Raw genomic sequence first — 66904 nt, 5'->3', positions numbered from 1 at the left:
CTGCCTTTTATAGGCCTCAAGTCTTGGTTGAAGAAGCATGAAGGAAGGGGTTGAAAAAGACCAAAATACCCCCGGATAAAGCACATGGCCGGCCGGCCCCTATTTCTAGCCGGCCAGCTATCTGCTTTTTGCAGAAATGGCCGGCCAGCCATCTACTTTATTGGAAACCGGTTGGCCACCTCCCCTTGGGAAGATAAATGGCCGGCCATGTTCCCCACATGCCCACCTAGCTCTCCGTAAATTTGGAGGAAGATCGGAGTTCCCGGGACTTGAAAAAGTTCAAGAAAAGTACACTTCCGGTCGCGAAATAGCTCCGTCGGGACTTCGGCTTCAAGTTCTGACATATGTCTCATCATCACTCATCGAAATCAAAGTGTATCCTTTTGAATGAGTTGTAATCTTTCAGGGAAGCGGATCGGAGGCCGTGATTGAGTTACATTCGCCGGAACACGCATTTCCGTAATCGTTGTTTTATGACAAATGAACACCCTGATTCATGCTCATTTTGTACTATCATTCACATTATCTTGCATTCTCATGAGCATACTTGCCTTCTCATGTACATTTCTTGATGATAATCATGCTTCTGTGTTTGAGCATACGTTGTCACGCATGTTCCATTCTTGCATTGCGATGCATTCACTCACCGGCACTGCGTGTGTCGAACTTTCGAAATCACATTAAATACATGTTGTCAGCATATTGTATTTGTTGCAATTTCTCTCTTTTGCAGGCACGATATTGTATGTACGGTTCAATTGAGGCTGGTGCGACCAGACGAATCGCGCAGATATCGTATCTTCTCCGTGTGAGACGTGGCGGGGATTGAATAATCCTCCGCATTCTTAACTGCATGAAATGGAGTTGTTGCTTTGCATTCTTGCTTAAAACTGTTGCATCTATTTGCGAATACTTGCTTCATTACAGCTTGCTACATTCGCATGATCATGAGTGATAACCGGCTTCGCGTAGCGTATAAGTCCAACTTTCAAAACCGGCTTCGCGTAGCGTATAAGTCCAACTTTCAAAATCGGCTTCGCGCAACGTATAAGTCCAATCTTCAAAATCTTCTTGCATTTTCATTTGCATTTTGCCCCCTGCCTGTGGGCATGCCTGCGGGCGCATCTCTGTTTATTTCGTATGTTTGTCTAAGTCTTCGGCCTTGTCAAAAATGGGTCGTCTCTGGGCTTTGACATTCACTCCCGTCACTTGTGACTTCCGAGTTCTGTCAAAGAGGGGCAACTGTAGACACCCCATTTTTGACCGACCTTAAGACTCAGACGTCACCGATTGAGCGCTTGGTGATATTGCATAATGTGCTTGTTCAGAAGTTTCAGAGTCACGGCCGTGAGCCCTACCTCCGGACTTCCGAACCCTCTTCCGTGCCTTGTCTCGGTTTGCGAACCAGACTCGGTTTTCTCTGTTTCTTTTCCTAAGGAAAGGGAGAGGTCCCGTAGACCGTCTCTCAATGTCCGTAGGCTACATTTGGTGGCCGTAGGCCATTTTTCCCATTTCGGAGTCCGATTTCCGGTTTTCGGAGCCGTCAGGCCGTGTGCCTCGGTTCGGGACCGCTTAACCATCTCCTTTTGCTCCGGTTTTTGGCATACTTCCTATTTAGTCCCTGTTGAGGGACACTGGGGGCTGAGAAACCCACTTCGTGGCCGAACACCACTTTCGGTGCTTAACAGCCCGTTTTCGGGATCCCGAACTGCGTGTTTTGGCCCCCGAGCGTTCGTTTTGCAACGGTTTTCGTTCATTTTGGCAGGTACCTCTGTTTTATCACTGGAGAGGTCACTGAAGGGTGGGAGGCCAGCAATTGTTGCAGCAGCCAGTTATCTCTCCTCCGGAGCCTCCCGGCGCTCATTTTTCCAACTTCCGGGCTAATGTTGAACACCTTAGGGTTAGTGTTGCCAACTTTCAACCACATATCTATGATCTACACACCTGGGAGGCCCCTAAAAGTTGGTGGCCGGCCATTAAGGTTACCTGACCCTTTTGACCCCTTTTTTCCGGGCTAATGTTGAACCCCTTGGACCCTTTTTCTTGAACTTTGAACCACATATCTATGATGTACACACATAAGAGGACCCTAAAAGTTCATGGCCGGCCAGTAATTCAAATTGACCCTTTTGAACCCCTCTTTCCGAGCTAATGTTGAACCCCTTGGACCCACTTTCTTGGAATTTTAACCACATGGTTGTGTTGTACACACATAGGAGTACCTCCCCAGTAGCTGGCCGGCCAGAAAATCTCATTGAACCTTTTGACCCCTAGCCGGCCGGCTAGGTGGTGTGGCCGGCCGGCCACCTGCAACAAAAGTGTTAGGCCGGCCGTGTTCCTTGCACTGTGCACTTTACAGCTGTGGGGCAATATCCCCCAGACAAGATATTTATCCGGGAGATATTTTGTGGGGGAATTTTGCTCTCCTTTTCCCCCACCTTTACACCCCCTTTTGAACCCTTATAACCAGCTGGTGGCCTCACTTACAAGGGTTAGAAAAACTCTCCTTCAAGCATCCATACTCAACTCCATCTCCATAGCTCTCAATTCTTCAAAAAACCCTAAGCCCCTAACCATCATTCCTTCTACACCACCAAGCTCTACCACCACCACCTCATTTCCAGCAACAAGGAAGGTTTTTCAAAGGCCAAAGAAGCTGCAAATCCATCCAAGAAGCAACAAAAGTTTGAATCTTCAAGGGTAAGTAATACTTTTACCCTTTTGACCCTTTTTCTTGATCTATTTCTAAGCCCCACTTGCTTTTTGTTTCAAGCTCCGGCCCTAACTGAAAAGGGCCCTCTTTTGAGCTCATCTTCACTTTTCATGAAGGGCTCAACCCTGTTTGAGCCCTCCATAATATATTTGCTTCATTGATCCTCTTGTATGTCATAGTTTTGCATGCTATTTTTGACCCATGAGCAATTTATTTTCGAGCATGTTGTAAACTGACATTAGGCCTCTTTTGAGCCCCTCTTCAACATTGGAGAAGGGCTCAACATTTTTTGGTGTCTCCATGTGTCACTTGTAGTTATATCCCTTATTTGGCCCCATTTTTGCATTAATTGGCAGCCCCCTTTGCTTCTGTTTTTGGACCTTGATCCAAACTGAAAGTGGCCTTATTTTGGCCTATGCTTCATGTTTCATTAACACTTTTTTTCTGTTTGGTGATTATTTTGTATACTTCATGTTATAGCACCTTTTGAGCCTAATTTTGTATCACATTTCTATCATGTTTGTATACTGATTTGAGGCTTGTCATATACTGTAAATGTTCATATTTTTGGTTCATCTTCAGTGTTGTAGAATGAAATTTTTCAGTTTGGGTTTTGCTTATATCACTTGCTTCATTACCCCTCTTTTGGCCCCTATTCTTGCATGCTATTTTTGACATACCTATGCTTGCTGTTTGGCCATATTTATAACTGTGAAAGTGCTTTTTTTGGGACTGTCTAGCTTCTGTCTTTGCATTGCATGTCCATATTGTGCATGTTTAGCATAGCTATAGGCCATTTCGGGTGCCTAAGGTTGCATTTCGGGACAATTCCTTGCATTTGGTATCATTTCGCCTCATTTCGGGACTGTTTTCCCCATATTTTAATGCTGAAATTCCATTAGTATGCTTGCATATCATTTTTGCCATGTTGCATTGCATTTTGTCATCGCCTCGGTTTGCGTGCCCGTGTGCACGCATTTCGAGGCACTTCATTTTTACCCGCCGGCATCCTACGTGAGTGTGGCTGAGGCTCACTCATGTTGGTATAAGCCCATTTGTCATTTCTAGGGGTGAGCATGGTCCGGATTGGACCGGATTGAGATAAAACCAGGACCAATCCGTTATTTACGGTTCCTAAAAAATTGGAACCAATCCAATCCGTTTAAATCATGGAACCAATCCGAACCAATCCATTTAAATACGGATTGGATCGGTTTAGGACCACGGATTCACATAATTAAATAACAAAAATATATATATAACACTTGAATTTCATAAAAATATAAACATAGCGCTATATTAGTTTCATAATAGCAACATGTTTTTCTATAATAACGACATACTGTTCTAGAATTTAAACAACCACAAGAAAATTGGTTTCACCATAAGTATTTAGACCATTGCAAATTAAAACTTAAAACTAACAAACAAAAGTAATAAAAGAAGATATTATACGATTTTAGGTTTGAGTTTAGATTTTACATAGAATAAGAAAAGATACTATGGGGGAGGATGTATAATAAAAATATAGACTATTTGTATACGGTCCGGATCGGTTCCAATCCGGAACCAATCCGTGAACTACGGATTTTTAATTATTCAATCCGGAACCGAACCACGGATTCAAAAAACCAATCCAAACCTATCGGATTGGACTGGACTGGATCAGATTACGGATTTCACGGATTCCTTACTCAGCCCTAATTTCCATGTCATTTCATCATATTCCGCCATCGCCTCGGTTTGCGTGCCCGTGTACACGCATTTCGAGGCACTTCATTTTTACCCGCCGGCATCCTACGTGAGTGTGGCTGAGGCTCACTCATGTTGGTATAAGCCCATTTGTCATTTCCATGTCATTTCATCATATTCCGTCATCGCCTCGGTTTGCGTGCCCGTGTGTACGCATTTCGAGGCACTTCATTTTTACCCGCCGGCATCCTACGTGAGTGTGGCTGAGGCTCACTCATGTTGGTATAAGCCCACTTATCATTTCCATGTCATTTCATCATATTCCGCCATCGCCTCGGTTTGCGTGCCCGTGTGCACGTATTTCGAGGCACTTCATTTTTACCCGCCGGCATCCTACGTGAGTGTGGCTGAGGCTCACTCATGTTGGTATAAGCCCATTTGTCATTTCCATGTCATTTCATCATATTCCGCCATCGCCTCGGTTTGCGTGCCCGTGTGCACGCATTTCGAGGCACTTCATTTTTATCCGCCGACATCCTACGTGAGTGTGGCTGAGGCTCACTCATGTTGGTATAAGCCCATTTGTCATTTCCATGTCATTTCATCATATTTTGTCATCGCCTCGGTTTGCGTGCCCGTGTGCACGCATTTCGAGGCACTTCATTTTTATCCGCCGGCATCCTACGTGAGTGTGGCTGAGGCTCACTCAGGTTGGTATAAGCTCATTTGTCATTTCCATGTCATTTCATCATATTTTGTCATCGCCTCGGTTTGCGTGCCCGTGTGCACGCATTTCGAGGCACTCCATTTTTACCCGCCGGCATCCTATGTGAGTGTGGCTGAGGCTCACTCATGTTGGTATAAGCCCATTTGTCATTTCCATGTCATTCGCATTGTTTCTGCCATCGCCTCGGTTTGCGTGCCCATGTACACGCATTTCGAGGCATCTCATTTTCATTGCATTTTGTCACCGCCTCGATTTGCGTGCCCGTGTGCACGCATTTCGAGACACATATCATCGTCTCGGTTTGCGTGCCCGTGTGCACGTATTTCGAGGCACCTCATTTCGAGGCATTCTGTCATTTTCTCGGTTTGCGTGCCCGTGTGCACGCATTTCGAGGCATTTCACTTCCATAGCATTGTGTATGTTAGGATTGTATATTAGTTGCATTTCATGCATATCATGCATATTGCATCGTGTTCGGAATAGGAGTTAGCCCGGGCACGGGAAACGAGGTACATTTTGTACTCCGAGTGACGGATTGTGTTTCAATTCCCCAGTCACCGACACTCCGGATTATCCATGATGGAGTTAGGTTTTAGCTGTAGTTTCATGTGCATTCATCCTATATTGAGTTGTGCATTTCGACTCCTCGGCCATCATGCCTCGGTATGCATGATTGGTGGCACGAGGATCGAGACATGTATATATCTGTGCAAATACATTGCTATGCCCCTTTCCTGCTCTCTGTTGCAGCAAAACGAAGAATCAGCAACCTTTTGGGGCTTGGCACGCATTTCAAGAACAGGTGTAAACAGAGGCTAATTGGGGCATTCCGGTGGATTTTCGTGCAAGACAATCCGGACATGCATCATCCACCAGAAGCAAGGCAGTCCCTGGCTTGCACGCCAGTTTATTTGCTTTCTTAATTAATTCTTTAATTAATTAGAATTTTGTAATATTTTGGACTGTAATATTCTTTTATTCGGGACTGTCATATTTGGACTGTATATTTATTCGGACCCTCTGCGCGAGGGCACAACTGTAATAAGTGTGGGTGAGTGTGATGTATGTCTTCCAACCCCACGTCTTTCTCCCTTTTATTTATCCGCTTATGATGGTTAGATTAGGGCATATTTAAATTAGCATACAGTATGATAGCATGTTTGCATTCATCCATCTGTTTTGCATGCACCGGGCTCGGCGCATCATACTAACTGCATTTGTATTTCAATTCTAAATCGAATACATGTTAGTTGTAGCATTTCATATACCATCTTAGAATAGCCGAGCCTGCTATAGTTGCATTTTGCATGTGTTGCATTAGGCATTTCTGTATACTTAGGATCATGCATGATTTCTAATGTAGTTTCTATTTTGGCTTGGAGTACTCGGTAAGTTTTTATGCTTTAGCATCCTTGCATGCGTGTGAGTGCTGCCATGAATAGCATGTTTCCATGAGGCTATGTGCTTATCTGATTTAACTGCCTGAATGCCTGTGGGTGAAGGTTGGGTTATCTGAATCGGAATAAATCATCAATTGTTTCAAGCCTACCTGCGGGTAGCAAACCATTTTCAAAAACAAGCAAGAAATGTTTTGTTCCAATTCGGGCGACCCGGTCTATACTTATATGCTGTAAGCATCACATAGTAACCTAGGCTAATAATCGGAATAAAAACTCACAATGTTTTCAAAAATTGATATCATGATTAGTAGAGGCCGGTCTATGACCGGGCGAGCGGGGGTGCTCACGAAGTGACCTTCCCCAATCGTACCCAAGTTCCCGAGCCGAGGCAACTTTGGTGATGACGGACACGTGGCCTTTTGGCACCGAGTCAGGGTTTCCTAAATTTCCCAAAATAAAATATTTAGGTGGCGACTCTGTATCTGGCAAAGCAGTCCATGTTTGGCACTACTTTTTCAAAAATCAGTTTCTCAAAACGATTTGCCGGATTTGGACTCTTTGGTTCAGATTAGGAACCGTGACATTTAAGAGTCCGAGCTGTAGTGACCCCAATATGAACAGAACGGGAGCTCACCCTCCCGGGGCGTTCGGGGGACGTCTACAGCTGGCATTTGTCATATTTAAGCACAAAGTCGATGGCGTCTTGGTTTAGTGTGGGCCAAAAGTAGCCCGTGCGAAGGATTTTATGAGCTAAAGATCGTCCCCCAGAGTGGTTGTCGCAAATGCCTTCATGTATTTCTCTCATGACGTAAGTGGCTTGATCATTATTGAGGCATCTGAGGTATGGCCGTGAAAACCCTTTCTCATATAAGATGCCATCGACAAAGGCATAATTTGAGGACCGAGCCCTGACTTTGGCAGCCTCATGTCTGTTTACAAGTAGTATTCCCTATTCTAAGAATGTGATAATGTCCTGGGCCTATGGGATAGGCTCGTCTTGGAGTAGATAAATTGCTTGCTGATTCGGTGAAACTACTGGATGGGTTAGGTATTCAATTCGGACGTCATGACTGAGGTCTGATTGATTTGCTGAGGCTAACTGTGCCATTTCATCTGCTTGGGAATTCTCTACCCTGGGGACATGCTTGATGCCAAAACTATTAAAGAGGTGGTTGAGAGTGTCATGACCCAAACTCGCCCCTATAGGTTTAGCATCGTAATCGGCTAGTAATCCTTGGATTACCGAAGGCCTCTGAATGGAATAATATGTTTAACAGGAGCTACGGAAGCAAAAATACAAATTTACATAGTCCATAGAGCTGTGCAGACATATATGGGACATGAAATTAAAACTTTTCATATACATATATGCATACATACAGACATGGCGTTGAAAAGTGCAGTAGCCTTACATCACCCAAGCCATTATACAAGACTTCAAACGTGTTCAGACCAGACATAAACATTTTGGAAGTACAAAAGTCCCAAGGACACAAAACTCAAATAGATCACAGAAGGGAACCTCCACAGGAGGCATGATGGCTGGCTGACACCAAAACTCGCCAGGCGGCATCTCAGGCCTGGTCACGCGCTTGCTCACCTACATACATATAAATAAATAGTGAGCGGAAGCCCAGTGAATAATAACAGAGTAAAAGGTTTTAATGAATGATATCCAGCACAAGTTAGGATTCAAAATTTATATCAGAACATATTTAGACTTCAAATCAGAAATAGATTTAGATACACACTCATGTTCATATTCAGATTTTGCATAAGATCTTACGTGGTACACCCATTAGCTATCATATCAACTTGGTCCAGCGACCCACATGCATAGTTGGTGCCAACGACCATAAAGGTCTATATCTTGCGCGCAAGTAGCCATAGTATTGTTACTCCCAGGCAAGGGCCACATGAATATAGGCCTCGGTATTGTTACCCCCGGGCAAGGGCCACGTGAATATAAGTCGCAATATTGTTACCCCTGGGCGAGGGCCATGTGCATATTGGCCACGGTATTGTTACCCCCGGGCGAGGGCCACGTGAACTAAGGGTGCCATAATTACATTTCAGAAAAAATGGACATTCATTCATAATTCATAAAATAGCATTTCAAAAAATAGATCGTATCATATTAATCAAAACATACTTGTAATTAAACATAGCTTTATAGAGTTATTACTCACAATTGCCTTCGGGTGCAGATAAACAGAGTAGATTAATCAAGTGGTTCGAGGCACGCGACCTACACGAATATATATACAAACGCACACTTGTAATATACTATCAAATTATACATAACTCGCTTTATTTATTCTTGGCATGCCTTTAGTCCTTATCCCCATCATAGAGTTTTAAACATGGCCTAGGAATGCCTAGGATGGAAAGAGGATGCAAAAATTGCACTAGGAAACATTTCTTAGATTTACTGAAAATAAGGTCCATGCTCGAGCGGACATGCAGAAAGTGAGGGTTCACTCGAGCGTGGCTTTCCCCGCTCGAGCGGACTACAAAACTTGACAAAAATACTAGATGGATGAATTTCACGCTCGACCTTCGCTCGAGCATGAGACTCAGACCTTCGCTCGAGCGTGAATTCCTTCGCTCAAGCGGACTGCAAAACACATGAACTTTTGGGCACATGCATTTCATGCTCGAGCGTGACTCTCGTCGCTCGAGCAGAAGTGCATGTACTCAGAGTGAATTCACGCTCAAGCGTGAATCAAATTTCTGGAATTTCTAGATTTGATCTACAAGTTCAAATTAGACCTTTAAAGCTTCCAACTTTATTTTTCTGGGCCAAAACTTGGGAAAATACATGAAAACTCATAAAACATCATGAATTAAAGATCATTTCAAGAAATCATGGCCCACTAGCTTGCCAATTATGCAAAATTCAACATGAAGCTCAAGAATATCTTATGAACACAACACACATGAATTTTTCTTGAGTCAAACTTCTTTAAACCATGACCAAACTTGGCGATTTAATGGAAAACAAGATGAATTCCCAAAATGTAAGTGAGATGAACACATGCATGTAGGAAATCCTTGAAGTCATGCTCAATTTGTGAGAAAATGTACGTGCATGCATGGTATGGCCCATTTCTTCCCAACTCTAGTGCAATTCCTACTTGAATTCACTTAATTCACCAATAATCTTGTAGACTCCACAACAATCACTCAATTAAGAGTTCAACTCCTTACCTAGAGGCTTGAATCTACAAGAGTAGAAGTTGAAACCCTCAAGTTTTCTCCACTTTGACAATAATTCCTAGCAATCCCTTGATTTAAGCCCAAAATCCTCAAGTCTTGAACTAACTCTCCCTTCTCTTACTCTCTCTCATGTTTTTAGGGCTTAGAGGACTCAAAGATGCATGTAGATGAAGAAATGAGTGAGTGGAAGTGTTTTGTGTTCAATGAGACCACTAAGGCCTTAATTAGGCCATTAAACAAAAATGTACTTAATAAAGGCTAATTAGTGGACATTAGTTAAATCTAATTTAATAGCTCTAAATCGAATTTCAATTGAGCCTACCATAAAACTCTATAAATCCTAATTAGCACATAACTTAAGCCAATTTCTGATTCGGATGCCGATAAGGCCTTCCATTCACAAACCGAAACCAAAACATGAACAGATCTTTCTACAACAGATAGATAGAAACACAATAATGCAAATCACACATGCAAATTAATTCAGAATCCCTCCTTAATTACTGTTAGGCATAATTAAGTACGAATTAACGTTACGCAGGGATCGGGGTTGTTACAGAGAGAAAGAGCAATGCCTCTGTATAATCGCATTGCTTCCTCCTTTGTATCATACTCGCTTGTGATCTGTCCGACCACCAATCGGAAGTCACTGAACACTTGGAGATGGTCGACCCCAATGTCTCTAGCCAGACGGAGACTGGCTATTAGGGCCTCATATTTAGCCTGGTTGTTACTTGCTGTAAACAGGAATCGGAGGACACATTTGAAGTATTCACCCTCCGGTGTGGTGAGGATTAAACCAGCTTCACTGCCCTCTTTGCGGGATAAACCATCAACACTAAAGGTCTAGGAGTGGGGGTTTTCTGTATCAGTAGTGACGTGTGCTGGTGAATAAAGTGCGTTTGGAGTGAGATTGGTGAACTCTAAGATAAAATCGGCGACAGCCTGGCCTTTGATAGCTGTTCGGGGTCGGTAAGAGATTTAATACTAGCTTAGTTCAACGGATCATTGCATGAGTCTGCCTGACGATTCTAGTTGTTGCATGACCTTTTTCAAATGCTGGTCAGTGAGGACCACTATGGAGTGGGCTTGGAAATAAGGTCGGAGGCGTCTGGAGGTGATGACTAGATCGAGGGCCTTTTTCTCTAACAAGGGGTAGTTCGGTTCTGCCTCCCGAAGTGCGCGGCTGATGTAGTAAATCGGGCGCTGGACGGAGCTGTCTTCTCTGATGAAGGCAACACTAACCGCGGTGTTGGAGATGGCTAAGTAAAAGGAAAGGGTCTGGCCTAGCAATGCTTGAGAGAGAAGATGAGGGTTAGCCATGCATTGCTTCATTTGTTAGAAGGCCTCCTCGAACTCGGTGTTCCATTCAAAAGTCCGCCGAAGAACTTTGAAGAATAGAAGACATTTATCAATTACTTAGGAAATAAATCGGTTGAGGGTGACAACTCTTCTAGTAAGCCGCTGGACCTCCTTTACCGTTCGGGGAGATTGCATTTTGATTAGGGCTTTGATCTTCTCCGGATTGGCCGCGATACCTTTGTGGCCTACCATGAACCCCAAAAACTTACCAGATCCGACACCGAAGGCGCACTTCTCTGGGTTCAGCTTCATCTTATACTTGCGTAGGGCTTGGAAGGTCTCCCGCTGGTCTGTTAGGTGATCAGAGGAGAGTCTGCTTTTGACGAGCATGTCATCGACATAGACCTCCATGTTACGACCGATCTGATTCTTGAAAATGGCATTAACTAGACATTGATAAGTGACTCTTGCATTCTTCAGACTGAATGGCATCACCCGGTATTGATAAGTTCCTCTATCAGTAATGATGAAGGTATGTTCCTGGTCAGCTGCATGCATTAAGATCTAATTATAGTCGGAGAAAGCATCCATGAAGCTGAGCATCTGGTGGCCGGCCGTTGCGTCAACCAGTAGATCGATTCGAGAAAGTGGGTAGCTATCCTTAGGACAGGCTTGGTTGATGTTGAAGTAGTCAACGCAGAACCTCCACATACCATTGCTTTAGCAGACCAAGACTACGTTGGATAGCCATTTGAGGTAGTTTACATTTCTAATGAATTGGGCCTTCAACAACTTATCCACCTCAGTGGTAATGAGGTTGTTGCGTTTGGGATGAAAAATGCACTGTTTTTGGCTGAACGGTCAGAACTAGGGCTCAATACTGAGGCGATGGGTAATAAAAGAAGGGTCGATACCTGGCATGTCCGAATAAGCCCAAGCAAAAACATCTTTATGCTTAGCTAAGAGAGTCGTGAGGTCAGAATTGGCCTGAGCTGCCAATCTTAGCCGATTTTGTTGAATTGGTGGGATTAATGGGTATTTTGACCAGTTCCTCCATTGGTTCAGCCCTAAGTAGCTCTTTTTTATCTCTAACATCAAGGCCTTCAATAATTATAGCCTCATTCATCTTGACTTCCTTTAGTGAGGCGACGTAGCACTCTCTGGCCACTGTCTGTTTGTCCCTCACTATGCCGACCCCCTGATCAGTCGAAAATTTCATGGCCAGATGGTAGGTGGAGGTGACAGCTTAGAGGGCATTGAGAGTTGTGTGACTGAGTATGATGTTACAAGCAAAAAAGAAGTCGACAACGAGGAAAGTGAGTAGTTTGGTGGACTGTCGTGGATATTCTCCAATGGTGATGGGGAGATAGATAGAACCTATGAAGGTTACCCGATCTCCAGTGAAGCTGAATACTGGGGTTTGGAGAGGCGACAACTTTTCTTCTCTGACGTTGAGTTGGCGGTAGGCATTGAGGAAGATGATGTCTGAAGAGCTGCCATTATCGACAAGTACTTGTCTGACTTTGTAATTTGATAAGAGAGCGGAAATGACCAGGAGGTCATCATGGGGTAGCGAATACCTGTGCAGTTTGTGTCCGTAAAGGTGATTGGTTTAGACCATTCCTTGGGTTATTTGTAGAGGCAGTCCAGTGTCGTTACTTCCTTATCAGAGCCTTGTCTGATTTTTCTGAGCTCGGCTCGCTGTGTCGACCGAGATGGCCCGCCGTATGCAAGCCCGCCAGCGATGACTCTGATCTCGCCGACTGAAGGGGTGAGGTCGCTTTGTGCTCGCGGTTATGATGGGACCCGATCATCGTTTCGCCTAGGTTGTGCAGGTTGTCGGGGAGGAGTGTGTCGGCAATTGTGCCCCGAGGGGTTAGTCCTTGGCCTTTGCTGGGGATGGGCTGCAGTGAATCTACTGAGACGCCCCTAGCAAATCAAATCCTAGACCTGGTGTTTAAGGTTGATACATTCCTCAGTGTTATGGCCGTAGTCTTGATGGAAACGACAATACTTAGATTGATCTTGCCGGTTGAAGGGAGATCTGGATGATTGATGCTATTTCAGGTTGTAGTCTCATTGAATTTGGTACAAGACTTGCTCCATGGGTGAATTGAGAGGGGTGTATCATTCAAACCAACCAGTTGGGTAAGTAGGTGCCGGTCGATCTGCTCGAGTCGGTCGGTCTGTATACTGAGGGGGTCGATGTGTATATTGTGAGGACCTGTGCTCAGGTTCTTTTCTTTTGTCCTTGGGGGGTGAATTTTTGGATGCGGAATCTTGGTGGGCTGCCAGGGAGTCCTCGGCATTCATATATTTTTGGGCATTGGCAAGAAGGACGGCCATGGCGGACAAAGGGTTTTTGGAAAGGGAGAAAAAAAAAATCTTATGGGCACAAACCAGCTATCAAGGTTGTGAGAATGACCTTGTCATAATTTTCCTCCACTTATAAGGCCTTAGTATTGAAACGGGTGACAAAGCTGCGCAGTGACTCCTTTTCCGTCTACCGGATGTTTAGCAATTGGGTTGCTGGATGCCGCTGTCGCTGAGCACCAATGAAATGGCTTAAGAAGGATTCACTGAGCTAGAAAAAAGAGGTGACAGAGTTTGGGGGAAGCTGGGTGAACCATAGGCACTCCGACCCCTTCAATGTGACAAGGAAGGCGCGACACATGATTTCATCGAGAAAGGCATGGAAAATCATGAGTGTCTGATATTCTTCCATATGGTCGACCGGATCAGTGGTACCACTGAAGCTGTTGATCGATGGCATTTTGAACTTATGAGGGATAACTTTATCTCTAATGGAAGCGGTAAAAAAAAAGTTAATACTAGAGGAAGTTTTATGCTGCATGTTTTGCATGACCCCTTGCAGCTGCAGCTTCATGGCCTTCAGCTCCTCGTCCCAGACAGGGGTAGTATCCTCGCAAGAAGGAATTAGAGGTTGAACACTGCTAGCCTCGCCTTCGTGAGCGGCGGCATGGTGCGGTGGGATGTGGTTATGGAAAGGCGGTGGCGTTTCTTATCGAAGCTGCGAGCCGAAAGGAGGAGGGTGCGGACCATTGAGATTTGACGGTTGAGGGTTTGAGGTGAATGGTGGAAATATTCCATGGGGCACCTGTGGTGGGAGTTGGTGGTGATTGTGGGCTTGTTCGGGGTGCGGGGGAACTATTTGTGGTGGTGGAGGAGGGATAGGTAAATTGCGCTGGAGTAAAGCGTTAATCAGGGCTTGTTTTTGTTCGGTCAGACGATTGATGCTATTGGTAAGTTTTTTGAAATACGAAGGTGGGTTATTCGGTTTAGAGGACTCAGCTTTAGGGTTACTAGCATTGTGTTGAGAAACCATGGACTTGGTTGTTACCATCCACCCTGACATAGGTGATGGGTGAGGACGGGGTTTCCTCCGGTGACAATGAACACAACTGTCGACCAGAGTTGGAGTTTTCCACAGACGACGCCAACTAATAATGCAACTGTTCCAACGAAGGATAGGTCGGGCTGATCCACACTTCTAACGGGTCTGCTTGCCTTGAAGTCCACGGAGCGTGCTTGCAAAAAGGTCCAAAGGGAGAAGTAATCCCTCGGCGAACACTCCAATGATCAAGTTAGGATAGAATAGATTAACTGTGTAGAAAGAGAAGAGGGAGATGAAGAACTTAACCTTTAACGCATCTCGGAAGTATTCTTATATCATTTGCTCATCATTTCCTTGTCTATTCTAGACTGTCTTGTTGGCTGAAAGTCTATATTCTAACTCACATCGTTCATGGTGAGTCTGTATCCTTCGACGTGAAGGGGTTGTCGCATATAATACTACGAGAGCCTCATTAATGGCTGATGTGTGGGTGTAATAACTTTGCAGGATCTTTGTCTACCTACCTGGCTAATTCTCTACTCGACAGGTGTTTGAATGCTACAGGTCCTAGTCCGTCATTGGTTTCTCAAGGTTATTGGGTTTTAATATCTAGTCCGTGGCCTGGGTCCTGAGTCGTGAGCCGAACCCTCTTGCAGGCCCATTGGTATCACGTCTGTTTAATTTTGAATAGAAATTAATTTTTGGAGTAAATTTTAAAGTAAAAAACTTAAAATATTAAAGATCAAAATAAAATAAAAAAATTCAAAGATCTAAGTAAAATAATAACTAAGTATAAGGGCAAAATGTAATTGACCTTTTTTTAGTATACACTTTTGCTTCTCTGGGATTGGTAACCTGTCACTATCTCCATCTAGATCTTGCAAATTTTTTATTTTTAATTTTATTTTAGGTACTGGCAAACCTATAAATACAAGGATTCATTGAAAGATAAAAGGAATTAAAATAGTTTTTTTTTTTTTTGGAACTAAGAAATTAAAATAGTTAGTTTACACAGATTTTGCAATCCATAGAACTTTATATCAAATTTAACACAATGTATAACATTATCAAAATTTAGAACTGTTAAAAGTCAAAAAGTCAAAAGGGTAGAATGGTCATTTTGATTTTATTTTATATCTTTTCGTAAAATGTCAAAAAGTTATCCCAAACATACATTTTTTTTTTCTTTCTTTTTTTTTTCTCTACTTTTTTAACCAAAAAGTCAAATAGTAAACTTATATAGTACATCCCAAACAAGCACTTAATACCATGTATCACATTATCAAAATTTAGAACTGTTTAATCATTAATAGTTTTTTTTTTTTTTTGACAATCAACCATGACCCTTTTTGTGGGCTTTCTCTCCCCAAACACTTTGACCCATTTTCTTGAACAACTTGTGAGTTTTTCCTATGCATGGGGTTTGATGTGAGTAGTGATTAGTAAGGGTGTAATTTTGGCCCTTCCCTCCGGCGTTTAGAAGCCTGTCCGCGACTCAAGGTGGGCCCGACCCGTTAAGGCCCAGGCCCAAGCCCAGCCCGAGGCCTTGGGCCTGGGCCATCGTTTTGAAGCCCGTCCCATGGGCCCGAGGCTCGGCCCGTCCAATCCGCCCGAGGCCCACTGTTATTTTTAATGAAAAATAATAAAATTTCGATGGAAAAAGTTAAAAAAAAATTAAAAAATTGTTTAGGCCCGCCCGAATACCCCTCGACCTGGGCATGGGCCTAGTTTTTTGGCCCATGGGCCGGCCCGGCCCGGCCCGACCCGATTTTTGGCAGGAGCCCGCAAGGCCCGACATGGGCCCGGCCGGGCCAAAATTACACCCCTAGTGATTAGAGAGGCAAAACTATGTTAATAGTTCAACAATGGTGGAATGATTGGAGAATGAGTAGCTAGGTGAGGGTGAAACAAGTAACTTAAGAAGAAACGAATAGTAGTGTTCAAATGGGCAGTATCTCCCACAAATCCCCAATATTCCTCTCATGGACCTTGGGAAATTAGGTCCTATTTATAGGTTTTTCCTTAGTACCAATAGGACACTAAGTGGTCAAATAGAGAGAAGACATGTGTCCCTAAGAATCACATGGAATATTCTGCCTTGAGCCACCAATCTGAAGGTGCCACGCATCCCTCTGCATGTATTGTGTACTATTTGTTTGCCTCTACAACTACCTTTTTGAGCCTTAGCAAGTGCAGTTACGGCATGAGTGTTTGGCGCTGCAACTACCTTTTGAGCCTCAAGAAATGCAGTTGTGGCATGAGTATTTGGTGCTGTAACTTGCCATCTCAGCTTGAACTTCAGCAAGTGCACTTACAGGGGTAAGCCTTACTGGTGCACTTGCTTTTTGAAGAACTAAAAGTGGTTATACAATATATCTATCAGGACATGACGAGCAGTAGCATCCACAAAACATCCCCAACCTCAAGAAGACAAAAGCTGAACTTTATATTTATATGTTAATGGAAACATCTAGTGGGTTCACTTTCTCAAATAATAATATAAGGAGATATATGTACATGAGTATCATAAAATACTTATAATCTGGTCATGATACCAATGATTAATTATAATTTCAGAAAAGTAAAATATTACAAATTTCCAACTAAACAAGGTTTACATATATGGCAACAACAATAACAAAAACAACAACAAAAATTAGTAACAAGCAATGGACAAAGGAATCCCAAGGTGTGGGGATTCTTTTGGTAACAAGGTTTAAAGTATCATATCAATAAAGTTAAGAACATGAGTCAACAAGAATCATCAAATATTAGAAGATAATGAACAAAGGTTTAAAAGGATAGATTAATAACAGATACACATGTTCTCTTTTCCTTTTTCCTTTTTCCTTTTTTTTTTTTCATTTTTGATTATTACATACATATGGCCACAAACTCAAATTCTAAAATATTAGTGAAAGTGTATTAAATTTATGTTAGACTATATAAATAAATGTCAATCCTATACTAGCTCTTCATTTAAAGGATTACATGATGACATCATCGAAGTAAAGAGTGTTGTTGAAATAACATTTGTCCATGCATAAATCATCAATCAAGATGGCCATAATGGACTTTACCTATGAAGTAAGTGTGGCAGCTCTAACTCTACAAGTACTTCACGTACAACTTTGCAAAATGGGCAACCCTGAAAGGAAAGATGAAATATTACTATTTATAAGTAAAAATTATAGCTACAATGTTCCATTGAAAAACAGGGAAGTATGACCAATCTTAAGAATACATGTCTAAAATAAATTAGGTGCTTTATCTGTACTAAAATAGAAACATCAAATATCCATTAGTAACCCACAGTCTAACCTCATATGCCCATATTTCAAGAGGTTCGGGTGGCAGTTTTGATGGAGTAAAACAACCCGCCAACATAAATAACAACATGAGACTATGAAAAGAGGCAACAATTTTCTCTAATTACATTACTAAGCCAACAAAACATTACAAACTGTGCATTAAATTCATAGACAACAATTTTCTCAACACAAAAAAAAAAAAGAGAGACAGAAAAACAGAACAAACCAATAAACAAAAATGTATGCACTATTACTCCATTGTGGCATTTTATCAAACACCTAGCAGACATGATGAATCCTCAAGCATGAGATTTTATTGTGTAGCATCAACAACAATCTATTCACTTTACAAATTATATTGGTTAAAATATGAATATCATAGATGATTAAAAATCAGAATACCAACAATTTTTTTTTTTTCTATTTTCTAAATTATTTTCCCAAATCAAAATCATTCAAGATGTTCATGAAATCTTTCAAAGTAGAGAAGTTTTGGAGATATTAGAATCATTGAATGGAGTGGCAAGTCGTAGCTTAACAATGAATTTCATTGACCCAAACTTGACCGAAGACAGTAAGGGAAAAACAGAAACAGAGATAGTAAAAGAAAGAGAGAATGACAGATAGATAAACCGAGAGACAAGAAGAAAGAAAGGGAAAGAGAAAGAGAAACATAGAGAACAAACTGACCTTGAAATCAAAGTGGGAGGATGATGAACGCCGCGAGGGAGGATGAACGCTGATACGTCGCCGCAGGGGAGGATGAACTCTGATACTTCCCCAAAGAAGTGTTGTGGACTAGGGCACAAATTTGAGTTGAATGGTTTTTTTTTTTTTTTTTTTTGGATTGAAATTCTGATATGTTATTTACCCACACACCAAAAAAAATAAAAAAATTCTGATTCCGTGCGAAATCAGAGTTGAATGTGGTGGGCCTTTATTTTGCCTGGCTTTTTGTAATGGTTGAGTACAAACTGTCACTATAAAAAAATACATGGCAGCGTTTTAGGAAAAAAAATGTTACTAAAAGTTAAATTTTTAGTTGTGGTCAATAACTGTTACAATAGTCCATCTATAACAGTATTTTTCAGGCCGCTGCAATAAAAAACACTGTTAAAATTTGATTTTCTTCTAGTGAGAGGAGGGACATTTCGAAGAGGGGGATCAAATGTCCAGGTGCTAATGTCTCACATCATTAAATTTAACATATGAGTGTAACATCAGTCTTATTTGTTCAAACCATGATATGTTCCGTCTCTATGTATTCCTCAGTATAAACATTATTATTATTAAAATAATAAAAAATGTTTAAGATTTATAAAAAAAAAAAAAATTATAAGTTGATCATACTGTAGATAAATTTAAGAATTAAATTTATGAATCTTTAATTTATGAAACTCTAACATTACTCAAATATATATATATATATGCAACGTCTGCTTTAATATTTAAATATATATATATATATAAAGAATTGATAAGTAAATCCTATTTTGTAGACTTGTAAACAATAAGATTTTAAATGTTTTTTTGGTGACTGAGTGGTCTCTTAAATTATTTATTGACTATTTTGCCATTGTTAGTACAGTTGGAGGACAGGTGACGTGGTTATATATGGAGAAGGTGGTGGGGTGTTTGTGTGTCACGTTGTTCGAAAAGCACACTAGTAGTTTTTTAAAGTTTGATTGTTTTTAACACGCGCAATGTGAAATGTAAATTCCTTACTAATTATTTTTTGGCTCGTGACGTGAAGACATGCAGTAATTCAACCAAATTGGGTTTGTCACGTTAAAGTGTCACATGTCACGTTTAAAAAGGGTACATTAAGGAGTTTTTAATTTTTTTAGAGTGTCAAAACATATCTGTCATGTTGTCACATTTGAAAAAAATATACTAAGGAGTCTTTATTTTTTTTGAAGTGTCACATCATACCTACTACGTTGTCACATTTGGATAAAGTACACTAAGGATGAGTAAAAAATTTAGAATGTTACATTATATCTGCCACGTTGTCACATTTATAAAAAGTATACTAAGGAGTTTTTAATTTTTTTCGAGTGTCCTATCATTGGAGTGTCATATTAATACCTGTCACATTAGAATATTACACAATACCTGTCACACATTCCAAAAAAAAAAAATAAACAAACAAACAAACAAACTTCCCCAATTAACTAGTTAGGATATATCTGTTTAACAAATATCCATCCACGTTTGAAAAATAATTTACTGGTCACACACTACACCTAATAAGGACTTCTCAATCAATCATTTACAACGTAGGACCAAATGGTACAGAAGTTCCCAAAATAGGACTTTCTAATAAATTTCCTTTAAAAAACCAAAAAACATATTTGATTAACAAAATTTTAAAACTCTTTTTAAATTTTTTTTTCTCTCTCCTCTCTTATTCTCTTTTTTTTATTATTAATAAATCAATCAATCACTTTTTTCCTGCCCTCTCATTCTCTCACATTCTACACATCAATCAATTAAATTTTCTCATACTCATCTATTTAATTACAAAAAAAAAAATTACAAATCATCTCAAAATTATTTTCAAAACCCATAATCAAATAAATTTTTAATTTTCAAAACTTTTTTAATAACTTATCTTTTAAAATACAATTCAAAACTTTAAAAAAAAAAATCAAAAATTAAACAAAACGAAACCATAAAAATTCTCCCACGACAATTAGGCTTGGTTTGGCATCTTAAAAAAAAAAACCTAAAAAACTAAAAAATTACTAAAAAAGTTAAAAAGTTATCACTATTTACAAATAAATATACAAAAAAATTAATTTACATAATATTTTAATACAAATCAACCAGTTGACGTGATTGGTACGAACTGATGGAAGTGGGCTGTCAAAGGGAAAAAAGGAAAATTAGGTTTATATATTTATTAAATTGGAGGGTAATGTTGGGCCAGTGGGGGCCCATCACGGGTCTTGTTTTGATAATCTGAACCGTTCAATGTGTAGAATTCATCGAGTACTATATGCCTGTAAAAAATCACGTTAATCGGATATCGCTAACTATATGATCAAATCAATTTTGTATAAAAAATGGATGGTGTTATAGTTAACGATTGACAAAAAACTAACACGATTAGATAGCTATCGATAACTAATCACTGTGATTTTTTACAAGCATATAGAACTCGACGAGTTCTACACATTGAACGATTCCGATTAACAAAACGGGACCCATGGTGGGCCCCCAAAGACTGAACAACACCGTCCAATCCAAGCCCGAAAAGGAGACAATCATTTCTTATCTCCTAATCCACCCACTGCTCTACTCTGCCAGACTATACGGGCTATATTACTAACTTTTTCTATACACTTATATATATAATTTTTTAATTTTTTTTTTTTAAAAAGTCAAAAAATTAACTCAAACATTCATATTTTTTTTCTCAATTTTTTAGTCTAAAAAAACAAAAAATACACTTATTTAAAACACCCCAAACAATCCTTTAATGTTGTGAAATTCGAACGACTGGTCAAACTAGAACATAGTATCAAGTTAAAGATGATCAGTTCAACTATTGAATTAATTAAAATTAAATCGTGATATTATAATTAGATTTTAATTATTTTAGTAATTATGTATAAATAATATATATCAATTAAAATTATAAAAATATAAACTTATATGTAGGGTATATTTGATTGGGGAATTAGGGGGGACTATTCACTATTCGGATTGATTATCTGAAGGAGTGAGTAGTCTATTGTTTGTTTTTTTTTTAGTTCCCCGGACATGTAGTTCGGCCGGACTCCTTATCCCTCATATAGGGGATTATACTATCCCAGGAGGGGTGTGGGACAGTTTTGGGGGTACTATTTACTATTGGGATTAGATGATAAAATGACCATTTTGACCCTCTACTATTTAATTATGTATTATATTTAGTAAAATTTAATAAAATTTAAATGTCTCAATTTAAAAATAAAATAATTTTATTTAACTTTTTATTGGTGTTTTATTTATTTAATTTTTTAAATAATTTTCTATAGATGTTTTATTGATGTTTTATTTTAAATTTTTGTTTATATTTTATTTAATTTCATTATTTAAATGTTAATAGATGTTTTATTTAATTTCATTGTTTAATTATTATTATTTTAAAAAAATATTTAAAATTTTAATTAAAAAAATAACATATATTTTTATTGATATTTTATTTATTTAATTGACAAAAAAATAAATTTTTTTAATTGTGTAAAAAATAAAATAAAATAAATTTTTATTTAATCTAGCTAAAAATAATTAAAATATTAAACATATGTTTAATATTGTTATTACTTAGTAAATAATTAAAAAATGGTAAAATAGGTTTTTGTTCGTTTATCATATCCAGTCCGTCCAACCAAACGTTGGATTCACTAAAAATATGTAATCCCATGAAAAAACAAATACAGGATACATATCCAATCCAACCAAATAGTCCGGGAGATTCACAGTCCCAGGACTCAAGTCCGATGAATTCTAATCCCTCCTTATCCAGTCTGTCCGATCAAACACATTTAGGCCCCGTTTGTTTGGGGTTATAGGGAGGGGATTGGGTTTGATAGTGAGGAGGGGATTAAGATGCCGTTTTGGCAACAACAACAAAAAGCTGCGTTTTGGCAACAGCTCAAAAACGCCAAACCATCCCACTGCGTTTTCAATCCCATTTGGGAAGACCCAAAAAAGCAACACCCAAATTTACCAAACTAGCCTCTGAAACATTTTAATTAATTAATTCAAAAATCAAAAGTAAAGACATTTTGGTTATTTTGGAGTGATGTGACACTTTTAAAAAATATTAAATCAAAAATCAAAAAAGTTAACTTTTTACCAATTTTTCAAATCACTTCTATAAAACTAAAAAACTTGATAAAAAATCAAAAATTAATTTTTTACCAACTTTTCAAAACACCCCTTAATGTAAAGATTTTATGCATTATTATAATTTCTTTTGAAAATCAATAGATTGAGTTTTTTAATTCAAGTGGAATGAGGCATTAAAATTTAGCCAGGACATCACGTTACTTTACTGGTTTATTGATGTCTACCTCCCTATCTTGGAAGACGTTCCGTATCATAAAAAAATAATAATACTTTATGTATCAATTGATAATATGATATAATTTAAGAAATTTTTTATATTTATAATGTAATTAATGAGTGGGGACAATAATAATATCATAACTAGTGTTAGTACATTAGTTAATACACTAATTGTTGTCTGCAGTATCACTGTAAAAAAATATTATAAAAGATTTTTATGAAATTATTGTTTAGGAATAAATTATTTTAATAATTTTTTTTAGGTTTTTTATGAAAAAGTATGTAAAAAAATAAAGAGAATAATGTGATAACTTATAATGATTTTTGACTTTTTAATTAAAATTAAAAGTTGTCAAATAAGACTAAACATATAATAAAATACTACAATTTAATCCAAAGTTAAGAGAATTTTCATTAATTTTTTCATGATATTTCTTGCAAATCTTCTCGATCAATGCATATGGTCAGTCCAATTTAGTTTAATTTTAAAAATATCAACGATAATATAAGGATAAATTACATTGACATCCTCTGAGGTTTATATTTATTACAGTTCTCCCATCACTTTTTGGAAATTACATCTCCCTTCGTGAGATTTAAAATTTCATTGTAGATTGTCCTCTCAATTGATTGACTGTTAGGGTGTTGTTGGCAAGTTGGTTTGTGGTTGAAATAGTCACAAAAGACGAAATAGGCTATTTTCACCACAACAAACAAAATATCACATCTAACCCATAATCATTACACTCTTCTCTCATAAAAAAAGTCAAAAAATTCAAAAAGTCAAAAAGCCCTTTCCAAACCAAGCTTTTTAGCTCATGCTAAAATAGCCAAAAAAGTCAAAAAGTCAAAAAGTTAACCCACTTCTAAGTCATCTAATATATTTTGTTGATGTCAGCAATTTAATTTTTCAAATACCAATTTCGCCTTCACTGGAGAAATTACATTGACACCTCTCACATTTTAAAAATTACAATTTCTTCTCCAAGGTTTAAAGTAGCATTACCAATTGCCCCATCGGTTAGTATTAGTTGAAAAAAAATTCATTGAAAAAAAAATTAATTAGAAAAAAAAGTTATTTGAAATTTTTTTTTGTTAGTCAGATTTTTTAATTTCTGTTTAAAGACCAACGTAAACTCATTTTTTGAATTTACGTTTTTTCCTCAAATTTACAAACTGAGACAACCATTTATAAATCAAAAAAATTATCAAACAAGTTTTTATGACAGTTTTTAAAATTTTTGCAAATATAAATTGAAAACTGAAAACGAAATAGTTATCAAACAGGTCTCAGATGGTAAAAATGTCGTAAAATTAACAAATAATTAAATAAGTTACCAACATAAGAAATGACTTATCAAAAGATTCTTAGGCTATGTATGGTTTGATTTTTAGATTTTTTTTAAAAAAAATTAAAAATTAATTTGGTTAGGAAATAAAAAATAAAAAAAATTATCATTTTTATATAATTTTTATCTTTCGAGTAGTTAAAAATAATTTTTTTACAAATTAAATATATTTCTTCATAGTTATTTTTATTAAATTTGTTTTTTTTTTTTAAATGTCAAAGGGGGATCCATATTAAATTGAAACCTCAAGGAGTGTCAATGTAATTTACCTTTTAAAGTATATGTAAAGGTGAAGGGTAAATATGTCATTTTAATTTAAAAGTTAACACCGTCAAATAATTACACTGATAAGGGGGTCAGTGTAATTTTTCAAATGTGAGGAGTGAAACTGTAATAAATATAAACATTAGGGGGTGTCAGTGTAATTTATCCATAATATAATAGTGATATTAATATAATTAATAATTTATATAATAAATTTTTGGATAAATTATAAATAAACCATTTGAGGTTTGCTTAAAATGCGAATTGCCTCATGTGATTTGAAAAATTACAAATACCTTCTTGTCATAAATTTTTATTCAACAGAATAAATTTAAAAAATAAAATTTCTAACTGTTCAATAAAATTATATAAATTATTAATTGAAATAAAATTTTAACATTATTAAAACTGTTAATTAACTTGATAATTTATTAATAAAAGAACCTATTTATTATGAAATTAGAAACCTTAGGAGACATAATATAATTTCTCAACATATAGGGAATAATTTATAATTTAAATAAATTTAAGAGAATGTGTTCATATTTTACCCTAAATTTTTTTTATTTAAAAGTGATAAGTTCGGAATGAAACTACATCTGTACGAATTTTATAATGTAAATCTTTTAGGATAGAGAAAAATCGAGATAGGAAATTTTAATATCATGAATTTCTCTAAAATTGTATTGTTGTAATAATTACACTATCTAAATTTTAAATTGAAACAAATGATAAGTTAAATGTATAGTTGAATTATTTTAATATTATCTGCCATTAATTTTAAGCTTGGACTATTGAAGTAGTATTGACCACTGTGGGTGGTAACAACATCCTCCCCTAGGTAAGCAAGGTTCGATTATTAGGGGACATAATTAGGATTTTTCTCAATTGATTGATGTTGATCGTGCTCTACTTCTTATATTTGGGATTGGTGCATTCCTTGTTTTTCGCCTGTGGTGAGTCTCTTTCTGGGGTTGGGTTAAATTGACTTAGCAATTAATTGTCTCAGAATAAAAACTTACAGGTGCTGTCGTATTCCTACGATTCTTTTTTCTGTTTTTTTAAATAAAAAAAAAAAAATAGTACGGGTGCACAGGTAATATTGTTGATAGAATATTTAAAATCTTTATTATTTTTATAAAAAAATATATATATCTATACACATACCAAAATAAATAAAGAAAATATTTAAGACTCACATAATTTTTTTTTTTAAATTGACCCACACTGATGTAGTATGATAGATGCTAATATTTGATTTGTTAGAGCATGTCCAACGGTTCACTAAAATTTTCATCAAATCTAAATAAAAAAATGACTTTTTTCTTAATCTGATACCGAGTGCTCAAATGGTTTATTTTCATCAAATTTTCATCAAACCTGCGCCGGGACAACCGGTTGGTCGACTGGCCAGTCGACCGGTGAAGGCAAAATTTTTTTTTTTTTTTTTCGATTTGTTTGAACCTTTTTTTTGAATTGTCTGAACTTTTTTCGGAACAACCGGTTGATCGACCGGCTGGTCGACCGGTAAAGCAAAATTTTTTTTTTAAAACTATTTGAACCTATTTATTTGAACTGTTTGAACAATTTTATGGTCGATCGGTTGGTCAACCGGCTGGTCGACCGGTTTGTCTACCCCAACGGTAACAAACAGTGATTTGGTGAAACCTGGAGTGTGTTCTCATTTTGGTGAAAGGTTTGGTGAATTCTCGATTTGATATTGATTTGGTGAAACCGTTGGAGCACCAAAAAGCCACTTTTTCACCAAATTTCAAATTTGATGCCAGATTTGATGAAGCGTTGGAGATGGTCTTACATACTTAATTATACAGAGTCCACCTCCCTTGTCACATCATTGTAGATGAATTTAGAGATATAAATTATCAACGGTGCTACATACACTAACTAGTGTATCAATACATGCTATATCAATGCAATTTCAAAATTATAAACCTTACCTGTTATATAAAGGAAAAATTAGTTTAGGGTCCCTCTCCTACTTTTCGTAATGGAAGAGATCCAACAAATTATTTTTTGATATCTAAAGTCCCTAAACATATATCAGAGAAATTTGTTGAATCCATTGCCCAGTCGAAATCGGAGTAGCTATCCGAGAAGAAACTCGAAATGAGGGTCATTGGACCAGGGCTCAAACCGACGAAGACGTAGTTGAAGGAGGTGCGAACCAGAAGCTCCAGCCACCGCTGAACCGGAAGCTCCAGCTGTTGAGCCTGTGAAAGTAGAGTCCGTGGAGGTGAACCAGAAGCTATAGCCATTTCGCTCCCCCTATGGTGACCCTGTTTCAGCAGCACCACCCCCTTCCTCCTTTCTTTCTTTCACTCTTTTCTTCTTCTAGATCTAAAAGAAACCACACCCAGTTTTGCTATTAGAGAAAAAGTTTTCAAATTAATCATCTTGAATCCATACAAGCAGTACTGCTTTTTAATTCTAGCCACCACCAGCAAATTCTAATAGAATATTTCATTTTCTCTTTCTAACTTCTCTCTCAATTAAACCCACTTCTTTGTGTATTTAACTTTCATTATTCAAACATATTTTTCAGAAGGTAAATATCGTTTATGGGATCGAATAAAATAAACATCATTTATGCTATAAAATGTATGGAACAAATGAATTTATTGTATATAATTTGAGTATCACTACAACACCAACAAAGATTAATATTCAGAGAACTATTTCCTCACCTGAACTTGGACAAACCAAGTAAAGAAACCCACATATTATTGTTTTGTTTTATAAATTGCTTATTTGTGTATTTGTTTTTTTTTAATTTATAAATATATATATATATATATATATATATAGAGAGAGAGAGAGAGAGAGAGAGAGATGGATTGAAGCTAAAGGGGTAAGTGCAGATCCGCCTCTTTCTCTGTTTTTTTTTTTATTTGGACTGAATTTTTTTTTATTTGAACTGAATTTTCTCTGGGTTAAAGAGAATTTCTCTGGAAATGTTTCTTTAGGAATTTCATTGATTTTGAGAGAATTTCTCTGGCTTAAAGTGATCTAGAGAAATTCTTAAAGATATTTTTCTTTTATCTCCCATGCTGAAGTGAGTAGATTTCTTCATAATTTTGTGTATTTTGTAGAATCAATTGTTAATGTCTCCCTAGTTACACATAGTCTTTTGCTTTCGAATGTCTACTACTTGCTGTTTCAGTTATTTGCAGTGTATGTTACTGAAAATTGTTTGATGATAATGAAAATGATTGCATTCTTTTTCAAGTTTTATATGTAAAACCATTTAACCTCCAAGATCATTGAATTACAGCCACTATATTGCTTAAAAGATGCTTCTTTTTCCATCAGTAACTAATAATTTGAAACCTGTTCTAGCTTCAGTCTAGACCACTCAATTCAACTTGATGAAGATTTGAATTTAAATTGGTTTTTGTACCTATGTTATTTGTGCTGCTAAGTTGTGCATAGTTGAACTAGTGTTGGATGATGCAGAGAGTTGCAGAGACATTCAATAATTCAAGCCATTGTTTTAGGTGGTGGTTGTTTTTTTTTGGGTGATGTAGAAAATTTCTCTGGTTTTAAATCCAGAGAAATTCTCTGGTGATGAGATTTTCTCTGTGAATATGTATCAAAGTCACTGAAGCCATCAAACTGCAGATAACAAAAATGAAGTAAACTCTTGTGTAGAATTTGAAATAAATTCAGGGAGTTATAAAGGTTGAAATCTGGACTTGAAGCTCAAATGATTAAATGGCTTGCTATGTTTCCAGGTATGATTTCATTGTTTCAAGGGGACCAAAGAATTTCATTGGAGAGGTAATGTTGTGGAAATGTAGAGAAATTTCTCTGGAGAGTGGGAAGTATATGGAAGGCAGAGAAATTTGAAATTTCTCTGGAGATTCCATGAAAGGCTAAGGAGGCCAGAGAAATTTGAATTTCTCTGGACGAATTTTCTCTGGATCAACTTGAGGGACCTTAGACATTATGAAAATATTAGATGTCCTTTATGCTATAAAATCTTAATACGATGGACCTTAAAAAAAAAACCCCTTATATAAATTATAAAGATTCAAAATTAATAGAATTATATAATATTATCTAATAATATATTAATTACTATACCAATTGATATGGATAGTATTATTCACAAATTATAAGTCTCCAACAACACTACTCCATTACTTCGTTTTAAAAAGGATAAATCATAAAAACATTATTTGATATTTGATTAAAATTAAATCACCCTCTGTGATTCTGAAAATTGCATTTCACTCCCTGAAGTTTCTAATTTTATAACAAATCGCTCTTTTATTAATAAATCATTAAGTAATTTAACAATTTTTAATGATATTATAAATATATTTCAATTAATAATTTAAGTAATTTTATTATTATATAGAAGAGTAATTATAAATTTTTATTTTTTAATTAATTTTATTAAATAATTCTTTTTAATAAAACGTTTTCAAACTATAAAAATAATTCATACTTTAAACAAATCTTAGATTGCGTTGGTGATTTATCCGTTTAAAAAACATTCTGCTGCCACGCCTAACAGTATTGCCCCCACTTCAAAAGTGAGAGAAAGTACGAAAAACAAAGCCAAAAGACTTTCTCGGAAAAAAATAGTGGAAAGTACCTTTCAAGAATTTGGATTTTGGTAAACATAATTAACGGAATTTAATTTGGTAATTATAATTAAAATAATATCAACTTAGCAATTTTTTTTTATCATTTGTTATGACGGAGGATTTTTTAAATTAATAGAAAATTAATAAATTTTAGAAGTTATTATACTTTATATCCTTAAACTATCGTCAAATTATTTATTTAATTCCTGAATTATAAATTATGTCTACCAAGTTCCTAAAATATATAAATTAAAATTTATTTAGTCCCTTAAGTCCCTAAAATATGTAATTCTAGTTCCTAAAATGATTGCAAAAACAAAATATAAGTCTATAAATATTATAAAATAATAAAAGACCCTATTTAGCTAAAATTTTATTTAAAAAAAATCTCAAAATTTTGTTTTGTCATTAAAAAGTGAGCGTCAATCCATATATTGAATTTTCTTTATAAGGATAACGAGTAATTATCTATAGTATTTTTTTTTATTTATCGTCTGCCATGGATACGTGGTTGCCTTTATCTAATATTATATGTCAAATTTTGTTTATAATTTCTAATTGATTATTTTTAAGTTTTTCGCCAAGTTATTTTTATTATTTTAATTAATGTATTATTTTGTTCTATTACTATTCGCAGAGAAGCAATATTATTTAAATTATCTGATTATACTTCTTCAATATTTTTAGTATTCATATAATTTATCGGCGACATTGAAAAATCAAACTCTAATATTAATTTAAATAAACAACAAAATAAAATACATTTTAAAGACAATAAAATTTTAAAAGATTTTTCTATAATAAAATCTTAATTGGGGAGGGTCTTTTACTAATTTATAATACTTTTATGAACTAAATAGGTTTGAATTAAATATTTTAGAAATTTAATAGATTCAATCGATAGTTTATGGACTAAATAAGTTTACATACTTTAGGGATTAAATAAATTCAATCAATAATTTAGGACTAAATAGACAATCTAACAATAGTTTAAGGGTAAAAAGTATAATAAATCCTAAAACTTATTGATATATAACTTTCTTTAGATATATTTTTTTAGGTGTGAGCATGGTTTGATTTGATTTGTTTAGAACAAACCAAGCCCAAATCATTAATTACAATTTCAAGAAATTTGAAGTCAAATCAAATCATAAAAAATTTAGAATTAAACCAGATCAAACTAATAAAACGCGATTCGTTTCAAATTAAAATCACAATTTTTAAACATTTTATCATCATTCCCAATATGTTCATAAAATATTGAAAAATGCTTGGGAGCACTAATTAGTGCTCCCACTAATTAGGTGGCAGTGGGTCCCGTCATTAATGATGTGATGTTTTGGTCTTGGAGTTATGTTTTTTTTTTTTTTTTTTTTTACTTTTTTAATGCATTAGTGCTATTAGTGGTGATGTTTTTAGTGGGATGAATCATTGTTGTAAAATATTATTCACAATCTACTCAAATGTCAAGCACTATGCCATTAGGATATTAATTAGGTACTTGAGTGCAGTGGCGGAGTCACCGTAGGACTAGTGAGATCACGTGACTCGTAAATTTGTAATATTTATACTATCCGTTGTGATACAGAGCTCTAGATGTAGAGCTCTAAATTGAGCTATACACAGTTAGCAGGGGTAAAAAAAAAAAAAAAAAAGACAAAGACAAATCATAATGGGAAAAAAGATAAATTAGACCTCTTATTTTAGAGATCCAAAATATTTTTGTTATACTATTACCCTTGTAGATTAAATTTATATCTTATTCCTTCTTTATAAAATTATAACAATACACCTTCTTAAATTATGTAAAGTTATTATGAATTTTAAAATTTTTAAAAGTGTTTTATTGCATATTTTTTGGCCATTCTTATATACTCTTAACTAGAATGTTAATGGCAAGAATTGAATTAATTGATCATTTTTTTTTACTATGGGATTTGTTTGCTTAATTATTTTTCTCTAGTGTGGAGCTCTTTGTTAAGTTGATAGTGTTGAACTTGTAAATCGTGGGTTTAGTTGAGTTGTTGATTGTGAATTTCTAAGCCACATTGATATCATTCTTATTATAACTGTAATATTGAATCTCAACAATAGACCTAATAAAAAAATGTATAAATTTAATAGTATCTTTTTTTTTTTTTTTTTTTTTTTTTGGTCCTTTTCAAAGTTGTGAATAAACTATTTGTGCCCCTTTGCATTGAATTTTTGATTCCGCCACTACTTGAGTGTGTGTATACTTTAAGTAATAAATTATGTATATATATTTATAAGCTGTCTAGTTTGGCTTCTTACGGTTACATAATTATAAAATTACGGACCGAACCATTAAGGTTTGTATTGGGAAGTTGATAAAAAGTTGACTTTTTATCAAGTTTTTTGGTTTTTTTGGAAGTGATTTGGGAAGTTGATAAAAAATTGACTTTTTTGATTTTTGATTTAATATTTTTTAAAAGTGTCACATCACTCCAAAATGACCAAAATATCCTTACTTTTTGATTTTTGAATTAATTAATTAAAATGTTCCAGTGAGTAGTTTGATAAATTTGGGTGTTGTTTTTTTGGGTCTTCCCAAATGGTGGTTTAGCTTTTTTGGCACTTCCAGCATTAAGTCAAATGCATCAAGAACGCTGCGATTTTGATAGGTTTCCAAAATGGCACTAAGGTTTCATTTGGGAACATGCTAATTTAATAACTTTTGGTTATTTGGCAAAAATATGAGCTAAAAAAAACTAGTATGTTTGAGATGACTTTTTGACTTTTTACGAAAAGATGTGCAAAAAGTAGAAAGAAAAGAGAATTTTTGACTTTTTGTATGGGTTGTTGACTTTTTAACTAATTTAGTAACTTTTTAACTTTTTGACTAAAAAATTCAGTTGTCAAACGAGGCCTAAGTACACTTTGCTTATTTCAAGAATTAGAACCAAACTGTGCATTGAAAAACCCAAAACAAAACCATGTGATTTGATTTAAATCGGACTGATTTGTGATTTTTTTGATTTCCTTCTCATTCCTAATATATTTTTTGTTTGTTTTAATGTTTTTTAAAACGTTAATTTATTAAAATCAAAAAAAAAAATTAAACCATCAATATTATTAAAATTATCAAATGTTAGCCACAAACAAAATTTTATTTGTTTAAAACTTTCATACACAATGATAGGGTTTGTTTGGGAATTAGGTTGCCTTTTGACTTTTTGACTATTTTAACATGAGGTTAAAAAGTCTCGTTTGGATTGAGTTTTTTTTTTTGACTTTTTTTATTTTTGTAAAAAAAAAAATAAAATGATTAGAATTTAGATGTGACATTTTATTTTATTAACTTTTTTTTTCTTTCTCCATTTTATTTTTTTATAACTATTTTAATCGCATAGCTAACCCAACCCAACCCAACCCAACCCAAACCAACCCACCCCACTTGCCAAACGAGTGTCATATTTTGTAGTTCATTCATTTTAAAAACACTATCTTTCATCATAGTTTTATAAAAATATCATGATGATATATTTATAAATTTTATGCAAAATTATGCTTGTGATTAAGATGGGTGATTCAACCATTTTTTGGGGCTTAAGTTATTTAACATTTAAATATTAATTAAAAATAATTATTTCTTAAATTTCACAAATTGTAAATTTTCTGAATCACGCTTATTTCTTAGGTTTGAACAATTTTTTATACAAATATATATTTTTATTTAGTTTTTAAATAATAATTTATTAAATGTTGATAATTTAAAAAGATTATTTTAATATAAAAAAAACGTTTTGTTCTTGATTTTAATAATTTTTTATTTTTAAATTATCTATTAAATTACATGTAATTATTATTTGACTATTTTTGTTTAATTTTAAATTTATAAACAATATATTATAATTAATATTATTATTTTTATTTGTTGTACATGACATAATCAATATTTTCTTTTTAAAACATCATCAATTGCTACTTGTTAGCATAATCTTATTTATTTTGGGTTAGCATAATCTTAACTTATTTTATTTTGGGTATCAAGAAAAACACCCAAAATATTTAGGCTATGTTTGATAACTTATGCTTCTAGCTAAAAAATTAAAAATTAAAAATTAAAAACAAGTTATCAAATTATTTTCTTTAATTTTTTTACAATTCCCAAACAGCCGTTAATGTATAGTCTAAATTAATTTAAATGAGTGTTTGGAAAGTAATTATTTTAATTAATTTTTATTTTTATTTTTTAAGAACAAAAATATAAAAAAAATAAAAAGAATGATATAAAGTTTTTAACTTTTGACAATTTATAAAAAAAAGAAAAAAGAAAAAAAGAAAAAAAAGAAAACCAACACCCCCACAGGGGAGCACGGGGCCTAAGATGTGTGACAGAGGTTGTCGAGAAAGAAGAGAATATGTTTGGTTAACTTTTCCAAACATATTTAGGCTTGGTTTGGGAAGTAGGTTGGCTTTTTGGTTTTTTGGCTCTTTTAGCTATTTTAGCCTGGGCTAAAAAGTTTGGTTTGGGAAGGGCTTTTTGGCTTTTTGGCTTTTTTGACTTTTTTTGTGAGAGAAGAATGTAATGATTATAGGTTGGATGTAATGTTTTGTTTGTTATGGCTAAAATAGCTTATTTTATTTTTTGTGGCTAAAATAGCCAAAAAAGCCTGAAAATCAACTTGCCAAACAGAGGCTCACACATTGTTTTGAGTATCTTATTTGTTTGAAATTTTTAAAAATTAATTTCACATCTATTTATGAAAATTCTTTTCAAGGTGAAAAGTTTTGAGTTAACTGGTCGTTCTTCCGGACATTCGGTAGGTCTTTCTCCCGAACATTTAGTCGGTTAACCGAAACAATACTATTTTTTTCATTATTCTTTTTTACAATTGGTACCTATTATGTTTTATATTTTAAATAAAAAAAATTTCCAAAATTTTTAAATTTTTTTATGAGTTTTGAATACAATTTTTAAAACAGTTGTCAATTTCTTCAAATGTACATAGAAAAAAAAAAAGTAACAAAATTTAAATAGAAGAATCAAATTAAAAGCAAACTTTTTTTTTAGTTAAAAAGTCAAAAAATTATTAAAAAAATCAAAAAGTCAACAACTTATACCAAAAAGTCAAACATTCCATTTTCTCTCTACTTTTTGCACCTCTTTTCATAAAAAGTCAAAAGGTCATCTCAAACATACTAGTTTTTTTTACATCACATTTTAGCCAAAAAGTTCAAAAGTTACTAAAAAAACCTGTTCCCAAACAAGGCCTTAGGAGTGTCTTTGGAAGATGGTAAAAAGTTGACTTTTGCCTTTTTATCATGTTTTTTAACTTTTTTAGAAAGTGATTTGGGAAGTTAGTAAAAAGTTACGTATTTTTTTTTTTGTATAATATTTATTTGTGGTGTTACATCACATTAAAATGATCAAAATATCCCATCAAACTTATGAAATTTACTATTTGACCTAAGTAATTGTTTGAACCATTATGTAATTTCACGAAAAGTAATTATGTAATTTCACCACTACCATTTTTGTCGCTTCCCAAATCAACGAGAGCTTTTATTTACACACACAATATACATTTTTTATACATTCTTTTCACTATACTTTTTGGAAAATGTCTCGTAACTCAAATTTTGTGGCTCAAAAGTGGCTCAAATGGCCAAAACGACGTCGTTTTGGCCATTTTTATGTTGTTCTGTACTCAAAACGACGTCGTTTTGACCATTTGAGCCACTTTTGAGCCACAAAATTTGAGTTACGTAGCATTGTCGATACTTTTTACATATCTTTTTTATTAAGTATGTGTATAGAATGAATTTAGTGCGGGTAAATAGAAGCCCCCAAATCAACGTGTTTGCGTTTTCATGTTTGCTAGTTGCGTTTTTGAATGCTGCAAAAGCAGCTTTTTTGCTTTCTTTCCAAAAGGACACTAAAAATATATACTCCTTCCGTCTCAAAATATTAGTCCCTTATTTCATTTTTTATTGTCCCAAAATATTAGTTCCTTTTCAAAAATCAAGTACAAAAATAATATAAATTTCCTATTTTACCCTTCTTTTAAATTAACAAACAACATAAAAAGTACAATTATGCATAGATATTCTCAAAAAATGTACTATCAAAAGGATAATTTTGGGAAATCAACTTTTTTCAAATGCAATAATTGTACTACCAAAAAAAGTTAAATTCCCCAAAAGGGACCATTACTTTGGGACGGAGGGAGTATCAAATTATTTAAATTAAAAAAAATTAAATTATAAAAGTGAAAATTATTATAATTTACCCTAATATCAACGATGCTCCATGGCAGGTCCCTTGAGGCCCGAGCTGCACGTGAGCTTCCACAGGTCCCGTGAGGCCCGAGCTGCACGTGCACTCCCACGAGGACAACTTTTTACCAAGATCGAAGAGTTTTTGTTTTATTAGTAGAGTTGTATTATAATTAAAAGGGTAATTGCCATTTCTTTAGATCAAATTTTCAATCTTAAATTATTATTTTTCATAAAAATAAATAAAATTTTTAATGATGAATTTATGATAATAAGGATTGTTTTGAAAAAATGATTAAAAGGTAAATTTTTTTGACTTTTTTCACTATTTCATATGAAAAGTGATATAACCAAAAATAGATAATCCAAAATAAATTAAAAACTGACTTTTAACTTTTTATGCATATTGTCAAAACAATCCTAAGTCATCTTTTATTTTTCAATTTCCTAATAAAGATAATCAACATGTCTTGCTTATAAATTTTTTTATTACTTTATTAATGTAGAACATAAGTTAAATAATATTACATAATTTTTTTTTTGGATCGGTAAATGTTAGTTGTTAGTTATTAGATTAGCACATATGGAAGAAAATCTTCCCACCCATGGTAAAACACTTAAGTGCTTGTACTCCCTTCATTCATCCCCCTCAGGGGAATTGAATTCATGATCTTTTTGGAACTAAGTCCTAAGAAAGGTATGGTAGCCAATTAGGCTAAGCTTAGTTGGTTTAAATAATATTACATAGTATTTCAGGATTATTAAATAATTACTCTTTTGATGCAAGAAAAAGAGAGAGAAAGACAAAGTAAAAGAGTGGAAAACAAACAAGGTTTAAGTAATCTTTAATTTAAAAAAAATGCTATGCTCACATTTTATCGCGTTTTCTTTAATATTGATTTGGTAACACACACGAGAGGTTTCAAATTATTTATCTTGAAAGTTCATGTCCAGCATATCATCGTGTAAAATATAAGTTGAACAAATATCACTATCACATAATTAAGTCTCAAAACTATGTACAAAATTATTAGTAAGTATAATTTTAAAACTAAATCATATACTTTTTAAAATCATACATGTTTTTTATTTCTTTGCATGGTTTTGTGATTTGATTATATAGATAATAATCAACTTATTCTTTACATGGGTAATTTGCTTTAAAAACTTTACAAAATAAACAATTTGAATTATTAAAATAAACTTATAAAAGGTTCATAGCAAATAAAATTATACAGTTGAATCAATTTTCATGACTAGAGAGAAGCCTTCATCTAACAAAATAGTCCTAGAAAAATAGGTGGTAGCTCGAAAGTCTGTGGCCCGATTTTGGGTCGAATTTTTTTTTCTTCTGGCATTTGAATACTGAGAGAGAGAGAGAAAAGAGAGAGAGAAGGAGAAAAGAGGAAGAGGGAAGAGAGAAGAGGAAGAAAAGAAGAGGAAGAGAGAAGGAGGACGATGGCGGGCTGGTGCTGGTTCTGCCGACGACAGGTTTGTGCTGGTTCGTGCTGGTTCTGCCGACGACGGAGGACGACGGCGGGTGCTGGTTCTGCCGACGACAGGCTCGTGCTGGTTCGTGCTCGTGCAGCAGCTCAGCCTCCGCCGCGCCTCCGCCGCTCATCCGCCCCCGGTTGATGCCCCCTCCTGTCCAGTTCTCCCTTCCCTTCTTCTTCTTCTTCTTCTTCTCTCTTCTCTTCTTCTTCTTCTTCTTCTTCTTCTTCTTCTTCGTCTCCCCTCTTCATCTTCGTTTCTGATTAAATACAGGAAAAAGGCAAAAAAAAAAAACAGACACCAAAACGACGTCGTTTTGGTGTCGAGCCAAATTCGACCCACGAATTTCGAGCTACCAACCGGGGTTGATAGTCCTAACTCATAATAATGACATATATATATATATATATATATATTGCAATAAAAATAAAAATAAAAAGAAGAAAACAGAGAACGAAGCTTTGCATGGTGGAGTGACATTGTTCATAATTTGAAAAAAATAAAATAAAATTGGACACTAATGGGCAATGTACCTCCCCCATTACAAAACCGTTATGACAATGTTATTTTTTAATAATTTAAAATAAAATCATAAATTTCACTTACTCTATCCATCATAATGTTTTTGACATTACATCATCATATTTTATATTTTAGGATATTAAGGTCTTATTTGAAAAGTTAGATTTAGACTAAAATAGTTAATAAATATAAAATAATTAATAATATAAAATGTCACATTTAAATAATAATCATTTTATTTTTTCTCTGATAATTATCAAATAAAAAATAAAAAAATCAACTAACATTTCAATCACAATTTTTTAATTAAGCTAAAATAAAAATAAAAATAAATAAAATAACCTATTTTGAAATGAAACCTAATAATTTAGAAGATCATTTTCTTTTATAACAATGCTAGAGGGCCACAATTTTTGTGGTCACAATAGCTCAAAACTGTTAAAACGACTTCGTTTTGACATGTTTTACACCCAAAATAACGTCGTTTTGATAATTTTAAGCCATTATAACAACAAAAATTATGACTCTCAAACGTCTTCCTTTCTTTTATCATAATTTAGAGTGACTATTGTTTTGTTTTGTTTTGTTTTTTTTTTTTTTTGCGCCCAATCTCTATAAAAGCAAACACAAACTCTTATTTGATACCCTCACTCTGACTCTCACTTGCACTTGAAGTGATAATATGGAGTCAGCATCACGCCCACTATCACTGTACTTCCTCCCATTCCTATCACCAGGCCACATGATCCCACTCTTCGAAATGTCCCGGCTGTTCTCCGCCCGCGGCCACCGCGTGACCATCATCACCACCCCTGCCAACGCCCAATTACTCCACACCACCATCTCCAAAGACTCCTCCTCCGGCCACCCCATCTCCGCCCACACCTTCCCGTTCCCTTCCAAACAAGTCGGCCTCCCCGACGGCCTCGAAAACTTGTTCAACGTCTACGACTTCGACACCGCCACCAAAATCCACACCGGCATGCACCTCCTCCGAGAAAAAATTGAACAATTCATCACCGCCAACCCCCCCGATTGCATCTTCTCCGACATGTTCCACCCTTGGACCGCCGACCTCGCTATCAAACTCCGAATCCCCAGGATCGTATTCCACGCCACCTGTATCTTCGCTATGTCCCTCAAGGACTCCATGAGAAAACCTGACTCTCCTCACCTCTCTGTTCAGTCTGACGACGAACCCTTTTTGATTCCGGGTCTTCCTCATCCGATCACCATGACGAAATCTGAGCTTCCTGACTACGTTCGGACCCCAAACGGGTATACCCAGTTGATGGAACAGTTCAGAGAAGCCGAGCTGAAAAGCTATGGAGTTTTGGTTAACAATTTCTACGAATTGGAGTCTGATTACTGCGAACACTATAAAAAAATCATGGGTCACAAGGTCTTTCACGTTGGTCCGGCGGCTCTCATTCATCGAAACGCCGCCGAACAGGCCGATCGAGTCCACAAGGCGGTGGTCGGAGAGCACGAGTGCCTGAGTTTTTTAAACTCGAAGAAACCCAATTCAGTCCTCTATGTCTGCTTCGGAAGCGCGTGCATTTTCCCCAGTGATCAGCTCATGGAATTAGCTTCCGGAATCGAAGCCTCGGGGCATCAGTTCATCTGGGTGGTGTTTGGGAAAGAGGAAAACGAAAATGAGGAAGAAAAAAACAAGTGGTTACCAAAAGGGTTTGAAGAGAGGACCAAAGGTAAAGGTATGATCATCAGAGGTTGGGCACCGCAGGTGCTGATCTTGGACCACCCATCAGTTGGTGGATTTTTGACTCACTGTGGTTGGAATTCTGTGATTGAAGGTGTAAGTGCAGGGTTACCATTGATCACATGGCCTCTGTATGCTGAGCATTTTTACAATGAGAAATTGGTGACTCAGGTGTTGGGGGTTGGGGTGGAAGTGGGGAAGAAGGATTGGAACTTGTGGATTGATGCTGGAAAGAATTTGGTGAGGACAGAGAATATAGAGGCCGCCGTGAGGAGGGTGATGGACGGCGGTGATGCGGCGGTGATGATGAGAAAGAAGGCTAAAATGTTGGGAGAGATGGCACAGAAAGCTGTTAAAGAAGGTGGGTCCTCTCATACAAATTTGACCGTTTTGATTGAAGAGCTTGAGCAACTAAGAGATCAAAGGGCTAACGATGTTTAAGGGGTTATTACATTTTGTGTCGGTTGATTGTCTGTGTCTTTTGTTCTTCACTGCTTATTACATTTTGTTGAAATAAAAGTATCTGATAGGCTTTTATCCATCTATCTATATTTATGTTTCATGTTTTAAATTTGAATAAATTACAAATATACATCATGAAATTTGCTTAAAATATGAGTTATTTCATAAGATTTGCTTAAAATATGAGTTACTTCCTATGATTTAAAAAATTATAAATACTTTATTGTTAGAATTTTTTATTTAATAGAATTATTTGAAAAAGTTAAATTTCTAACTGTTCGCTTATACAATAATAAAATTATCCGAATTATTAATTGAAATAAAATTTTAACATTATTAAAAATTGTTAATTAATTTAAAGATTTATTAATAAAAGGACATATTTATTATGAAATTAGAAACTTTAGGGGACATAATGTAATTTCTAGAACTACAGGAGATCATTTGTAATTTAAGTAAATATCAGAAATGTGTTTGTAATTTACCCTTTAAATTTTTATAAAATATTTCTATATCAATTATATGGATAGTTATTTTATTTTTTTTTTTTTTTTCAAATTCTCTAATTTTGATTTTTTTAAAAAATTTATTTCAATTTTTAGATTTTAAATTCAATCATACAATTTATAATCTTATATTTCGAAATAAAATAATTATATGTGTCCAAATCGTGTGCATCATCGTTTCTAGTATAAAACCTATTATTGGTGTTTATGTCACAGAATTTTGGGTTGCGTTTGGCAGAGTTTTGTAAATATGATTTGAGAGAATGAGTTATATTTTGAGTTTGTGAGTTTTAGAATTATAATTTGAGTGTGGAAAATTTATTTGGTGAAGAGTTTTGAATTGAGTGAAAAAATTTTGATGTGACATATGATATTTGATACAAAAACTTACAACTCATTACCAAACATCCAACTCAAAATTCTATTAAAACACATAAAAAAATTTAAAAATTCGAAAAATATTTTTTTTGAATATATAAAAATTAACATATGTAAATTGTTTTAATAAAAAAAAAATCACTGTTCCGGGTCAATCGGTGGGACGACCGGTTAGGCGAAATTTGAAAAAAAAAATCCAAAAATCACGCTTGACATAGAGTGTTTTGTGTAGAGTTTTTGAAACGTGTTTTGAGAATCCTAACCAAGCATGATACTTGAATGAATGTGTAGAATCATGATTGCAAAACACAACCAAACACAATCTTGTTTTCTCAAAATTTTCATAAGAATAGTTACAATAACAATTATGTTATTATTCTTTTGTTTTTTTTCCCCTAAAAGAAGAACTTCTCAGTTGTCTCAAATAGATCTTTTCAATTGCACACATAAAGCGCTTTCCTTCTAGTTATCAACTTCAATGACACTTTTTATGCACATATTGTTATTCAATTTTATGTAATTTTTCTTATCAGAATATTTTTAACTACAAAAATGTGAATAACATCATAAAGACTAGCGTAAAAATGAACGTGTCATTTTTTGTTTACTTTTGAATAGAAATTAACTTTAAGAGAAAGTTTAAAGTAAAATAAAAAACTTGATACATTAAGGATCAAAATAAAATAAAAAATTCAAAGATCAAAGTGAAAAAACAATTAAACATAAGGGGCAAAATGTAATTTACTTTTTTTTAAATCCAATATACACTTTTGCTTCTGTTTAATTTGAATATAAATTAATTTTAAGAATAAATTAAAAAAACTTAAAATATTAAGAATCAAAATAAAATAAAAAATTTAAAGATCAAAGTAAAATAATAACTAAACATAAAAAGGACAATGTAATCGACTTTTCTTTTTGTCTTTTTCTTTTTCTTTTTTATTTTTTTTAATTTTAAATTCATTATACACTTTTGCTTCTGTGGGATTGGTAACCTGTCACCATCTCCATCTTGCAAAATTATTATTTATTATTTTTATTTTTAGGCACCGAGAAGCCTATAAATACAAGGGTTCATTGAAAGATAAAAGGAATTAGAGAAGTTTTTTTTTTTTTTTTGAACTAAGAATTTAAAATAGTTGGTTTACACAAATTTTGCAATCCACATAACTTTATATCAAATTTAACACAATGTATAACATTGTCAAAATTTAGAACTGCTTAAGCTTTTTTTTTTTTTTTTTTTTTGACAATCAACCATCACCCTTTTTGTGGGCTTTCTCTCGCCCAACACTTTGACCCACTTTCTTGAACACCTTGTGGGCTTACTTTTGAAATATCTCTAGATGGAAAATATTTGAGAATATTTTCAAAATATCTCTCTAATTATACTTTTAAAATATCTTTTCTAATTGGTTTTACAATGATATGGTAAGTGTTAATTTTTAATCTATGATATATCAATTATCTTATTACATTATCATAAATGAATATATAAATTTAAATTATGAATTTTTAATAAGAGTGACTCACATTATTGACAATATTAGCCACGTACATTTTATTCCTACTAGTTGGCCCCCCACGCGCTTTGCGCATGGGGGTCTTGTTACAGTGTCAATATAAATACTTTAAAAATTGTATTTGGTTTGTGAATTTGAGAGAAAAAAAAAGTGTAAAATATATTCCAGAAAATCACATACCAAATCATTCGGTTTGAGAGTTGATATCACTTATTCTTCTATAAAGCATGAGGACTGATATCCGGAGCCCAAACAACAGAGTCCTCATGCCTAATATCATTTTTCACAAAATGCTCGTGCCTAATATCTGAAATCAAACCAATTAAAAAATAGTGTGATGGTGGAAACTGTTTCATATACCCATCTCAAGAAATAGAAATATTTTACAAATCCATTTCAAAAAATAGAAGTAGAAACCATTTGAAAACTCACTTCAATCATTGAAGAGAAGAGAAGAGATGCTATAGAAATCAAACCGTTTCATAATTGAAATCAAATAATTTCAAAACCATTTGACTCGTTGAGAAACAGATTTCAGGAAATAAAGAGTAGAAATGGAAGTTTTTGTTACCTGTGATGATGAGATCCAATGGTGTGGAAAAATGTTTCCCAACAAAAGAGAGAAGAAGAATTCAACAATTTTCAAAGAAGTGAGTTACCTTTTGCAGGTGATCATCCTCAAGGTCCATTGTGGCTTCACTTGTAACTCCTTCAACTTCGACGACACCATTTACAATTTCACACATCTGCAACATGTCCACTCATATTATAAGTCAACCAAATAAATAGGTAATTCACATAAATTTGAACTTCTTTTGATTACAAGAAATTATGACGTATTTGGGAAAAGCATGAAGAAAACGAGCAATGCCAAACTACATAATCCACAGGTCGTACCACTTAATGAGTCACATTCTCCATACCTTATGGTATAGTGATCCATAAACCTTCTAGCAATTAGCTTCAAGGGTTGCTCTCTCCTAAAAAAAACTTTGCCTCCAACTCATTATGTTGGCTCTAAAATGGTACAACAAAGCATTACACTTCAACACACCCAAAAAATCTACGTACATACTTTTTGAAACCATATAATTAGCAATTCAACACCATTGACACGTTCCTGAATAGAAACTAAGCTACCTAATCTGTGCATAATATCAGTTCAAAATGGAAATAAAGTACAATCTCAATCCTAAATGTCAACGCTTATTCTCGACAAAGCGTAAACCCTTGCTACTTTTCCTAGTTCCTCCCTTCTAAAAGTTGGTTCTGCCATGCTTAACGACTTTTCAATCCCCATGGAAGTGGTTCTTGAAGTACTTTACTGGAATTTCAATAGAAAAAATGAATAATAAAATGTTTTCAAGATAAAATCTTGACAAGAAAAACAAAAACTCCACTCATTCTATTGTAACATTCTAGTGTACACATCAATACTACTAAACATTTGGAACCCAAACATAATGAAATAGGAACATATTAAAATTTTTAAATTCTAAACTGTTTTCAATATTGCATTCTGAGTTATAGAGATCTGGATATTGTATTATTTCTTACACGGACCTCCATACTTAATATGGCAATAATTTTTTGTATTATTTTTTATATTTTAACACTAATTTATGTTTGGCAAAATCTCCCAAAAAAAAAAAAAAAAAAAAACCCCTAGAGCTTCACCCTTACAATAGTATATCTATACAATAGCATTTGAATTGAAACAAGAATTCTTGTTGAGTTAAGAATAGTTTCTACAATTTGAGATACAATTTTCTCTATATCTATATATATATATTGAAGGGAAAAAAATTGCAAATTTTCTATTTCTGTTTTCATAGGCATATTAGCAAACATGTGGTGTGCCTAATTTGCACATAAATTAGAGTAAAGAGAAACACGAACATAGAAACCACATGGTCGCACATCTTGGAAGACAAATAAGCATGGAAGCAGCTATCTACATACCAGTTTGTCCAACCATCTCGAAAGAGCATTAAAATACAAAGCTGAATGGAGTTCCAGTTCGCAAAAACACCAATAGAAAATACAGAACACAGAGGAAAGCAAAACGTAGTAGGGAATTTCACACACCTAGTTGTCTGGTTGTGCACTTGTTGTTCTTGGTTTTAGCACTTCTGAAAGATGTAGAATTCTGCCGCTTGCCGCTACACCCTTTGAAGACAACTCAGCATTTGCCCAACTCAACAGCAACAGATACACCGCCATAGGATTGAGATGTAATAGGCGACAGCAACAGTGGCAATTGCGCACTTCCACAAACTCAAGTTGAAGGCTTCTGTGAACCTGTGGGTCGGTGAAGGCTGCTATTCAAAGGGGCCCTCATAGTCGGTGTGGATGATTTGAATCCACACCTCGCAGGCAGGAGCTTTGGGAAATAGCCAAACAACATAGCTCTCTGCATGTGAGGGTCGTGGTATAGTTTCAATATAAATATTTAAAATTATGTTTGGTTTATGAATCTGAAAAGTGAAATGTAGTTATACTTTATAGTTAATTTATTTATCTTCTGTTTCTCTCTTTGCAAATTTATTAGCAAATTAATAGCAATATGAACATAGCTATCTGTCATATTAGATGTAAATATATTTTCACATTTGTAGTAAAAAAAAATATTTTTGATAACAAAGTCGACAAAACTATAAAGAAGAGCACTATATTTATTTACTAATAGAAAAATAATTCATCAATGTAATTTCTCTGAATAACCTGCCAAGTCAAATTTAAAAAACTACATTCAAATATTCGTGCAAATTTTCCTTATATGTATTTTGGGAAGAAACTATTATTGACAATATATTCAATGCGATCTTGTCTAGATGTTATGTACAAACATATTAATGCTGATGGTTTAATAATAATATGCATACAATATACATCTTATAACATACATTTAACCTAAAAAAATGTGGCAAAACAAATATGTTCACTATATCATTCCATACCGTAACTTGTTTTCATAACATTATATATTATAATAGATATACAGTGGGAATTTGTTTACAAAATATAAGAAGAAGAAGTACTCTGTGTTAGTATGATTATGTACAATGTGTATAGATACATCTTTGTCTTGATGTACAATATTTTTAATTTTGCGTGGCAAAGTCTTGTCATCGTATTTGCAGTTCCATATTTTCCTTTGATGTGGTTGCATAATGCATCTACTGCAGAGTTGCCTTCTCTACGAATGAAGATGATTTTACAATCTTCGAAATTCTGTTTTCTTCTTCGGATGTTGCCTATGAGTTTGTCCGGCAATGATTGTGTAACATTGTACCCTCTATGCAAAAAGGGGAAAACCATATAAAAATGAATAACAGAAATAATTTGTGTAATCATATAGTTACTGAATGGCTAGAAGGCAAATATACATTCTCCTCACTGCAAAAATAATATGAAAAAGAACCAGGAAAATCTTTATTAAGGAAATTAACAAAAGAAATAGATGAAGGGTAATTTATAGTTAAGCAATTAAATATGAGCAAAGAAAATTCAGGATTATATGCTTGATAGAGATCTAGCCTACCTTCTTGCATTCAATATATGCAGATATTTGATTTAGACATTGTCCATTCAACTTAATAGAGTAAATTTATTAACAAAAACTATATATATATTTTTTATTATCTTGTAATCAAGCATATTTGGTAACAATACTTCATATGTAAAAAAGTTTATGCAAAATTGCATACATGGATAACGGAGCACCTTATCACTATACTACAGGTTGTTTTTCTTCACATTTTGTTACATGTTTTTAGTGTCAATGGCATTTTGGTAATTTTCCAATTGCTAGACAATGAAAGTGGTCTGGGTCCACGGTTCATAATTTTGGTCAAGTTAAGATTGGGGCTGTTTATATGTTTTTTAGTATGTCTTGATTCTTCTCTTCTATGGAGTTGAATTTAAGAGAATTTGGTATTAAATTTTTTAGATTTTGCTAGCCCGCCCTTTTCTTTTTTCTCTTTTTTTCCTTCTTCTTCCCCTTCTTCTCCACACAAGAAAGGAGACTATTGGTCTCAGGTTATTATTCACAGCCCAATAATATTCCTTTTGCAGAACTGAAACACCACAGATCAAGCCTAGACAAGCAATAAGACTTTGACTATTAAGGTCCACACCCATAACACCATAAAGTAGTTGTCTACAGATTTCAAACAATTAATTGGAAGATTCCTATAATTTTCAAGCCAAAATCATATATTCCATCTATAAACGCTAGAGATGTACTTAAAGAAATTAGAAAAACAAGAGTTGACAATAGAGCTTCTATTCATGAAGATCACACAATTAGGTGGCATAACTTTACATATGGCGATCTACAAAGGCAATTTTAATAATCTGAATATACTCGTAAAGTTGATCAAATCAGCAGCAGCGAAAGAGGAGGAGAAGGAGAGAAGTAAAGGAAGAGATTGGAAGGAGGAGTTAGCGGATGACAAAGGCAACACTTCTCTACAGCAATTACTATAAATTGTACTTTCGCCAAGACATAATGTATTCTTGCAGTTGTTGGATTCGAGGGGAACATTGCCATGGTTTACATTCATGCTTAATGTTGAGGACAATAATAGTTGCCGCTGATTATTTTCCAAGTTAATCTTTTATAAATTATTCTTGTTTGTAGGAAGGAACTTGGATTTTTTTTATTATTATTATTTTAGTGTAGTGCCTCAAACTCAAAAGCAGTCCAAGTTCAAATGATAAATCATGAGCCCACTAAATATAAACCTGAAGTGACAATTTTATTAGGTTGATCAAGCATATCCAAATTACCATTCACTGCACCAATTCAAATTTGCTAAAACAATGCAATTCCACAAGTTCAAAGATTAGCAAAGAAAGCTCTTTTAAAGATTAGTTTTTGGTCCATTTGGGAATCATTTCAATTAAAATACTAGAAGGAAAACTCTTTTAAATATTAGAGGGGTAGTTGGAATTAATATTGGGGTTCCTGAATGTATCATAATTTTTTATACACCTGCGTTTTTTGAAATGAGAAGCTTCTGATAAAAAGTCTGCAAAATCAATAACCCGTAACCCAATTGAAAGAAACAACAAAAATCCACAGGTCGAAAGAACAAGAGAATTAAAGAGGGACCAAACGACTCGCAAATTTAGCAACAAACATAAATTGAAGAACAAAGGAGACAAGTAGAACAAGAAAGAGCCAGATGAAAGAGAAGGAATGAAAAGATATGTCAGAGTTAAAAACAAACAGGGCGTTGAGGTTTTTTTTTTTTTCTTTCTTTTTTGCTCTACTTTTCTCTAGTTGTTGTTATTCATCAAACTGATACTTTATTTTGTTGTTATGAATCAAAGGAGCTAATAAGGTTAACCTTCTTGTGGGATGAGTTTTTCATCCCATTATTGTTTAGTTGGCCTTCTTTGTAACCACAAATAAAATTAAAAAATATCTGTAGTAGTGAATAAAAAAAATATAGTTTGAGATAAAAAGCATTCTTCAACATGTCCCGTAAGTTACGTATTTTATACAGATGTAGGCATAATACATTCTTTAATCTTATGGGTTGAAAACCAAGACTTGACTCTTATTTTTTAATTATTTATTCTTTTTAAATTGAAGAGCTAGTCTTTCTCAAACACAACTTGATTGTGCGTTCAATTAATAATTGTTTTTATAATATATGTATGTTTTAAATCTATAATCTCTTACTAATTTTCTTTTATATATAAATATATATTTAGTTCTATAAATCTTTTCTTAATCTTATTATTGATTGAACAAACTATCAACCTGATGTTCAACAAAATTAGATAATAACTCATAGGCTAAAGACTGGTGCTTGAACCCCAGTAAAATGAGAGAGCTAGGCCAAACTATTAAGATGCTTCCATGATCTAATCAAACTTATGATTGAACTTAGCTTTGTTGGCAAATATCTACACAGATTCCTTAGCTTCATTGTTGGTGTTCTAGGAAAGAAAATTTCCTTTTAGAAGCTTCATATGTTTTTGATTTTTGATCTTGGATTTTCATTTTCTTTCTATTACTTGGATTTGGATTTGAAACCTAAAAAATTGGATAGGTCTTATTTTGCTTCTGTTCAACTAATTGTGAAAGGTTCCAGGTGGAATGGATACAACAAATATGCAGAGTCTGATTCAAAAAATTAAGGATGGTGAACTCTTAATTTATTGAGACATATTAACAAACACATGGCATGCATTTGTTTAACATGTGGGCAAGGGTGAAATCGTGTGGATAAATCATCTGGGCATCAAATTACAGTTAAAGATGTAGTTACCAGGATTTCCAGTGGCCGGATCAGAGCTTTGGATGCCCAATTTTCACAGCGTTACGGTAACCAGAACACCAACGGTGATGCGTATAACAGGACAACAGCAACTCCATATATATATATATATCTTGTGAGAATTCCCATGTTTGCTGATGGCATGAAAAACAAAATCCCCTGCTGTTCGAAGGGGCAAAATTTGTTTTATTCTTCATTGTTGGCGTAGCTGATCGGGGAGTAGCTTTGGGAAGTAGTCCAAAATTCTGTACCAGCAGCAGGAAGGGCTTTGCAATTGATAGGAAGAATGGTGGGATTTGTTTGTTTCTACTGTCGTGTGCGTGGCTCAGTTGAAGGCCGTGTAGCCAGCACAAATCGACTTTACAAACCAAAGTAGCAGCTGCGTTACATCCAGGGCCGGCGCTGAGATTTTCGAGCCTAAAGCCGATAATCAATTAACAAATTTTTAGGGCTTTCACATTTTTTTTTACGATAATCCTACGTAGTTTAAATTTTGTGACTCAAAAGTGGTTCAAACGGTCAAAATGACGTCGTTTTGAGTACAGAACAACATAAAAATGGCCAAAACGACGTCGTTTTGAGTACAGAACAACATAAAAATGGCCAAAACGACATCGTTTTGGCCATTTGAGCCACTTTTGAGCCACAAAATTTGAGCTACGAGACATTTTCCTTTTTTTTATTGAATGAAAAAAAAATAAAGGTAAAAAGATAAAAAATTTGTGTCAAAATAAAACAACAACTAATAAATGTCGCTTAATTCTCGTTCTTCTTGCATTTTTAGAAGCAAATAAATCAATCATACATGCATAATCTAGGTTTTTTGTAAAATTATTTTCAGTGAATAACCATGCTAATTATTTTAAATGGACATTTCAATTTTTTAATAGGTCAATTTATTTTAACTTAGTTTGGCCTTTTCTTAATTTTTTTTTTGATTTAAAACATACATAATATATTACAATAAATTATAATAGGAGGGGATCTTTTTTTTGGTTTATTTTCAATGGATAACAATGTTAATTTTTTTGAATAAGCCTTTCAATATTTTAATGGGCCAATTTATTTTAAGTTAGTTTGAGCCTTTTTAATTTTTTTTTTAGCTTAATCCTATCTAATATATTATACTAAATCATAATGAGAGAGAACTATTTTTTTAGATTTATTTTGAGAAGCCTTAGGCACGACTTGGTTGGCCATGCCCAGGGCTGGCCCTGATTACATCATCCAAAGAAGCAGTTATGTTACACCATCAAAGTTCTGAAAAGCGGTTGCAGTCGCCGTAACGGTGGTGGTGGCGCGGTTACGGTTGCGGGGTGTAAAGGTCGTAGTGTAACGGTTGCGGTAATCGGACCTGTAAATTTTTTTATTTTTAGCACAATTTAAAAAAAACTTACCTATACGCATATTTTTTTTCATGATCATATTTATTAGGTTTAAAATAAATATTGATCAATTTTTGTAAATTTTTAAGTATGATATAATATATTTTATATTTTTAAATCACTATAAACTGAGTTTTTCATATTTTATTTTAATAATTAATGACTTTATATTATACAAAAAATTCATCACTAACTATTATATAAAAAATAAACAATGACAAAAGTAAGAGAATAAATAAGAGCCTAAATGTATATATATATATATATATACATATTTTAACCAAGCTAAATAGATAATGACCACATTTATTATTATTATTATTATCAAACAATATATAGATAGCCACACACAAACAAAATGGTTGAGTGATAGCAACTGAATAGAATAGCATAGGTTTTACAGTTTCAACAAATCAATTAAGGGTGTACACGGTTCGGATTGGTTCGGTTATGAGAAAATCCAAGAACCGAACCAATCCTAACGGTTCTGCGATTTTGAGAACTAGACCAGACCGTTACACTTGTAAAACCGGACCAGAACCAAACCGAAAAAACGGTTCGGTTTCGATTTGGTTTATGGTTCAAAAAATTTCTATTTACAAAAACAAATTGCTAATATTAGCAAAATAATTACTCAAACTAATTACATTTAACTCATGATAAAAACTAATAATATTAAGGCATTACTTAATATTACATATCTATATCATCCTAATATCATTAAAATTATAAAAAACCAATTAATAAAAATAAAACTTGATATTATATATATATATATATATATCTTTTAAAATTTGATTTGATTCGGTTCGGTTCGGTTCGAACCGCGGTTTTTTCATAAAATCTATTAACCAAACCGTTTTTACGGTTCTCATATTTCTTAATCTGAAATCGAACCAATTCTTAATAGAACCGAACCAAATCGTACGATTCGGTCTGGTTCGGTCCGGATTACCGATTTGAACGGATTTTTGAACAGCCCTGTTAGAAATTGGGCGCTCATGTGGCATGACCCTTTGAACCTTTTGAACCTTATCTATGTAAGTTTGAATTTGAATTTAAAACTTATTTGGATAATCATTCAGGATATCTATATCTATCATATCAATAGATATGGATAGATGGATAGATAGATATTGATTGTTATATCTGATTATATATTTTATATATAATATATTTGATATATCAGATACGTATATCAGATATACGTTATGTGGTTTTACCCATAACCATTTTTCTCAGACTCTTTCTGTCTCTCTCCCATAAAACAATGATCAAGCCTCTGCACTGTGATTTGTGTGAGTGATATTCACTATTTTAATATCACCCCATTGCTGGGTTGACTGATCAGATTCAGGAAGCACGTGATTTACCCACGAGGTTCTTCGCTAAAAGGTATGATTCTGATATTTTATCCGCTGCGTTATTATGCTTTATGATTTACATTGGTATCAGAGCCGAATATGGGTATTTTCGTGCTTATTTGTATGCGATAAAATATGTGTATAATTTTATACAAATATACATACACATTATTTGCATGAAAATTAGATTGAGAATGTGATACATCTCGTTTTTATGTCCATTAAATGTCATTTTTGATGCCATAAATATTTTTATTGTGAAAAATGGAGTTCGGCAGTACAAAAATCGAACCAGAAAACATCCTGGAAGGCGGAGCGTGGGCCTTACGCGCCACCTGACGCCGTGGGAGGCTTCCACGCGCTGACACGCGCTTCCACGCGCTCTCACTCGCCTCCACGCGCTGCCACGTGCGAGCTGTTCCGCGCTGTCCATGCGTGCGCCCTCCGCGCTACGCACGCGTGCCGGCTCAGCGCTGAGCCGCGCGCCGAGCCGCATGCTGAGCCGCGCGCCGAGCCAAGCCGCACACTGAGCCGAGTCGCTTTTCCTTCGCCGGCTTGGCTGCTGATGGTAAGGGCTTGTTTGTTTGTTTTTTAAATTCTGAATCGCGTTAAATGGTCATAATTAATTCATTATAGATTTGTTTTATGCGTGGTTAGTACCCTTAGACTCAGAATTACATTTTCTATCATTTGTAAAATTTTGAAAATTTTATGAAAATAAAAAATATTTTTCCTGAAATAATAATTCATTATTTCTGGTTTAAAATGCATCTGGTGTTGCATGATTAAGTTTCTGGGGCTAAATTTTTTATTGTAGACTACTGTTATGGTTTACTGTTTACTGGTATAATTGTAGCATTTTACCAGATTCTGGAATATTTATTTCTAATTTTATGTGTGTTTATTAGTTATTTAAAATTCCAGAAAAATTCAAAAAAATTCCAGAAAATTAAGGATGATGTACATTCTGTTATGACATAATTTGAATATTTAAATACAGCATTTTTTTTTTTAGGGTTTGTAATATGTTGTGATTAGAATAGCATGATTAATTGTTTTTTATTTTAATTTCGTTATTAAATGTAACATAGCATGTATTGATTGTGAATCTATATTATGATGCTATTGTATGGAATTAGAATTTTTTATCATTCTTTTAGACATTCCATAGTCAGTGGGAGGTTATTCAGTTGAGAGAAATCTTTGTAGATTAACTCCCGAAAATCAATATTTTGCGCATAAATTAAATTAAATTTTGGATTTGTCACTTGTGGCGCAAGAGATGATTACGAGCATAACGGATTTTCGATCTTGCGACTTGTGTAATATTGTCACTATTTAATTTAGATTTTTGTGGCAAAATTATATTATGCTAATCAAATTAATCCCAATGCGAATTTCTCTCTAAATTGACTTAGCTTATGGAAGTTGATTGGTTGACCTAGACTTAGTAAAGATGTTCAAATGTGAACAATGTAATCCCATTCTTTAGATGAGCAAAAGTCTTGGAGACTTTAGATCAAGTCTTAATTGAGCCAAAGTAAGGAAACATAACTCACAGTCGCCGTGGTTTTGTTGCCTTGTTTGGCACAATAAAAACTAATGTGTGCGCTATGGTTAGCGGCATGTTACGTAGTTTTGGTTGGCGAGTTTTGGAGTTATGAAATTAGTAAGCCCTCAATAGATCTGTATATGATCTTGACTATTGAGCTGCGCGGATTGACTTTGTAATTTGACTTGTAAATAATGTTACATCATTGGATGAAGTAACATTCAAGAGTCACGTCATCCAAGAAATGCGAGCTTAAATAAATTAGTCATTAAGTATAAGACAAGTAGCCAGTATGAGTAATGTTTTGCTCTCTACCCAATTATTGGGAGTGGATGGAGCAAAATTTCATGCACTATAATAGTGTACGTTGAAATATCACGTGAAGTTAAAAGATTAGCGCTTAGAAGCTGCAAAATCTATTAACACTAAGTGAAAAGATTAGCGCTTAGTTGCTGCAAAATCTATTAGCATTGCTGACTTGTCTTAGTCTGGACACTTACTGTTTCTACACTTGAGTGTGAGACACGAGGAGGGGCTTCTTTGTATGATTCCTTAGCTAGGCTAACGTTTTGAATAACGTTTGCCACTAAGCGCAAACGTTGCAGCATAGTAATGAAAAGGTCAAGGCCGACAAGGTTGTTATGACTCTAAGAATTTGACGCATCGCTTGTGAGAGCATTGTGTTGAATTAGACTTTTTAGCCTAATTCGCGCTTAAGTTACTTCAGGAGCTGTCATAAATTGATAGCTTATTCTCTCATTCTAGTGGATAGTAGAATTAATTGCAAGTAACTATGAAGCGAGAAACAGAGATGGCAAGAGGAGTATCGTCATCTTTCAACTAGATGCAGTAAAGTGTATGGAGAATAAAATTGACTTGAACGTGCAGGGGATTAGCACTTACTAGTTAAATTTGCGACTTAGACGCACTTGATATCTCCATGACATCATTTTATAATCTAATGAATATGAATTAGTCTTGAGTCATTACCTAGTTGGGCCTAAACCTTTTAAACTTGTCTTCGAGAACTCACACATTAAGATGATTGGAATTAGTTTATGACATTGGTCATGAATTGGTGGCTTATTATACTTAATCACATTAATGAGATGATGACACGATGGTTTGAGTAGGCCTTCTCGGGCCCACTCGCTTATGACATCCTGCTCTCATGTGAATGTGTAACTTTGTTCGCAATGGTTGCGCACAAGTAAGTAGGAAAGCCATAGAAGGTCATTTGTATTGGCGCATTTAGTCCACTATGATATTTGTGACTAGATATGTGTAAGGGTATGATAGCTAAGCCTCAATCTCGACACATTTATAGATTACGATACGCATCTGAGTCAAGACTATCTGATCTCCCATAAGTTAAAAGTTTTGAGATGATTTTTTGACATTGCACATATGAGGTCGAGATCAATTAGATAAGAGCTTTTGTGCTTTTAGTTTTGACCAAGGAGGCGAGTATCTATTTGAGTTATTTTTTAGAAAACTCTGTGAAGAGAGATGGATGCTTAGAAAATTGATTATTCCTAATACTCTATAACACAATGGTGTAGAAGAGATAAGGAATTAAGTATTGTTAATGTTAGGGGGATGATGGCGCAAAATGTTTCCCAATTGGGAATTGCACTTTAGTTTGCTGCCTATATCCCTAACTAAGTGCCCTTCATATCAGATTTTACACTCCATTTAAGTAATGGGTTAGCAGAGAGCCATCTGTGGGCGAACTGTAACCATCAAAGCAACTTATCCTTATTTTACTTCTCATAAGGTTGCGAAGTTAAGACCTACGGTGCTATAGCGCATTATTGTATGCTGTCTTGTATACACATAGGGTTATGTGGCGCATTATTGTATGCTGTCATGTAAACCCTCCAGGTCATGTGCATATAGGTAAGCAGCTTTGTGGTAGTGTAACTAAGTCACATAAAGTTTTATTAGTAAAGGTGACGTGAATAGAGTTTTTTAGAACTCTATAAGATAGAGAATTCTAAGCATAGCGCTTTATGTAGCCTAGTTGAGAATGGAAAGAAATTTCCAATATCCTAGGGACAGTGGGAGCGATGTGCCTACTAATGGATTAATCCGTTAGAGAAGAATACTCTACATTCTTAGTTGCGTGGTAGCAAGTGTGAAGTTTTTCCACGTCATCACTGGGTGATTGAGAGGGAAACATTCATGATTGCTCCGCAAGATGATAAAGTGCCTAGGATAATGCCAAAGGCTTTAGTCCCTTGTTTTTAGAAAGTGGATTTATGTTGCGCAGCTTAAGACAAAGTCTTTGAGGATTAACCATTTCTATAATTTGGTTGACTTTCCATTATGAAGCGAAACTGTTCTAAAGTTATGCATAATTTGGATAGTCATTGTTGAGGCATAAGGCTCGCTAGACACCGAAAAGTCGCACTATTGAGGAAAGTGTAGACTATGAGAAGACTTCCTCTTGGGGAGTGAGGTTATTTTGACTTAGGCTGTGATTGACATAAGTTCGGAACATTGATTTGTAGACATTGTGACCCAACTTTCTCGTTAAAGAATTGGATAAGTAGATCCGTAGGGATTTACCTTCTGCTTTTATGGTGAAAAGTTAGGAGTGCAAAAAGGTTGCTAGTTCCAATAAATCTTTTACAACCTAAAACAGTTATCCAAATAGTGGTTCTTAGATTTCGTCAAGCCATGATAGGCTGACGATGATCGATGAAGACCACAGAGGCATGATCAATGGTCCAAAAGAAGTTTTTCCTTACTTAGTCATTATAAGCCAGGAATTTATAAGGTTGTTGCCACCTAGGATGGGCAGTCCTCTATTTTAGATATGATGGACATGGGTGATGTAATTTATATGCTCGGATGTACGATCCTTAGGGATTGTTTTTGGAAAAATTCTCGGTTTGTCTTCGATGACTTATATAAGGAATATCCTAGAATGATTCTAGATGCAAAATTGCAAACCCATTGACTTACCTATCGGTAAAAGCCAGAGCCTTAGCTATTGAGTGAATCCTCGGATTGTCTTTGGGAGAAACAGATGACCTATATTCCTTGATTTTTTCTTTGTTGTGGGAGCCTAAAGTACGCTATGTGGGCGTATTTGGCATGATAAGTGTTATCTTTGGTAAATGGTCAACTGAGTTGTTTAGACATTGACCTTGCTCATTAGACTGTAGATAAAATTCTTTACTAGTAGCATATTAATTTGCTCATTGTAAGATTCAATGCGCTAGTTGGGCGCATCTGCGCTAGTTGGGCTCATTAAGAATGAACGCAAATTGGTCACCAAAATATCTTTAGAGAGGTTATTGCGCAAGAGGTAGTGATCTTAAATTACTTCATGTGAGGCGCACATGGTGGATTCCGTTGTATATACTTATTGCAAGAGGTGTTGATAAGGCTTATGTTTGGAGTCTATAATTGCGCAAGCTGTGGTCAATTTTTTTTAAAATCGATCACTTATTTTGAGATGATGGGATGTTGACACTATTATGGTTTGTGTCATAATGATTAGCAGATGATGATGTCAGTAGGCAAGATTGGCTCACTCACACGAGCAATCGTCCTTAGCGCTTGGGAGTGAGCAAGGATGAGACTAGTGGTTTATTTTTATTTGGAGCCAAGAGAGGCTTAAATAATCCACTATGCATGTCTCCTTGGTTACAACTAAGATGAGGTCATATTAAGGACCAAACATGGATGTCAGTACCCACTTTTCATGTTGTGCCTGTTATGATTAGCCAGATGCGAGATCTCATTTGGCGCCTGGAAGGCGAGCAAATAGAGAATTTGGGTTAGGCAGTAGAAAGCGACTAGACTAATATCTGTACGGTGTATCGAGTATGACATCACTCTTTTGGAAGAGTTACTCCACCGTAGCATGTATTCATACTATATGTGCTTGGCAACCGAGTAATGAGGTAAGAGAATGGATCCCTGTTTCCTCACCGTGTGAGTCTTACGTATCATTATTGATATGACTTTCATTTATGTACCCTTTTATGACTTTTGACTATGTCATAAGGTAAGGGGTTGATGTTCTACTACTTTGGTATGTTGCCTGCGGTCATGTATGATTCGGCCTTAAGGGACATCACTGGGAAAGCGGTCAATCCTAAACTAAATGGCATGAGGGCAAAGGAAAGATCATCTAGTATTATACCACTGTTGTATATTCACTGCCGACAACTCACATCGCTCTGTATGAGAGGGGAATTGAGTGTGAATATATTGCAAGAATTGAGAGGGTCAAACATGCTTTTTTGAGGGATTAGAGATGTTTTTTGGACCGGTGTAATTAAATGGGTCTGGGGTATATGAGACACTATTTCTATTCTTTTTAGGTTGATGTCTCTATGCTGGCTCATTTTGAGTTTCTAGTATAGAGCTCCCATATGCAGGTGTTCTCAGCAGTCACACGGTGCAGTGGCTAGTATGAGATTGTTTATTTTTTGGGAAGATTAAGATAGAGATGTGGCAGTGTCATGCCAACTCATGTCCGAGTGGGAGACGTTAGAAATTGGGCGCCCATGTGGCATGACCCTTTGAACCTTTTGAACCTGAACCTTTTGAACTTTATCCATGTAAGTTTGAATTTGAATTCAAAACTTATTTGAATAACCATTCAGGATATCTATATCTATCATATCAATAGATATGGATAGATGGATAGATTGTTATATCTGACTATATATTTTATATATAATATATTTGACATATCAGATACGTATATCAGATATACGTTATGTGATTTTTACCCATAACCATTTTTCTCAGACTCTCTTTGTGTCTCTCCTATAAAACAACGATCAAGCCTCTGCACTGTGATTTGTGTGAGTGATATTCACTATTGTAATATCACCCCATTGCTGGGTTGACTGATCAGATTTAGGAAGCACGTGATTTACCCACGAGGTTCTTTGCTAAAAGGTATGATTCTGATATTTTATCCGATGCGTTATTATGCTTTATGATTTACATAAAATCAATAATATGTTCTTCATCTTCCATCTTCTCTCTCTATCTCTTGCTCCTCCATCTTCTCTCTTTATCTTCCCTCTTCTCTCTATCTCTCTTCCACCATTTTTAGCTTTTTTTTGTGTGTTTTTTCGAAAGAAACAGTTTGGAACCGTTACGTAACGGTGCGTAACAGGCCGTTATGACTGTTACGGCACCATTACGACCGTTACGGCAGCCACTACAGTCGACACACCTGTGAATTTCAATCACACTGCAAAAGCGGCCGTAATGGGTGATGGTAATCACCAAAACCGTTACGTAACGGCGTTACGTAACGGTTGCGGCTGCTTTTTAAAACCTTGTACACCATCCTTACACTCTTTTTATATAGGTAATAGAATAAGAGTGGCCCCAATCTACACACATGAAGAAATAATCTCTTGTACAATCCTTGTCCATAGTTTGTCATCATCTCACAACATATGAAGAAATCATTTCTTGTACAATCCTTGTCCATAGTTTGTTATCATCTCACATTTGTCTTATCGGGCTCGTTGATTTGACAGATTAAATTGGAAGAAATTATAAGTACAATAAAATTGAATGAAAAAATTATTAATGTAGTGGTATAAAATTAGAGATAGAAGATAAAGTATATTTGTTTATATATTAGTGTGCTGATATTATTTAGTTAGGACTAAATTTATAAAATTATTTAGAAACTCTTATCACATATAATATAATTTTGTTAGTTTTATAAAGCGGAAGGCAAAATGATAATTTAGCCATCAATTTGTATGAGGGGATTAGCTATTCCAACCCTCCCATTGGAATGCTAATCCCACTATGACAGAAGATTCATACTTTTATGGAATTGCTAATCTCATCATATTTTATTACACACAAATATAAATTTAGTGGCTGTGACGCCCCAAATTTTCTTTTGGGACATCATAAAATTTAAATAACAAATAACTTACTAAATAAAGATTTTAACAACTAATTAGGAGAAATTTAGTTTTTCACATAGTCAAAGCTTAACAACTAAATTACGAGTCCACATACAATATTACAACAACTTTGTAACATTCGTGATTACTAATACCAAGGATAATAAAATTTTATTTCGATAGAGTCTTGACTTTAAGTTAGACAAGGTTCAATATTAGCAGCAGCTCCAAATTCAGTCTCAGTCCCTTCTTCGACATAATCTGGCATGAAACGCGAGGGTAACAAAATATATGCCATGAGTTTTGCAACACAGTAAGAAAACGAAACCAATCTACCATTCTTTTTAAGAGAAAATAATCAAATCATGACAATTAAAATAATAGTAAGATTCAATAGCATGATAAATGTACCAACCATTATAATAATTTCGACAATTTTGATAGTTTGGGTGACACTCAAAATCTCACCAAAGAGATTTTCTTACTAACCACTAAGCATGGCAACGATTAATTTGAAACCCCCCATTGGTCAAATATTCAAGTGTTACCAACTGTAACTACTAGGGATGCCCACGTCTGGAGTTATATATCCAAGTAGTGGCATCCGTAGTCTTCCCCAAGGAAACGGTCTGCTAGGGGTACGTAACCTCCCTGTGTGCCACCTGCACATCCACCCTTATTCCAAAACCGAATACCGAGAAAGGGTTCAAATAAGTCCTGTGCCATCTTAGATTTCGCGACACAATTTATGTGAGAATTCTCAAAACCAGGGCTCACCCTGAACAACCGATATTAATCGTCAACCTTTAATTTCGTACACTATTTAAAACCAAGACTCACCCTAAACAATTGGTATTTACCGTCAATTGTTAACTTTGTATATGCCGTTAATCATTTCAGTTAGTTTTGATATTAATCATAAATAATTTTAATTTTTTTAATTACAAATAATGTTATACCAACTCATTAAAATTTTCAACATAAAATATTACATATGTCACACAATAATAAATAATTGTACAAAATTTAAATAAACAATTTATTTAAACCATGGTATGAAATAATAATTTAGATACCAATAAATCATAATTACACACATGCACGAATTTTTAATCTACAAGATTAGACTAGCACAATATTAAATTTTTTAGTCCAAATAAACAATTGAAGAGATAATTTTTGATTCCTCCTTAATTTGTCAGAATTTTCAGAATGCATAGCTCGTAATTAAAATTATAAATAAATTACTTATACAACTCTAAAATTTATATAAATCTACATAATACTCAATAAACATGTTATGGTCATTTTTCAGAAAGCAGTTTTCAAAAATAAATTATAAATAATTCTGAAAAATTCCAACAACATTTTTGACATAGATTTATCACATTTTCTTAAATTAATTTCATACTTAAATTTATAAATCAATTTCGTAATCTAAAAATTTATTATGAAACTATACTTCTCAAATTTCATTTTTTGTTTTTAAATTACAAGATTTGGTTTAATATAAAAGTTTTAATGATTTTTCAAACACATAGTAAAATCTTCCTATAGCTCTAGATTTGGTTAAAAATCTGTATAAATTCGTACAAAACTCCATAATTGTTACAAAAATTCATGGATTAAGTAGAAATCATTCTAAAAAACTTTGTAGAAGAAATCATCTTCAAATTTTGAGTATAAAACTGTCTAAAAATTCGTACAAATTTTCTGGCAGATTCAAGGATCAAATAAATTCTTCAATCCTCTCTTTAATGGTACAAACTATACATGCAAGCCTATTTTCACAATAATACCATGACTTTAAGACTATCAATATATTCAAATATTTGAGATACACATCACAAAATTTACATACATATATATATATATATAAATTTCTATCTATAAATTAGTCATTTTATCATATGAATATAATCTGAAAATTTCAACAATTAAAAAAAATGAAAGAGCTGAGAGGGTTTTCTTACTTAATAATAGAATGATAAAATGGTAGAAAATTTTAGCTTCCTTAATCTCCCACTCTTCTTCTTCTCCTACTGTTTTGTTGCTCACAGAATTTTCTTTTTCCTCATTTCCTCGTTGAATGCAAGCATGCATATATATATATACACAATGCACTGCTCATGTCTTCCCCTCTCTCTCTCTCTCTCTCTCTCTCTCTCACACACACACACACACACTCTCTCTCTCTCTCTCTCTCTATTCTAGTCATTCTGTGGAATCTAGTCAAATTTTGCAAGTCCAAGGCACATAATTGGGTCTCATCTCCTATATTGCATACAAGAAAACAAGTAACAATGTTGCCACCAAAAAAATCTGCCAAAGTTTCTTTTTTCTTTTTTTTTTTGTGTGTATTTGTATAGGTTTCTTAAAATTGATACACCAAGATTTTTAACTAAGATATTTGGTAAGAGTAATTATCATATTGAATCCTTATTAAAATAATTTATAAACAACAAATATTGAACATCCACAAAATTATTATTCTTAATAATATCTTTGTTTATGATTGAATTGGGTTAATTTAAAACTATCTTTTACACTAATATATATTTCAGATAAATTTTGAATAAGTTAATTAATTAATTAATTATTATTATTATTTTAGAATAATTAAATGCGGGTTTTCACAGTGGTCCTAATAATCTAATGCTCCCTTCCAAACCTCCTACGAAAACATAATAGTGTGTTTGGTAATGTTTACGATTTCAGTTTATATTTACAAAAATTTTATAAACTGATTTTTGTTTATTTTTTATTTATTTTTAGAAAAACATAAACTACAAACGCGTTTGGTAATTGACAAAATGTTTAAAAAAATTTAAAAATATAAAAAAGAGTGAGAATTGGCAAGTGGTGGCAAGTGGCAGCGAAAAGCGGTGGTGGAAAGTGGTGACGGTTGGTGATGGGTAGCTGGCGGTGGCGGGTGGTGGCGGGTGGTGGGTGGTGGTGGCAGGTGGGTGGTGAATGGTGGGTGGTGGATGGCGGGTGGTGGCGGTGGGTGACGGTGGTGGGTGATGGGTGGTGGCGAGTGGGTGGTGGTGGTGGTGGATGGCGGATGGCGGGTGGTGGTGAGTGGGTGGTGGGTGGTGATGGCGGGTGGGTGGGTGACGGTGGCGGGTGGTAGCGAGTGGGTGGTGGTGGTAGGTGGGTGATGGGTGGGTGGTGGGTAATAGTGGTGGGGGTGGTGGTGGTGGTGGTGGTGGTGGATGGGTGACAGGTGGCTGGTGGTAGCAGGTGGTGGATGGTGGTGGCAGGTGGGTGGTGAGTAGTGGTGGGAAGTAGGTGGCGGGCGATGGTGGGTAGTGGTAGATGGATGGCTGGTGGATGGTGGGTGGTGGTGGTGGTGGCGACAAGGGGTGGGTGGTGGTGGCGGCGAGTGGGTAATAGGTGGGTGGTGGCGGGTGGTGGTGGCAGGTAGGTGGTAAGTGGTGGTGGTAGGTGGTGGTGGTGGTGGTGGGGGGTGGGTGGTGGTGGCGGAAGACGGCGGTGGAAAATGGTGGCGGGTGGTGGCTAGTGTTGGGTGGTAAAAAAAAAAAAAAATGAAAACTCAAAATGGAAACACATTTTTTGTATTTTCGTTTTTTGGCCAAACTTATAAACTGAGACCACTGATTTATAAATCAAAAATTTTACCAAACAAGTTTTTATTTGAGTTTTTAAAATTTTTGTAAATATAAACAGAAAACTGAAAACGTAAGTGTTACCCAACGGCACCTAAGTTTTTTTTTTTTTGAAAGCTTCCCATTTGCTACTTTGATAGATAGTAATTATTTCTGAAGCAATGCAACTCCATCACTGAGGATGTTATTGGGTGAGGAAATTATGGATTTAGGGTGCTTGCTGTGCACCTAGCATAGTAGACACTACTGTACGGCTTGATGGGTTTATTTCGGTGTCCATTTTGATAATTCAAACCTTTCAGATTTTAGAATACATCGAGTATAACATATATATAAAAAATAAAGTTAATCGAATATCGTTAACCCTTTCATCTACTCACATTTGTATCTTCAAAAATAAATGACATTGTGATTTAAAATATTAAAATGAATACAAATATGAGTGGATGAAAGGGTTAACGATATCTGATTAACGTAATTTTTTACAGGTATGCTCTACTCGATATACTCTAAAATATGAACGGTTCGGATTATCAAAACGGAGCTCAAAATAAGCCCCTCGGGCTGCACAACAGTGCCTGCTGTGTTGGGTGCACAGCAAGCACCCCAACTTCGGAAATTATTTATTGTTACTGGAGTAAATACGTATTAACATATCACCCGTGTTATGTACGGGATAAAGTAATATATTATTTATTAAAAATATGATAATTATATTTAATCTTTTTATATTTTGTCTCTCGTAAATAAAATTTTATATATAAGTTTAAGATTTTCTTTCAAATGTTCCTTTACTATAATATATAATATAGATAGATTAAAATTATTATATTGACAATTAATAATTAAAATTATGCTTTGCTATAACAAAAATTACATGATTCTAATACTTCACATTTTTAGAATAAAAATATATGAATTTAAAAAAATATCATATTAGTTTTTGAAAGGAAATAATTGAAGAAATTTTAAAAACTTAATAAATAAAAAAGAATCATCGTAACATGTAAAACCGCTAAAATCATAGTTAAACTAGCAAATCATTCAAACAAAAAACGATTTAGCTTAATCAGTTAGGTCAAAAGACCAACTAGCTTACACAAAAATTAATTAATTAAAATTTTTAAATCTTATTTTATTAAAATTTAAACTGTCACTAAATATGAAAAGTAATCTATTAATTTAAATTTAAAATCGACACAATATAATCTGTAACAACCCAGATTTTTAATTATTCTTTAAAATTTATATTAATATTATTTAATCACAGTTGGAAAAACATACGATTTATTTTATATTATTATGTGTAATTGTGTAAAGTAATGTAATTATCTAGAAATTTAGGGATCAAAACGTAATTATAGGAAGTGGAATTGCCACCTCAAATTTGGAGAAGACATCTGGCTGCCAGATGTCACTCATGCATAAGTTAGGAACCTATATATAGAGGTGTGGCGTTGATATGAAGGAAAACAAATGAAGAAAGCAGAATAAAGGGGGTGTTTGGTCTGGCTTAATTTGAACAGATTATAGCTTTTGGCTTCTAAAAAGCTACTACAGAGTGTTTGGTTAAGCTTAAGGCCAACCACTTAAGCTTCTATAGATTTTTTTCTTACATAAAAAAGTTGAAAATCAGAAGCGGCTTAGAGCAGCTTCTGTAACTGGATTATGCGGAGGGGTGTCAAAATTACTTAAATGCCCTTCAATAATTTGAAGTATTACCAAATTGCCATTATATAAACCACAAAATCACTGTTCATTCTCTGTGAGAGAGAGAGAGAGAGAGAGAGAGAGTGGCGATTTCCGGCGACGTAGGCAATTTTCGGCGTTATGAACCAGATCTCTCTCTCTCTCTCTCTCTCTCTCCGACGTTGTTCTCTGGCTGTGCTGTGAAACCCATCGCGATCTGAAACCATCGCGAGTAACGACGGACGGCATGGCGATCGACGGCGTGACGATGAAACCCTTCTTCTCCTCCTCTTCGGCGTCGCGATCTGAAACCCTTCTTCTCCTCCTCTTCGACGTTGCGATTTGAAACCCTTCTTCTCCTCTCCGGCGTCGCGATCATGATCAACACTGTCTCTCTCTCTTCGTGATCGCGATCAACGAGAAGCTTCTCTCTCTCTCTCTCTCTCTCTCTTCGCGATCAACCCTAACTCTCTCAGTGTTCACTTCGGTTTTGCAGAGGGCTGCTGGAGTGTGGAATGAGGAGGAGAAGAAAGGCGTGGCCAGCGGTGGCTAGGGCTGCCGGCGGTAGGGTTTGGTATTTGTGATCAATTATTAAATTAAAAAAAGTTAACAAATTTTATATTTTAATTAATATTAATTTCTAATGAATTAATAATAAATTAAAAAAATTAACAATTTTTATATTATTAAACAATATTAATTGTAATGGATTAATAATAAATTTAAAAAATTAACAATTTTTATATTATAATTTGTATTATAATGAAAAAAAATAATCACAATTTTTAATTAATTGATATTTTGCATAATGAAAAAATAAATCACAATTTTTATATTTATTGGCATGTAATAAAAAAAATGAAGAAAATGAAATAGGTTAACAATTTTTATATCTAATAAGGGTAAAAAGGAAATTACATAACAAAAAGTTATTTTACAGCTTATTAAACGAACACTACTCAGCAACTTAAATATATAATTTAACAGTTATACCAAACAAGTTAACAGCTTCTGATTAAATCTATAATTTATGATCTATAATCTATTAAGTTATAAGCTATAATCTGTTTTAATAGCTGCACCAAACGCCCCCAAAATAATGGAAGTCAAGAAGGTCCTTGATAGTAGAAAGAAAACACGAGGTATTAATTTTAAAGTGAGTTATATTATACCTTGAGTCACCATAATATAATTTATGTATGTTTTGAGTTATCATAATTTATTTTATGTAAATGTGTTTTAATTATATTATTTATTTTATTAACCTTGTTTCATATAATAAGGAAAACTCATGGATATAACTGTTTATTAAAATGTGTTTTGAGTAATTATTTTATAAATATCACTACGGAAGTTCTATGCCTTGGGGGACTTAAATAAACCATTGGCCCCTGTTTGGCCACTTTATGGTCCTTTGTTTGTCATGGATCCATTGATCCCTGTTTTGATTGTCACTCTGATGACCCCTGTTCTGTTCTGTACCATGGTTATAATTATTTACGTAATTTCTATATTATATTTCAAATGATTTCCGTATTATATGTTATGTATTTTAATATCAAGCTCTGTTTAGCCCCATAATTAAATTTTATGCCCTTATGTTCTTAGTAATATATTTTTCACTCTGCCATGTGTTTATAGTTGTTTACCACTTTCAGGTGACATGCCAGGACCAGCGTGTGAGGCAGACATAAAGCACTTTGTAGACATAATTAAATAGAAGCTCCAATGATTATTTTAGTACCCTCACTTAAATATTATTTCCGCTTGCATTTATTAATTTGTTCAAGAATTGGCCGGAGGTAACTTCAATTACTGGCATCACGATACTTAACTCTTAAGTACGGGGAGCGGGTCGTGAAATAATCTATCTCATAATTTATAAATTTTAAATACAAATTTAAAATTATCATAGTTATCTCATAATTTTTGTATTAATGAGTAGTAAGAGTGATGTTGAGATTATAGATATATCTATATATTTTATAAAAGAATACTTTTAAAGAAAAATATTATGAGAGTTTCAAAATTTCATACAAAATTATTTTTAAAATCAAAACCTCTATGTGAGATTGTAAAATAAAAGTTAAATGGAAGCTAGCCAATCAAAATTTTCTTAATTGTTTAAAATTAAGAAAATAAAAAAAATTAGTATGAGAAATTGATCATCATACTTCTCACTAAAAATCTCATTTTCCTTATATAAATGGGAGCATAAGATTTATTTTATGTAAATGAAATAATTCATTTTTCTGTACTTTCTCGATGTGGGATTATAAAATAAAGGATAAATTACATTTACCTTCCTTGAGGTTTCTGACAAATACAGGGACCTCCACTATAGTTTGAATAATTACAGTAATCTCCCATGCTTTACCTAGCAATGTCAAGATTCCCCCTTCTGTCAAATTATTCCAAACGGTGTTACTTTTTGCTATAGTAAATTACCTTATTGTCCTTCCTTTTAAAATATTAAAAAATATTTTTGAATTGGATGACAGTTTTGGAAGAGCCAAAACAGTGTTTGGAATAGTATTTTTTGATTTATTTTGGTAAAATATTAAAAAATGTTTTAAAAAATTATTTTTTTATTTTAAATATGTAATTTTTATTTAAATATTTTCGAATATTTTATTTTATTTTGTAAATATTTTAATTTTTTTTAATTTTAATATTTTAAACTCAAAACACAACTTTACACTCAAATCGTAATCAAACACATAACTTAAAACTCAATTCAAAAATTATTTTCAAACCTCATAACCAAACACATAACTCGACACTCTACACTACTTTCAAAACTCAACACTCAAATTGTAACCAAATACATAACAAAAAAAATTAAAATATTTAAAAATATATTTATAAAATAAAATAAAATATTTAAAATAAAAAAATATATTTAAAATAAAAATTATACATTAAAAATAAAAAATAATTTTTTTATTATTTAAAAATAATATTTAACATAAGTTTGTATTTTTTTATGTTTGTGTTTGGTTATGAGTTTTGAAAATAATTTTTGAATTGAGTTTTGAGTTGTGTATTTGGTTAAGACTCTATGAGTTTTGAAAAGATTTTTGAAAATTTCTAATTAGAATTGTGATTCTAAAAGAGAACCAAACATGTTTGTAAAAAAAATCTTTTTTCGAAACATGTTTTTACTCAAAAGTCAATTCAAAAATTATTTTCAAAACTTATAACCAAATACAAACTTGAAACTCAATTTAAAACT

General features: G+C 34.2%; 1 protein-coding gene and 1 long non-coding RNA gene across 2 annotated transcripts; one reads left to right on the top strand and one right to left on the bottom strand.

Annotated features, from left to right (window-relative positions):
- Positions 1 to 37908: 37908 nt before the first annotated feature.
- LOC114283464 (UDP-glucosyl transferase 73CC6) lies at positions 37909 to 39520 on the top strand. The gene has a single exon (XM_082896078.1). The coding sequence runs from the start codon at positions 37942 to 37944 to the stop codon at positions 39418 to 39420; it is 1479 nt and encodes a 492-aa protein (XP_082752204.1). The 5' UTR covers positions 37909 to 37941; the 3' UTR covers positions 39421 to 39520.
- Positions 39521 to 44772: 5252 nt separating this feature from the next.
- On the bottom strand, positions 44773 to 48560 carry LOC145803003 (uncharacterized). The gene is made up of 2 exons (XR_014344942.1): positions 48136 to 48560; positions 44773 to 45146 (listed from the first exon to the last, which is right to left on the bottom strand). It is a non-coding gene; the product is annotated as an uncharacterized LOC145803003 (long non-coding RNA).
- Between the last annotated feature and the right edge of the window lie 18344 nt (positions 48561 to 66904).

The sequence above is a fragment of the Camellia sinensis genome, chromosome 11, assembly GCF_055761805.1.
Source record: "Camellia sinensis isolate YWXY chromosome 11, ASM5576180v1, whole genome shotgun sequence".
In the NCBI taxonomy this organism is placed as follows: domain Eukaryota; kingdom Viridiplantae; phylum Streptophyta; class Magnoliopsida; order Ericales; family Theaceae; genus Camellia; species Camellia sinensis.
The sequence above is the reverse complement of the archived record's forward strand: the minus strand, read 5'-3'. Positions and strand labels throughout refer to the sequence as shown.

Coding starts and splice junctions, on each gene's coding strand:
- LOC114283464 (XM_082896078.1), top strand. CDS start 37,942: ATGGAGTCAGCATCACGCCCACTATCACTGTACTTCCTCCCATTCCTA.